Source organism: Carex rostrata, chromosome 17, assembly GCF_964058835.1.
Source record: "Carex rostrata chromosome 17, lpCarRost1.2, whole genome shotgun sequence".
Taxonomy (NCBI): domain Eukaryota; kingdom Viridiplantae; phylum Streptophyta; class Magnoliopsida; order Poales; family Cyperaceae; genus Carex; species Carex rostrata.
The window spans coordinates 5,472,090-5,542,064 of NC_135934.1; the positions used below are offsets into that span (position 1 = coordinate 5,472,090).

Genomic DNA, 69,975 nt, shown 5'->3' on the forward strand with positions numbered 1-69,975 from the left:
CCCCCCCCCCCCCCCCCCCTCTAGGTGCCTTTGGGACCAACAAACATATCACGTGATTAGACATCATGACTATACATGATCAAACACACATATACTTTGTGTCATTATTTATTTCAAACAAGAACAATACATTCAATTTTTGTTCATAAATTTATTTTACAATATTGTTTTCATTATTTTATATTGTCATATTGTCCGTATTTTCTTCTTCTATAAACAAATTTAAAATAAAATAAAGTAGTTAAATGCGACTACACGTAATTAAATATGATTATACATAATCAGTCACAATGTAATCATTTTTTATGATTTTGTCGTACCATGATCAAGTCAAAATTTTGCGCACTGTGGTACAATCACTTCTCACAATTTTGATAATAAGATTAACTTAAATAATTTGGACTTGATTAACAATGCAACACGACACATGATCTAAATCCCGATGTAACTAGCCACAAGACGACACAAATTTACCTCCCAATATGTACTTTTGCAAGGATAATGTAAAATCCCAAAATAAATATCCATATATGTAAGGTGATTTTGTAAATCTGAGTTCGGTTACTATTGCTCGTGTAGGTGTTAAAACTATTTGGTTGTAATATTACTTAGTTGTTGATCAACCAACAACAGTATGATATGATAAGACAACAACAGTATAATATGATAAGACGGTTCAGATTAGGAGTGTTAATGGCAATTTTTTTAGAGAAAATGTTTATATCCACGGCGTTCATCTTGTAATTTTACAGTATTCATCTTGTGGAAATATGGAGAAAATAGATGATAGAGAGGCGAAATGGAGTAGTGATCTTGTCATTTTATAGTATTCATCCTGTTAATTTTACAGTATTCATATTGTAATTTTACAGTATTCATCTTGTGAAAATCTAGAGGAAAGAGATGATAGAGAGGCGATATGGAGTATTGATCTTGTCATTTTACATTATTCACCCTGTTAATTTTACAGTATTCATCTTGTAAACAGTTACTAATGTTTAACAATGTGGTTGTGAATATTTAATGTATTGATGATTTATAGTTTGCATCTGTTAGTTTTACTGTTTACATCTTTTAAATTTATAGTATTGAATTTTGCAGTGTGTTTATCTCAGTTTTATATTGTTTTAGGTTTCAGATTTACAGTTTTATAGTTTGCATCTGTTAGTTTTAAAGTTTACATTTGAAAATTTTACAGTATTGAAGTTCTATAGTTTGCATCTTTATGTTTTACAGTATGTGTAGTTTTAATTTATAGGATATAGATGCATATATAAATATTAATAATCGAAGAAAAAAATTATGAATTTTTTTTCAAAAAAAATTAAAATTAATTTTAATTTTGAAAAAGAAATTTTGATTCAAAAAAATTAATTTTGATACCAAAAAATTAATTTTGTATAATTTCCAGGATTATTTTCAAAATACTACAAGTTTGATAAGTGATTCGATTTTAAAATATTCTAGAAGGTTTTAAAACTGTCATTAACTGTAAGTTAGAGAAGTATATCAAGTGGTCCTGCATCAAGTACAGTTAGTTTGGCAAGTTGTGCAAGTTGCAAGTACACAAAGTGGTCCCGCTGAATGTTAGAAACTTAAAGTGTGTTTTTTGTAAGATTTGTTATAAAAGTTACATCATTGAATTAGTAATTTTACATGATTGGCGCAAGTCAAATGACACTTTTTATGTGCGCAAACTTTTTTTTTTTTGTAAATTTATCGGATATGGATACGATGTATGGGTAAAGATTGTTTTATTTATCTAAATGGATAAAGATATGAATAAAGCCTATTTCGTACCCGTTATCTGATCGGATAATTTTAAAAAAAATTATAAATATTATATATAATAAGCATTGAAAAGAGTACTTTAATTGGTTTACTTGCGCTTAGCATGATTAGAATATTTTCTTATAAAATACTATACGTGTGTGAAATATATTTTAATGTTTTATTAAATAAATAATAAAAATAATTATTATATTAATATTATTCGTTATTTATCCGCTACCGTTTCGTTATCCGATAACTATAATAAGTAAAAATAAAGTATGAATAAAATAATTGTAACAGATAAATGTATGACACGAATAATAATATTTTTTTAACGAATACGGATATAAAAATGATTCCATCCGACGGTACCTGTTGACACCCCTATTCAGTGTTGTAAATAACAGTATACGCTCGTCGGATGGACATGGTACCGTCAAACGATTAATCGAAAATAATTAAAAATAATTGACTATAATCGAAAATAATCGACTGATTAGTTATAAAAATCTATAACAGTTTGATCACTGACGATAACTTATCCACCAATTAATTAGCCTGAATGACTGTTTTTTACAACACTGCCCTACTTCAGATCTATCTGAAATCTCCAATAAATTCCAAATACAAATCAGACGTCATCCCGAGGTGCACGTCTTGTCTGAGGCTTAACTGCGCATCCCGAGGTGCATTTCATCCTTTTAAGGAAGAAACAATAAATGTGGATAATGTGAAATTAAGAAATTAAATTCACATGCTTGTATGATCCAACATTTCATAGTGGGATACCTAATTCAAAAAGCATGGGTATTGTGGACAAAACACCCCTTTTGATTTATTTATTTTGTTTCTTTGAGTGATCTTCCTTGATTAACTTAAATTTCATTGTTTTTTTATGTATATTTCAATAAGAATGATATGGAAGTATTTTGATTCAGAGAGTACTCATTTTATTTTTAATAAGTTTATATTTTGAGAATTCGTCTCTGATTTAATAACAAAAATAATATTCTTCATTGTGAAAAGTCGCATGTGTCGAAATTCAAATGAAAATTATTTTTGTGAATATTAAATAATTTGATGACTTAATTTTCAATTTTTACCTTAAAAAAATGTGTATTTTGATTCAGATAAGTGTTCGCTAACTTTGAATAATGAGTTCAGAAGTTGATGAAAGAAAGTGTTTATTTTGGTTCACGTAGGTGTTAATTTTTATTTAAGTGTGCATTTTCAATTTTTCAGATAATAAATATAAAAGGTCAAGACAGTTGTTAGTAGTTGTTTTAAAATAAAACAAACACATGTTTATATCTATTCACATAAGTTTATATTCAAGTGTATAATATGACATGTCAAATGTATATTTTAAAATGTGGAATAAGCCGCGTAGAGATATTTGAAAGATGATGAGTCTTAAAACTTTTTTTATGCTTCCATTTTTAAACCAAATTTATACCATTCTTATGATTGACATCATGACATGTTTATCTGTCATATATATTTCCACCTTAAGCCTAAAAATATTTTTTCATCTCTACTTTAAAATTAATAATATTAATGTTACCTCCATGATAGAGCCACGTTGAATTAAAGGAGACACTTATCTTCTAGCTCAAAAATTTGAAATATGATTCTATATTTATGTATTTGTAATTTTTTTTTGTTCATAATTATAGTTTTATATATTTTTTTTCTGAAAAGGATATATTGCATTCTCTCAATATTCGTAGAAAAGCAGATTGTTTTTAAACGGTCCGGATCTAAACTCAAAATTTGAGTTACCATAGCTGATATGAATTCGAGGGGCTCAGCTGGCTTGTTATTTTCCTTGAATCGGTCCAGAAATACCATGGCCTTCTAATGATTCGGCCCATATAGTTTTGGGCTGATCAACTACCACTCTCACTCTGTTGGGCCGATTCTAGCATTTTTATTGTTAACAAAATAATTTTTTTCTTAATGTTAACAGGTTACTCTGTATGAAGAGAATAACTATAATATGCAAAAATTGAAGTATCTTTGCAACTACATTTTGTTCAGCATATCGTTGATTTAGTGAGGAAAAAGAACCTATCACCCGTTTGATTTAGTGCTGGATATTGTCTGAATCGAAAAAAGTAGGAACGAAATTCATATTTTAACTATGAGAACCACATAATTGTTACATTTTAATTTTAGGAAGGCTTGGGCATTTGATTTAGTTCCCAACAACCCCGGTAGAGAAAAAATATGACTCATGCAAGGGTTCACACATGAAGTGTCCGAGTCAAAATCCGCGGCATACTATTGTATGTTCGAAGATGTCCTGTTCTCGGAGAAGAAGACGAGCGCTTAGTTCCACGCGGGAGAAGTTAAACACTCCAATGTTTCCAAATGTACAACTATCATAAACTGATGCCAATTCATTTTATCTGTATACATCTGGCAAAATAAGATAAAAGGGACGCATAACATTTTTCATAAACAACATCTAATTATTCAATAGAAAATTACAACACAAAATAGAGCCTAGTAAAAAGAATTATATATATTGTATTGGATACGAGCTATTGTGTCACAAAATCATTTCGCTGCCGTCATATCATTCACAAACATTTCAATGTTGCAATTTTTGAAAATACATTAAAAAGTTAGCCCAATCAACTTTAGCCCATTAGTTGGGATTTGTAAAGAATTAGCTTTTGAAGCCGAAAACAAGAAAAGGATGTGGAATGAAATCAGATCCAGATCTAATCAGTCCAGGTCCAGTTGAGAGCTAAATCCTATAATCCACCAAAGAAAAGAAAAAGGAAAAGGAAAAGCTGGGCCTAAATTTTAGTATCTTTCAGGCGTGTAACTCTTAAAATATTTGCACGTCGGATATGTCCATTTTTATAGAGGAAATTAATGGAGATTTTTCTTTTAAATATCAAATAATATGTATATTTTCAATTTATTAACAAAATATTCATTTGGGATTCAAATTTATACTATTCCATGCTCTTTCTGGATTGGAAATAAAAGCAGATTGTTCTAAATTTATTTTTCCAAAATAAAATAGGAAAATTGTAATAGGAATATGGTCCTATGGAATATAATTGAATGAAAAGGAAAGACAAGTGAGAATATGCAAGATAATGAGCAAATAAGCATTTAGAGAGGTCTATGTATTCTTAAAAGGGCTTGTAAACAAAGTTGCTACTCAACGTAGATAAATTTTAGCTATCTCGCCTTAACTTAATACTGAATTAATTAAATTTGTTATAAATTTTATATGTAAAATAATTACTCATAAATTAGATCGCTTCAATGGTTTGAATTCTTCACGTAAAGTCAATCTGATAAAGTTTGAAATTAAGCTCACTAATAAGTTAATTTGGTGAGCTTAAGAACACCTAAGTTCTACTTTAATCAAGGTTCTAAATAGCACGTTATAGTAGCGTTATAGCACCGTTATAGCGTTTTCGGACCATAAAAGTTACAACGCTATCAGTGTAATAACATGCTATTTAGCGCTATAGCAGCGCTAAATGAACATATCATTGTTTTTTTAATTGTTCCGCTATAACGCAATAAATGCTATTTAAACCATTGACTCTAATATAAAAGCAAGATTGTTTTAAGTATATTTTTCCAAAAGAAAAAGAAAAAAAAATAGAATAGAAATATGAACAGAAATAGAAGCAAGGATATACATAACGAACAAATAAGCATTTAGACAAGTTATATATATATTAATTCTCGTTTCATCAGTAAAAGGACTTGTGGCTATTACAAAACCAGTAGGTAAATTCTAAGTATCTGGCCACGAGAAGACTAATTACTTAAATATCTGAAAAAAAAGTTGTGGCTATTACAAAACGGACCCAAAAACTATCCGTTGCAAATCCAAATGCAAGGCAGAGCCAATGAAAAGAGAGAGAAAGATTTCCCTGGATAAGGACCATCACCTATTTAAACCCCAACCATCACCTTCTCTAAGCAAAAACACAACCAATTCTCTCTTAAAACAACACCAAAAACAAGAAAAAAAAAAAAGAAATGGCCGCAACAATGTCCCTTTCCTCCACCGCCTTTGCCGGCAAGACCATCAACATTGCCCCCTCCAGCTCATCAAGCCGGATTACCATGCGCAAGACTGTGACTAAGGCTAAGCCCGTCTCATCTGGCAGCCCCTGGTACGGCCCCGACCGTGTCCTGTACTTAGGCCCACTATCTGGCGAGCCTCCGTCCTACCTCACCGGTGAGTTCCCTGGTGACTACGGTTGGGACACCGCTGGGCTCTCTGCTGACCCCGAGACCTTTGCCAAGAACCGTGAGTTGGAAGTCATCCACAGCCGGTGGGCCATGCTCGGTGCCCTCGGTTGCGTTTTCCCAGAGCTCCTTGCACGCAACGGCGTGAAGTTCGGTGAGGCTGTGTGGTTCAAGGCTGGCTCTCAGATCTTCTCTGAGGGTGGTCTTGACTACCTGGGCAACCCTAGCTTGATCCATGCACAGAGCATCCTTGCCATCTGGGCTTGTCAGGTTATCTTGATGGGTGCAGTTGAGGGATACCGCATTGCTGGTGGTCCCCTCGGTGAGGTGGTTGACCCACTCTACCCAGGTGGAAGCTTCGACCCACTCGGCCTTGCTGACGACCCAGAGGCATTTGCTGAGCTGAAGGTTAAGGAGGTCAAGAACGGCAGATTGGCCATGTTCTCTATGTTTGGTTTCTTCGTTCAGGCCATTGTTACCGGCAAGGGCCCACTTGAGAACTTGGCCGATCACCTTGCGGATCCCGTCAACAACAACGCCTGGGCATACGCCACAAACTTTGTGCCCGGCAAGTGAGGGATTGATGCCAGGATTTGCTTTGTCTGGTTTTGGAAGTTTTCGCAAGATTAATTGAGTTGGTTTGTTTGGTTTCATCTAGTGTGGAATTGGCTAGCGACCTGATTAAGCTTGCTTCTGTTGTAAACTAGCCTTTGATTGGCAATTATGAACGAATTGGTTCTGATGTGATTATTTAACCCTCGTTTTCATTACTTAATTTCTTATATTCGAGTGTCAATTTATGTCGTTAATTGCATGCCTCGGAGCAATTTATTGGTTTTAAATTCGAATAGTTAACATTAATTTGATAAGTTAACACGTGTTTATACATCCATTATAATAGAAGATACCTCCTTAATTATTTGCACGATAATAAAATATTTAGATTTTGAAATAAAAAAGAGGCTCTTTATTTTAAATTTTTTAATAATTTCAGATTTAAAACTCAAATACCAAAAATAATAAAGTTAAAAATGATCTATTGCATATATAAGATTACAACATTTTATTTTCTCCTTGTTTCTCCTTCAAATTTACCCTTTACGCGCCTACTTACTCCATAACTAAACATATACTTCATCTAAGCCCTTCATCTTTTCTTTATTCAATCACACAGCTAGATTTGTCTATAGATCAGATAACTAACGGAAATGCTTAAGACCCAATGGGCATAATCGCCAAAAAGTGATAGTTATGGTTTAGGAAAAGCACAAGGGAATTCTTCTGTTTGATAGTATCACTCCAACATTGCCGGTTGTATATATGTTATACACTGGGCACATCTGAATTAGCTTGATTTAGCATAAACCACACAGCCTATCTTAGTTTCTCCCATACGCAATTCAAATCGGTAAACTACTACCCTATCTTAGTTGTGATCAATACCTAAATAAAGTTTAACAATTAAAAAAATAAAATCGCAAACATGCTGTTAGAAATGCAAAGATAAATCATCACCACAAGAAGTTTAACCAAAGCAAATTAATTACTTAATTTAAAGAAAACCAAGTGTTGAGTTACATTTCTAAACCAGAAGAAAAATACTTACCCCTTATGGACATAGTGACTAAAGTATAGGAAATAAAGAGAGAAAGAAGAGAGTAATATCTAATTTGTCGTTCTCTTCCATGCCCATTCTAAGGGCCCACGAGAGGAGTCCCAATCTTTGGCATTAACTCAAAATAAGAATCTTTTGAGTTTATCGTATCTCAGTCCGTCTGATCAGGATCGGAGCCAATCCGATCCGCGTCTATAACGCAGGCACCTTTTAATATTAGTGCGGGTCTCAATCAGAAATTCTCTAAAGGGAGAGAGAGGGAGCGCCCCGTCAAGAAAATTTTCTAATCATCTGCCCTTTTTTTCTTTATAACCTTTTATTATATAGTAAAGGTTTAAATAACGTTTGTCACGTCTTAACAAAACGGCTAAAAAAAACGGCGCTCAGCCACTATAGCGTGCTATAGTACCGATAAAGCCATAACTTTTATAGTCCAAAAACGATATAGTGTGCTATTTAGAACACTGTTATATAGAAATGTGAAGCCACTTTTTAGTGACGTGTTGTGAGGTGTAGAAGTGACAAACACCTTTAAAACTGCTTGTTGTGCATCCGAAACCACATCAGTACTGCATGAATAATTATAATGTTTCTACATGGAATGATGCCAATATATTTTTTCTATGTAACCTGACAAAATTAGATAGAAGGGCGTACGTATAACATATTTGATAAACAACATCTAATAATTCAATGAAAGTTGCAACACAAAACAGAGCCAAGTCAAAAGAAAAATATTATATTGTATTGGATACGAGCTATTGTCCCACAAAAAACCATTTCGCTTCTGTCATATCTTTCATAAACTATTCAATATTGCAATTTTTAAGTAAACACATTAAAAAAATTAGCCGAATTTACGTTAGACCATTAGTTGGACCTTGTAAAGGTTTCGCCTTTGAGGAACAGAACAAGAGAAGGATGCAGGAGAGCTAAATTTTGGAACCCACCAGTGAAAACCTTAAGATAAAATTGGGCCTATAAGCTAATAAAAATTAATAGATCAGGCCCACAATTATTTTAAAATTATTTAGGCATGTAACTCTAAATTAATAGATCAGGTCCATTTCTATAGCCTAATCCTGTTTAGGTTGAAAATTAATTAGGATTTTTTTTTAATATTTCATACTAATGCGTATCGGATGTGTTCGTTTTTTTTTTTTTTTTTTATTGCGGCGACTTAAAATTTGAGTTATTGCACACGAAATTACTTTTCTGTCTGTTTCATTTATTTTTTACAAAATAAAAAGAAAAATTTTAAATTGAAAAATATAAAAGAATAGAAAGAAAAAAGTAAAAAGTATGTAAGACAATGAGCAAATTAAGTAATTACAGAGGAATATTATTTCTGATTACATCAGTAAAAGGTTTGAAAACATTTGCTATATACTCAAAGCAGGTAGGTAAATTCTAGTTATGAGAAAGAGACATAACTATTAAAAGATCTGAAAAAAAGTTGTGGCTACTACAAAACCGATAACAAAAGTATCCGTTGCAAATCTAGAAGCAACGGAGGCGGAGCCAATATCAAAAGAGATATAGATTTCCCTGGATAAGGACCATCACCTATTTAAACCCCAAGCACCATCTTCATTCAGCATCAGCAGTTAAACACTACCAATTCAATCTTAACCAACACAAAAACAACCAAAAGAAAAAAAAAAAAAAAAAAAAAAACAATGGCCTCAACAATGTCCCATTCCTCCACAGCCTTCGCCGGCAAGACCATCAACATCACCCCCGCCGGCTCATCAAGCCGTGTTACCATGCGCAAGAATGTGACCAAGGCTAAGCCCGTCTCATCAGGCAGCCCCTGGTACGGCCCAGACCGTGTCCTGTACTTGGGCCCACTATCCGGAGAGCCCCCGTCCTACCTCACCGGTGAGTTCCCTGGTGATTATGGCTGGGACACCGCTGGGCTCTCCGCCGACCCTGAGACCTTCGCCAAGAACCGTGAGTTGGAAGTCATCCACTGCCGGTGGGCCATGCTTGGTGCCCTTGGTTGCGTTTTTCCAGAGCTTCTTGCACGCAACGGTGTGAAGTTCGGTGAAGCCGTGTGGTTCAAGGCTGGTTCTCAGATCTTCTCTGAGGGTGGTCTTGACTACCTGGGCAACCCTAGCTTGATCCATGCACAGAGCATCCTTGCCATATGGGCTTGCCAGGTCATCTTGATGGGTGCAGTTGAGGGATACCGCATTGCTGGTGGTCCCCTCGGTGAGGTGGTCGACCCACTCTACCCAGGTGGAAGCTTCGACCCACTCGGCCTTGCTGACGACCCAGAGGCATTTGCTGAGCTCAAGGTGAAAGAGGTCAAGAATGGCAGATTGGCGATGTTCTCTATGTTCGGTTTCTTCATTCAGGCCATCGTCACCGGCAAGGGCCCGCTTGAGAACTTGGCTGATCACCTTGCGGATCCCGTCAACAACAATGCCTGGTCATACGCCACCAACTTTGTGCCCGGCAAGTGAGGGATTAATGCCAGGATTTGCTTGGTGTGGTTTTGAAATTTTGGCAAGATTAATTAAGCTGGTTTGTTTGGTTTCATGCATAGAATTGGCTAGCTACCCGATTAAGCTTGCTTCTGTTGTAAACTAGACTTTAATTGGCAATATTTATCAATGAATTGGTTCTATTTGTTATTATTATATAATTGAAGTATTTCTTTCTTATATTGGAGTAACAATGTGTGACGATTATTGCATGCCTCTCTTTGTTATTATTTAACCCTTTATAACAGAAAGTATCAACTTAATTATTTGCACGATATTTAATATATCAAGATTTTGATTAAATTGTTATAGTTAAATAACACATTTTTATAGTGAGTTTTATTTCACGAAAATTATAATTTTTATTTCGTAATTTTCATGAAATTGATTCTTTTGAGCGTTAAATTGGTCAACTTCCATGGGTTTAATTTGCTATATTTCCGAAAATTAAATTGTATGTTTATTGAAATCAATTTGTGAATTTCATGAATTTCATGAGTTTGGGGATTTTAGGATTTTTTTGGGGGTATTTTTGAGATATTTTTGAAATTTATGGAATTATTATGGTCAATTATATAAATTAGAGTTTCAGCATGTTCATAGAATTGATTTGGGATTTATTGAGGGTTTGTTTGAAATTTTCATGAAATTAATATGATGAACTTTTTGGCGTTTTGTTTTTGTTTTCTGACGTGAGATATTCATGGAATTAATTTATTTTGATGAAATTCCAAGAAATTAATATGATGAACTGATGTGGTGATTTGAGGATCTTTTGTAGCTTTTGTAATGGCTTAGGATTTTTTGGAATTATATTTTATGGTCGGTATCAAGCTAAAACTAGTTATTTTATTATTGTACTAAAAATTTATTTCAGAAAAACATGATATAAGAATTGTGAAAATTATTTAATTTGAAAATTGATTTATATGATGCAGTGTTCTAAATAGTCTATTATAGTGTTTTTGGACCTTAAACGCTAAGTTATGAGATAAAAGTATGTTATTTAAGCTACGACTGCTATAGTGCTAATAGTGGTTCGCTATAGCGCGTAGCATATAGCGCATGTTATGCTACATAAGCTTTTATTTCAAGAAACAAATAAAATATTTCTTTTAAAGATCAATTTTTTTAAGGTCCATATTATTTTTTGCTTCTAAATTGAAAAATATAGTTATTTTCAATAGAAAATAAATAATTAGTTTATGTCATGATACTTCGGTTATTTAGAATAAAAATTAAATAGTTTATGACATTACTAAGGATATTTTGAATTTTGCTCTGATTCAATATGAATATTATAATTTTTTAATTAATTTGGTGTTACATATTGTTCTTTGAGACTTTATGTAATATTGATAATTAATAGAATTATATAATATAATTTTTGAAAAATACAAATGCTATATAGGATAACTTTCACTATAGCTACGCTATTTGCGATAGTTTCTTTTTAACCTTTTCGCTGTGATAATTACTATTTAGAACTTTGATTAAGATGTAATAAACATTATAACTCTATAAATTATACTTAGAAAATTTTGTTTGCTGATGAAAGAATTCAGTAACGATTGAAAAATCAGAATTTCAATTTGAAACATTTCTTTTCAGCTCAAAATAAATATTTTTGACCTTGATTTATTTTCTTTAGCTAAGAATAAATTAAAATAACGTAACTCTTTTAATTTGAATATTGCTTTATATATTTTTTTTTAAAAACATAATAAATTATTGCAATCAATTGGATGATTTTCTTAACCTAAACAAAATCATTCGGACTACAACAAATCATTCTGGAGGATTGTATATATGCAAAGTAGGTACGCATTTTAAATTTTTTACTCGCTACGCCAATTAATTAATCGTTGGCAGTAATCAAACCGTTATGGATTTTTCTGATTAATCGACCGATTATAGCTGATTATTTTTTATTATTTCCGATTAATCATTTTGCGGTACCATGTTTGTCCGATAACCACATACCATTATTTACAACACTGATATATACTGTACTACAGCCATGCAAGAGGCTCAGTAAAGAGTAGCATATATACACTTCATACAAGATGGCAATGCTCGCACTGCGTCTTCCTTGAGCCTTGTGCTCCTCGTTTTCAAGAGAGGAAATGGCTAAGCTTAATCCATCAAGGAGCTGATCGACCGATTGATCCTTTCCAAAGCTAGATGTAATCGAAATCCCTCTTTCACCAAAGCCTCAATTCGAACAACCTTTACAATCTTAGCAGGATGGGTGCTCGACACGAGCAATAAAAAGGGGGGTGGAGGGGTTCGGGTTAATTTAGTTTAAGTTGAAAATTTACGAGTCCCTTTTAATATTCATACCAATGCAGATCAGATGTGTTCAGGTTCTTTTTTGCAGTAACTCAAAATTAAATTATTGAAGTGGCAATGGGACTGATATGCAATGGGACACAGATTGTGAAAGCCATTGCTGCTCCAAACAACAACCATGAAGGATTACCCCACACACGTGTTCTTAGTTGTACCGAAACAAATGAGACAATTCTTCAATGTATCTACACAATGGAAACCTGGAGATGGAGCAACAATTCGTATTCTGGGACCATGATTGGGGTGAAGGGATATTGAGGTTCAGATTACCTAACTTGAATTCATTCACTGTAGAAAAGGGGATGTCACTGCAAACAGTGGCTAGTGAACAACACATGGAACACTTGTTCAGGCCTAATCTGTCAACTCTAGCACAACAAGAATTGGGTACATTGTGGAATCTTCTTGCATGGTTAATCCTAAGGCAGAGTATTAGGGATGAAATGGCATGGAAAATTGGAAATTAATGACTAAAGGAGTCTTCACTGTCAAATCAGCGTACACCGGTCTCAAGGAAGGGTCTAGGATCAAGACGACTATATCAAAGATCTGGAAGGTCAAGGCATGCACAACCGAGAATCAAGATATTCGCATGGCTAGCGGCACAGAATAAGATTCTCACACACGACAACTTACAAAAGAGGGGCAGGTTATTGGTCAGTAGATGCCTATTTTGTCATGCGGATGTGGAAACAACGAGACATCTGGTTGAAGAATGCCGTCACATGCAGACGGTTTATGTGAAATTGAGACGACACAGACCAGCACACAATTGGCCAATAAAACCAACTGTACAGATCACCAACAAGGACAAGGTAGGCAAATTGGATCATATGCAAAAGTCAGGGATGTCGATCATGCAGTTCGTGCTATGGAGGGAGAGATGTGCTCGCTGTTTCACTGATAACCACAAGCACATTAATTGCTGATTTAATGGAGGAAATAAATGGGCAATTAAGGCTATACGAGACAACAAAACTGCAAATTCAAAATATAGATGACACAGGATCTCGTGAGGGATGAACAGACAAAGGAGTCCTATTCATGGTTCTGACAAGGTCGCTAACCCACTGGAGCAACGGTACCGGTGTACCAGTTTGATCACTGGTACAAGAAGAATGCTGGTATGCAAGCGCAACAGTGGAAGAAGACTTTTTTTTTTTTGTAGATTTTAATCCGGTTTTTATTCACTTTTTTCTGGTTTTCCAGTATTTTGTTTTATCATATTTCAATTCTTTTTTCAAACTTAGCTCAAATGTTTTGAGCAAAACCTTTTTTTTTTTTGTGGCTACCACACTCATGTAACGGAAACTTATTTCAATATAATACAAATGTGGGCTATAGATCCTCATTTTTCGTCAAAAATAATTTTTAATTATAGCGGACCATACAAATTACTCTTCTGTCTGGACTGGAAGCACTATAAAAACATATTGTTTTAATTCTTTTTTTTTCAACATAAAAAGAAATATATAATATAATAGAAAGTGTATATTATTTCTGGTTACATCAGTAAAAGGGTTTGACGGTTTGTAAACATTTGCTACTCCAAGCTGGTAACTGGTAGGTAAACTCTACTTATCTCGCCATCAGAAAGAGACATAATTATTAAATAAAATATACGAAATAAAAGTTCTGGCTACTACACAACCGACACAAAAGCTATGATCCGTTTGCAAATCCAGATGCAACGAAGGAAGAGCCAATATGGAAAGAGAGAAAGATTTCCTTGGATAAGGACCGTCACCTATTTCAATCCCAAGCACCACCTTCATTCAGCATAAACCCTACCCATTCTCTCTTAACCAACAGAAAACAACCTAAAGAAAAAAGATAAACAATGGCCTCAACAATGTCTCATTCCTCCACCGCCTTTGCCGGCAAGACCATCAACATTGCCCCCTCCAGCTCATCAAGCCGGATTACCATGCGCAAGACTGTGACTAAGGCTAAGCCCGTCTCATCTGGCAGCCCCTGGTACGGCCCCGACCGTGTCCTGTACTTGGGCCCACTATCTGGCGAGCCTCCGTCCTACCTCACCGGTGAGTTCCCTGGTGACTACGGTTGGGACACCGCTGGGCTCTCTGCTGACCCCGAGACCTTTGCCAAGAACCGTGAGTTGGAAGTCATCCACAGCCGGTGGGCCATGCTCGGTGCCCTCGGTTGCGTTTTCCCAGAGCTCCTTGCACGCAACGGCGTGAAGTTCGGTGAGGCTGTGTGGTTCAAGGCTGGCTCTCAGATCTTCTCTGAGGGTGGTCTTGACTACCTGGGCAACCCTAGCTTGATCCATGCACAGAGCATCCTTGCCATCTGGGCTTGCCAAGTTATCTTGATGGGTGCAGTTGAGGGATACCGCATTGCTGGTGGTCCCCTCGGTGAGGTGGTCGACCCACTCTACCCAGGTGGAAGCTTTGACCCACTCGGCCTTGCTGATGACCCAGAGGCATTTGCCGAGCTGAAGGTTAAGGAGGTCAAGAACGGCAGATTGGCCATGTTCTCTATGTTTGGTTTCTTCGTTCAGGCCATTGTCACCGGCAAGGGCCCGCTTGAGAACTTGGCCGATCACCTGGCAGATCCCGTCAACAACAACGCCTGGTCATATGCCACCAACTTTGTGCCCGGCAAGTGAGGGATTGATGCCAGTTTTTGCTTTGTCTGGTTTTTGAAGTTTTGGCAGAATTAATTGAGTTGGTTGGTTTGGTTTCATTTGTGGAATTAGCAAACTGATTAAGATTGCTTCTGTTGTAAACTAGCCTTTGATTGGCAATATTTATCAATGAATTGGTTCTGTTTGTCATTATTTAATTGACCCTCGTTTTTAGTATTTATTTCTTCTATTCGAGCAACAATTTGTGGCGTTCTCGTTGTTATTATTTAACCCATTATAAGGCACCACCTTAATTATTTACATGATATTGAATATATCAAGATTTTGATCAAATTGTGATATTTAAATAACACATTACTATCATGAATTTACTTGATGAAAAATTATAATTTTTATTTTATAATTTCATGAATTGATTATTTTGAACATTAAACTGGTTCAATTCCTTTAATTTAATTTGGTAAATTGCAGAAAATTGAATTGTAGGTAATTAAATCAATTTTTGGATTTCATGATTGTGGGCATTTTAGGATTGTTTGGAAATTCATGGAATTATTATGGTGAATTTCATAAATTAGATCAGTTTCGGCATGTTCGTAGAATTGATTTGGGATTTATTATGGTTTTATTTGTGATTTTCATGAAATTAATGTGATGAATTTCGTGAAGTTTGACATTTGTTTTCTGCTTGAGAAATTTGTGGAATTTATTTTGATGAAATTCCGAGAATTATAGTTTATTTGGTTAGGTGACATGAGGATCCGATTTTTTTATTTATATCCAAAAAAATATATATAAATTTAAAAAAATAACCAAACCGCCTGTTAATTTCCAAATCTACCCAAACCGGAAAAAAAATTTCCGGTTTCAATACCAATTTCCGGAAAAAAAATTTCCGGAAATTGGATCCTAAATCCGGAATAATTTTTTCCGGAATTAGTTTTTTTTTTTTTTGGGAAATTTTTTTTTGGATCCGAAAATATTTTTTTAGGAAAATTTTTTTTCATTTTTCAGTTTTTATTTATAATTTATTTATTTATTGTATTGAAGTATTACAAATATTTAATATATTTTTTAAAAAATAGATGGAATACTATATAATTTGATTTATTCGAACGACTGCTACAAATAATCCAGATCAACATTTTTCATGCCGGATTTTTTACGGCCGTAAAAAAATAATATAATATAATATATGTATATGTATATATAATATAATATATGTATATATAATATAATATATGTATATATAATATAATATATGTATATATATGTATATATAATATAAGAGGAGGGTTCCAATGCCTCATTTTTTTCATACCTCACATACCTCATATTTTATATTTTCGTTTTCAAAGTCCAAATTGTTGATCCGAACCGTTCAATAAAATATTTATACTAAAATATGCATGGAGATAAAATTTTATATTTTTTGGATTTTTTTTGCTATTTTAAAATATTTATACTAAAATATGCACATTTTAAAATACACATATAATATAATATATGTATATGTATATATAATATAATATATTTTTTAAGATGGGTAGAAAATCATTGTTTTTTGAATGGTTCAAAAACATTGATTTTATACCTATCTTAAAAAATAGCAAAAAAAATTCAAAAAATATAAAATTTCATCTCCATGTATATTTTAGTATAAATATTTTATTGAACGGTTCGGATCGATAATTTGGACTTTGAAAACGAAAATATAAAATATGAGGTATGATGAGGTATGAAAAAATGAGGCATTGGAACCCTCCTCTTATATTATATATACATATATATACATATACATATACATATACATATACATATACATATATTATATTATATTATTTTTTCTTACGGCCGTAAAAAATCCAGCATGAAAAATGTTGATCCGGATTATTTGTAGCAGTCGTTCGAATAAATCAAATTATATAGTATTCCATCTATTTTTAAAAAAATATATTAAATATTTGTAATACTTCAATACAATAAATAAATAAATTATAAATAAAAACTGAAAAATGAAAAAAAAATTTCCCAAAAAAAAAAAAAATCTAATTCCGGAAAAAATTATTCCGGAATTAGGAAAACAAAAAGAAATCCTTAATCCGGAAAAAATTATTCCGGATTTAGGATCCAATTTCCGAAAAAAAAATTTCCAGAAATTGGTATTGAAACCGGAAATTTTTTTTCCGGTTTGGGTAAATTTGGAAATTAACAGGCGGTTTGGTTATTTTTTAAAATTTATATATTTTTTTGGATATAAATAAAAAAATCGGCATGAGGATTATCTGCGGATTTTGTAATGGTTGAGGATTATTTAGAACTATATTTTAATGGTCAATAACAAACTGATACTAATTCAGGTGGGGAACTTTTTTTTTGGATATTAAATAGAGTTGAGTTGCTTGATATTCGACTTTTACTTAAAAAAATAACAAACTGATATTAATTATTTTATTGTACTGAAATTTTATTTCAGAAAGACGTGCTTTCACGATTGCGAAAATTATTTGATTTTAAAAAATGATTAATACGATGTAACAAGTATTAGAACTCATGAATTTGTATTTTAAAAAAAATGTTTGCAATGTTTTGTGATGAAAGAATTCGATCACGATTGAAAATAATAATTTCAGCTTGAAATCATTTATTTTCAGCTCAAAACAAAATTTCTTAATCTTGTAAAGACTTATTCGAATAACACTTTTAGTTTGGAGAAATCTTCTGGTACTCCAGACCACTGTACCCGAATCAATCCCCCCACCAATTCAACAGATATATTTCTAATTTTGGAAATCAGTTCGACTGATATATTTCCAATTTTGTATTGCTAAATAATGAGGAGTGCTATACCAAGAGCAACGATTCTAATTTTGAGAGCTGAGAGAATTTTTTGTTTCTAAATACCCAATTTACCCTTACTTATTAAATAGATTGATTCATTACCGAATCCACTTCCTCTCTCTCACTTAATTAATTATAGAACTAATTAAAGGAAAGTTTTCTCCATTAGAAAAATAAAAATCCTTCCTTCCATAAATTATATATCCCCAAAAATATGATTGCCTAGAAAAAGGTAGTGTCCACGAAAGGACAAATTCACTGCTGACTTTACTCTTCAACTATTCACCAGATGCCAAGATAGTTCTTGTTCTTGCGGCCTTTGCAATATGATATGGAGATTTTATGGTAGCTGTGAATCAGTATACAAATAAAAGGGACAAATTTATCAACTCGTTGATGCTTCTGAAGCAAGTCACCTGGTACCCTCGAGAGTGAGAATACTCTAAAATCTCATATATCAGTTATCGAAGACATCATAAACACTTTTCTTGGCGTTGTGTACTACATCATGGAACTTAAGGGTTTTCGAATGGAACAACATTCTCTCCGAAATCAGAATTAATGAGGTTATTATTGGATGATTAGAATTGTAATCCACTGTTAGGTGAGTTTTCAAAAGACTTTAAATTTTAGTACATTTTTAAATTCATCTGGTAGTACATTTTTAGTAAATATTGGATTTTTAGTTCATTTATCTGTGATCGATATATATTTCATAAATAGTTACAACCAATGCCTTCCTAAAAGCTAAATAAAAGAAAAACAAATATGCATACTTGTACTATCTCTGTTTAAATTGAGATGCTAAGTTTACAACACCCTCTTTTACTTTCCCTAAACACAGGTATACTTTAAGCCTCAATGAAAAGTCAGAACTAGCTATTTCTACTTAGAAAATCAGATATTACTACGAGCAATTGAATACTGGCATTACTATCTACCGTAAGCGTGAACGTGTGTGTGCTCGAAAATTTACGCAATGCCAATTCACACAGTGATTTTTTGTTAACTTATTTCTAGCAATTTGCTTAACCAACTTCCTCTTTTCATTTTCTATACGAAGATAAATTAGCCAAGTACACATAGATATAATTTGTACCTTGTCAGCATGAGGATTTCCAGAAATGGAAGGGCAATCATATTTTGTCCTATAATAAATTATTTGATATTGGAGACTGATATTAATAAAAAGAGAAGTTGAAAGGACTTTTTTTACGTAGAGAAAAATATTATTAGTCAACCAACTTAGTTGATATTTAGAGATAATTTATGTATATTGTACTCTACATTTTAATGCTAAACTGTCAAGCTATTATTTTTTCTACCAATTTAGAAGTAGCTAAAATCATTCAATAATTAGAAACATAACTATATATATATATGAGACACAATATTTTTTGAAATATAGAACTCACGGAAGAAAGGATTTTTTTTTTCTAATAGAAGGAAATTTTCCTTAAATTAGTTCTATCATTAATTGGGTGAGAGAAAGGAAGTGGATCCTTTAATTAAGCAATCCATTTAAAGAGCAAGGGTAAATTGGGTATTTAGAAACAAAAAATTCTCTCAGCTCTCAAAATTAGAATTGTTGCACTCAGTATAGAACTCCCCCTAAATAATAGTGAACGGCATTTTGAATCGAGAATAAACCATCATACCCCATCTAACCCCCAACTAGTTCAACCGATAACCACCACTTCAACTGTCAACCACCTTTCTAATTTTAATTATGAATTTGGTCGTTATTTCCTGCTCTCTTTTTACAATTGCACAGTTAATTACAAGCTCTCCCAAACTAAAATCCAAAATATCACCTTGCACAAACACTCACTTTCTCTCTCCAGCGCTCCTTTCTTCTCTCCAACGCTTGTTTCTTCCAAAATTCTAAATCTCTGATTGCGGAGTTATCTCGATTGGAGAGAGATCGCCAGCAGAGATGAAAGGGACGGCGAGGGTTCAACAAAGAGAAAAGGTTTCTGTCCACTGGGTTTTGTCCACCATTTGTCCACAACCTTATCCAACTCCCATTTGTCGGTCCCCACCACGTCTTGCTATTCAAACACCCGATCCCTCAAAAAGTTCCGATCTCTCTTTCTCTCTTCTTTCTCTCCTTCTGATCTCTCATTCTGATCTCTCCGTCTCTCTTTCTCATCTCTTTTTTAGCACAAAACAAAAGAAATCAAAGTTCCGATCTCCTTCTCTCTTTCTCATCTCTCATTCCGTTTTATTTATTGAATTTGATTTATCCAATTAGTTTTTTTACCCTCTTTGGAGGCTCCATGACACGATTAGACGAAGGTGGCAAGGGATGGATCATGGAGGAGCGCCCGCCCCGACGGAAGGAACGCGCACAACTGGCACTGGTCGGAGCTGTATTGCCTAGAGTGGTCACGATCGCTTCTCTCCTCCCTGCTCTACGATCTTCAGATCCTCAACAGCGAAGGCCGGCTCTACATCCGCACCAAAGCCATTGACAAGGGGCTGGGGGAATGTGAGGCGTATGTGAATGCCAGTAAAGGGAAGGTGATACCAGGGTATGAGCTCTCAATCAAACTTATCACAAAAGAGAAGGTGATAGATTTTCACTGTATTGCCCTCAATCGTTCCTGTATCAGCAGCCTATATTTTCATTTGATCTGTTATTTAGTAGTAACAATATGCATTACTTCTCTACGAGGGCACTTTAATTGAGATCTCAGTGTGAATTCAATCTTTGTCACATATCACAAGGATCTATATCTTACTCTAGAAGTAACTATTGAGCTTTAAGTTCGCTTTATTTATTGGAGATTACTGACTTGATCTCGTTTTTGAAGAGCACGGCAAAATTCAAATCTAGTAAGTTATTTCTGTTGAATTTGTTGTTTTCATTGTATGCAGTAACAGATCTAGCATTTCAAATGAAATCTGGAGAAAAGAGATGATAGAGAGGGGATATGGAGTATTGATCTGTTAATTTTACTGTATTGCCCCGTTAATTTTACAGTATTCATTTTGTCATTTTACAGTATTCATCTTGTGGAAATCTGGAGGAAATAGATGATAGAGAGGCGATATGGAGTGTTAGTCTGTTAATTTTACAGTATTGCGTTGTTAATTTTACAGTATTCATCTTGTCATTTTACAGTATTCATCTTATAGAAATTTGGAAGAAAGAGATGATAGAGAGGCGATATGGAGTATTGATCTATTAATTTTATAGTATTGCCTCGTTAATTTTACAGTATTCATCTTGTGAAAATCTGGAGGAAAGAGATGATAGAAAGACGATATGGAGTATTGATTTGTTAATTTTACAGTATTTATCATGTAATTTTATAGTATTAATCTTGTAATTTTACAGTATTCATCTTGTGAAAATCTGGAGGAAAGAGATGATAGAGATGCTTCTTACTCATCCGAACAAGATTAAATTGAAAATTCTACTGTATACAAGATTCAATTTTACAGTTCTGCTGATTCAATTTTACAGTATACAAGATTCGATTGTAAATTTTACTGTGTAGAAGATTCAATTTTACAGTATACAAGATTTAATTGAAAATTTTACTGTATACAAGATTCAATTTTGCAGTATACAAGATTCAACCCAGTGCGGACGCTAATAATTAACTCTAACTGCTAATAATCACTAATAACTAACTCTAACTGCCAATAACTTCCTATAACTGTAATTTCCGAAAGTACAGTTTGAAAGTACATTTATTTTGTCCTGTTGTGCAAGTTGTAATTTTTTTCTAACTATCATGGAACTACTTCAAATAGTTGCTGGATGTTTTGTGATTAATTAATATATTTTATGTGATATATTATATAATTATACAATACGCAGAAGTAATTTTACAATATTCGCGCGCGCAAGTTAAAGGTGTAAGTTAAAGGTGGACAAAATGCGGAAAAAAGGCTGCCGACAATTCCACGTTTCCTTCAACAAAAGTGATCGGAGATCTACACCTATGAAGCCCTATGGCACATCTACGTCGTGAACTGGAGTGTAGGGCGCGACAAGGAGCCCCGAGCTTTCGATCAGGTATTGCTACCATCTCAGAGGCTTGTCAGAGAGATCGCATGAGATTTGAAGACAGATCTGAGGTCTCAGAGCTCGGCCGTAGTGATGCTCCAGGAGTGGCCCAAGCATACCTAGTCGGGTTGTTCTAGCCTTGTAGGGCACCAATCTCGGTGTGATTCATACCAAAAGGGTTTCGATCATAGGTAAGAGCTTTAGGATAATATCTAGATTGCCACACTAGCAGTCAAATTCTTTAACTCCAGTGATGTCTTTGTTGTTTAACTCCGGTGATCTCTCACTTCTGCAAGGTGTGATTTTCCTCTTCTCATCTGATATTTAGTTGTTCCATGCATCGATCTAATTTTATAAATCATTTTGTACTGATGCTTTGATTAATTATGGAACTATATGTTTACCACACTCAGTCCTGTGAAGGAATGCGCTGTACTTTGCTCCAGCACAAATTAACGAATATAGAAAAACAATATAAAAATAATAGTGGTCAGAAACCATGAGATGGTGCCACAAGGGGCTGATTACAGTTTCAGTTCTACTTATAACATCTCACATCCTCATGTGAGTTGGTTCTGTCAGTTGTAAATTACAGTACTGGTTCTTAGGAGCAGGGGCATTGCTTTATAGGGACATGAGGAGGATTACAACCCCCACTTTTTGAGATTTTGAACATATATTTTAAGGGGTTTGAAGCATAATCCTTTTTTGAAAAAAAAGACGTACAACCCAATTAATTACTAAATGATTAAAATATAATTATGCTAATCAAGAAAGGAAAATCATCTATTGTAGCTGCAACTGCAAGAGCCTAGAAAGCAAACCTATTTTGGTTCTATGACAATTACTTGACTAGTAATTATAGAACTAGACAATGGTATCAGTAGCTGTACCAGTGGTACCTATAAGAAAACTGGTACCAGACAGTGGTACATATAGAACTGATTTTTTAGATTGTTTTTTTTTTTGTGATCCAATCGCTCAATTATGAAGACAGTAAAGTATAATTTGTGCTTTATCTGCTTGATTTACGGATCATTGCTTACTTTCAAAAATCACCTGTATCATTTGAACTTTAATTCGTTACTAGCAGTGCTTACAGATCAGTTGCTAGCAGTGGCATTTGAAATTTAATTTACTCCACCAAAAAATATTCTCCGTTGCTAATATTTTTCCAAACCAGATCCAACCACGGCAGCTCTCAGACCTCCGTGAGTGAGAAGCTTGAACTGACATTGAAACGCATCTTTATCTCCAATTCGTATTCCGTCGCACGAGCACTACCTCTCTCAACACTCTCGCACATGCAAATTGCAATCGCAAGTTAGTTTTCTCCTTTCAAATTGTTGTTTATTTGTTGGGGTTTAAATATTTTTTACATGAGATTTATACGCTTTATTCTAGATATTTGAAGTGTTATTGTTGAGGTTAGAATGCTGTATATATCATTTTATTTATTTATTTGAACATTAGTTTTAGAGGAGGGATCAAGTTACAACACTTGAAAGTTACAACAAAGTTACAACATCATTTTTTTTCATTTTCAAAGTCCAAATCATCGATCCAAACCATTAGATATTCAATCTATATTAAAATGTGCTTGCAGACCAAATTTTACATTTTTTGAAATTTTTTTGCTATTTATTAAGATGGGTACAAAATTGCTGTTTTTATTAAAATTCTGCACCATTAAAAAACAACAATTTTGTACCCATCTTAATAAATAGCAAAAAAATTTCAAAAAATGTAAAATTTGGTCTGCAAGCACATTTTAATATAGATTGAATATCTAACGGTTTGGATCGATGATTTGGACTTTGAAAATGAAAAAAAATGATGTTGTAACTTTGTTGTAACTTTCAAGTGTTGTAACTTGATCCCTCCTCTTAGTTTTAAATGCTTCATTATTTTATTTTGAATGCTTTATCATTGAGGTTTAAATGTTAGATCTCACTATAAATAAATTGCATGTTTATTATTTAGTTGATCGTTAGGTTTAAATGCTTGATATATGAGGTTTATATGCTTTATTCTGGAGAACATCACTCTTTTCAGATCTCCTTTTACGTTCAGTTTTGTAGAATAGTTAATTTTTTAACTGCCCAACATGACCATGCTATCTCTAGATTTCCTTTTTTCTTTATTTATGGTAAAGGTGTCGCTAGTTTAGACCGACACACTTATTGAGTCACATAATTACATAATTTTTTTGTTAAGATGTTTTAAGCTTTTCTTGGAACAAAAACAGTATGTTGTGGTAGTCAAATGAAAAACTGACAAAAAAGAAACTTTTAAAATTCAGACATCTAACGAAGAGAAGCATGACAAGTTAGAGGGCAAATCAGACAAGGACAAAATACTGAAGGTCTCATGGGAGAGAACTTTGGGCAACTACAGTGCTACCAGGCTGAGAGAAATATTTGAGAAGTTTGGAAAGGTAGAAGACGTGGTGATTCGATCTAAGAACTCTAAAAATAAAAATAAAAAACAGTGCAAAACACAAGGTTAGAAAGGAGCAAAATAATATGTACCGAAGAAAATGAGATCTTCTTAAACCAGCATGATATTAGAAAATAACTTCTTCTTCCCTTTATTTGCTATTTATTATAGGAGTTCATCTTACAGTGATGCATAATAAGAACTGTGTTTAATCTGTTTATTAAATTTTCTGATTATTTTATGTTTTTATACCAGGAGAATATCCTCTATGAAGGGCTTATGGAGAAGAAGGTACTACCTGATATTAAGTTGGCTGAATCAGAATACGAGAAGATCAAGGGCACTCGTCAGGTTTGCTGCAGCTGTCAACCGGCTCATCAATACTGGCGTGCCAGCAACAGTGGAGCACCGTGCGGCAGCCACGTCTTTGGCTGCATCAATCTCTGCTTCAGCAATTGCACAGTGTGTGCAAAATTCTATTACCGCTATGGACACGATCAAACTCAACATGATTGCAGTTGATCAGGTAAAATTTTTCTTATTGTGTATCATAATGCAATCATTAATAATGGTTTATACTTGGCAGTACTGATTAAGAGGTTTTACTGGTGTAGAGTTTGCCAGTAGGGTGAAATACTTAAAAAGTGGCAAGAGTGGATGAACAAATGCACCTATATGTCTGACAGCTTGAGCAAGCTAAGAAAAGAAACATTCTATCTAAGAAAATTCTTAGAAGACTTGGTTGTAAGAACAATGGCCCTAAACATTCATGAGCTCATATCTTACTGGTATTGATCATTGTTTGCATGTTGCGAGTGTCTAAATGTCCTCTCTAACATGTCTTGCTCAGGCTTATATGAGGTTTAAATGCTTTGTAAATGAGGTTTATAAGCTTTGTATATGAGGTTTATGCTCAATTCAAAGTATCGGTAGGTTTAAATGCTTTGTACATGAGGTTCATATGCTTTATTCTAGAGATTTGAAGTGTTATTGTTGAGAGTTATAGGTTATATTGCTGTGTAACTTCATTTAGTCATGGCATGCTTATTTTGCAAATAGTTTGTTCTATGCTTTGGATTCTATCACAGACTCTGAGCCCATTCAATATAGGTAAATAAAGCTTGTTCTTAATTTAAATTTTTGTTGTGTAACTTTTAGGATGGAGAAACAGTATATAACTTGTTACGAATGTGCAATGGTGCGTTATTGCAAATAACAAAGCATTCCAACTGTTCGGATATTAGATAATGGTCTCTATAGCAAGGTACAACATTTGCACATTCTAGTACAATACCAGCATAGATCTAGCAGGCTAGTAGTACAACTCCGGAGTACAGTGCTGCATTTTTATTTAAAAGTCGAGCTTGGTTTAGAAAATTCTAGAGATTCTAGAATGCATTTTTCTAAAAGACTAATATATCATTTGTTCCCTGTTCTACTAGATAAAATTTACCTCGATAAAGTTGGCCAAGAAGTATATGAAGAGAGTAGCAAATGAGCTTCAAGTTATGAGTGCATTAAAAAAGGACCCAGCTTTGAAGTATCAGATTTGTTTTTCGAATTCATTAGGTAATTTCGAATTCATCAGCTTTGAAATTAGAATCTTCCATGGGAAAACTTTTTTTTCTGGTTTTGTATGAATCAGAGCCCTGGAGTAGTCAAATAAAATCGTGTTTTTCTTTGTGAAATGTCAAATGATATTAAATCTGAATTGGAGGCAACTTACTGGTATACTTTTGTATTTAAATCAGATATAAGTTAGGAGACTGAAAAGCAAATGAACAAATAGGCGTTAAGCATTGGGAAGATTACTAGTTAAAACAAATATATTGTTATACCAGGTCTTTCACTTTAGTCCTAGACCTTCATGGGCTTTTATTTTTCTCAGCATATACACTCTTATTCTGGGCTGATATTTATATAAGTTTAAATGCTTTGTACAAGATGTTTATATGTTTTGTACACGAGGTTTAAATGTTTTAATTTTTTTTCATGTAGTTAATTTGTACAGATGCTTTATATGTTGTTAATTTTTACTTGGTGTTAATTTTTTCATGTAGTTTTCAAAACTTGATTGCAGTGTTTTAAATATTAGAGTGTGTTACTTTAAATGTGTGATAATAGGTTTGAATAGTTGTTCTCTAAATTATCTCTAAATTCAAACTTATAGTTTAAAATATTAGTGTTTGCACTGTTTCTTACATAAGTGTGAATACAAGAGGTCTAGCTGCTGCAGGTATAGCTGTCTGTAGCACAGCATTATAACAATACGTAAGTCTACATGGGAGACTAGGATGGGCGCTGTAATGCTCACAGCTTTTACTTGTACAAAATCAGGCTCAAATTGATGGAGCGAGTGATATTTTACACTTACTCGTAAATGAAATGAAGTTGTCAGAAGAAAAATTGGAAAATTACAAAGGACAAGCCCTTGCTTCTGATTTTACAAGAATGAGAAGTGATGGATAAAGTTAGGAGCTTGGCTTTTATTAAAGTAGCTAGCAGCTTTTATTTCTTTCAATTATTATTTTTTGCTTTTTAATTTTATTTTTGAGAAGCATGTAATCTTGTAAGATCTTATTTCTATTTAATCAATATGTCACGGGTTTTCAATTAAAAAAAATTGGGATGCTTATTTGCAAATTTGAGAATGAAGGTTCAAGAAAAAAAAAAAAAAATTGGGATGCTTATTTAAATAAGAGTCTAATGACTTCAATGATCCATCCATTTGATTAAAAACAAGAAAAATGTAAATGTTTATAATAACAAGAACCTTTATGTGAATTTTCTTTTACTCTCACAAACAAAATTTAAATGTTTGAAATATCATGTTAAAAAAACTGAATTGTTAGATATAAATGTTTGATATGTGAGGTTTAAATGATTGCAAATAGAGATCTAAAGGCTTCAGAATAGGCGTCAAAAGTGTCAGTTGGAAGAAGTGCCAGCAGAAAAAATTTATAATTATGTTTGAGGTTTATACGTTTGAATGTAGTAATTTAAATGATAGACATCAAAAGTCTAAATGGTTGAGAAGTTACCTTCCAAGAGGCATACCTCATCATAGTCAAAAGTTCCAATTGTAAAAAAATTTAAAAGTAAACTTAGATTTGATGTTTAAATGCTTGAACATCATAGTTTAAATGGTAGACATTAAAGGTTTAAATTGTTGAGAAGCTATGTTCTAAAAGGCGTATCGACATTCTCGAAGGTCGGTCAAAAGTATTTTTTTTATGGATCTCATTTGAAAGAGAAAATTGAATAGAAAACATTTGTATTTTTAGATCCGCAAAATTCATCACAGATCATCGAAAAAATGAAAGAGAATTATCAGAAGAAAAAAAATAAGAGTGCCTAAAAGGAATTTTTTTTTTTTTTTGGCTTGAAGGCAAAAGTTAGTTAGGAGTCAAAACTATTCAGATTTAGAATTTAAATGCTTGTAGATAGAATTTTAAAAGCTTGTGTGTAGCATTATAAATGGTTATAAACAGAGTTTTAAATGCTTGGATATGAGCGCTGAAAATGAAAGTTAGACATTAAAATACTTGGGGGACTCATTCGGGGATTTTATTTGGGGTACAATTATCAGACTCCTTTAGTTTGAATAATACTTCAGATATATATTTTTCTACGGAATAATTCTTTTATAATCAATTGGATGATTTTCTTACCTAAACAAAATGATTCGGGTTTAAAGAGATCATTGTTAGCTCAACAATGCATTTTACTAAAATCTACATGAATTTTCAGTCCATCAAAATAATTTTTACTCTCAAAACAAACTTTTTATTTGGTAGAACCGATTATTTTTATCATGAAAATATTAATTTCAGACTGAAAACAATATGAGGTGCCTTTTTAAGATGAAAGTGATATTTTTACTTGAAATAAATTAATACCCATTCATTATTGTGAATTTGAATTAAAAAAAAGTGTTTCTTACTTAACCAAATTATTTTAACGATTAAAGATGACTTCTTTAGATATATGGCATCATATATTTAATTGGAAACAAAGTTATTCCACATTTTAAGCACAAAATAGGTATATTTATCCGAAATAAGTCATTTCCAATATAACAATGTGATTTTTAACTTAAAACCTACAATTTATAACATAGAATGAATTCTTTTAAGCTTACCTGAATAATATTAACTTTTTGTGTACCTATTTAACTTGAAACTAGACAACAATAAAAATACTAGCATAAAAATAGAATCTTCAAGCATTGATAAGCCTTTAATATGTGTACTTTCGCCTAGTGTTTTACATCTAAAACTGAATCAATCAAGGGCGGACCCATATGGAGCTAGAGGGGGGCAGTTACCCCCTGGATTTTGAGTTTTAGTGGTGATTTATCGGTTCCGATCGACTTTGCCCTCCCTCTGAATGTTTAATTTGTAGTTCGGGTTAAATTTAGAGTTAAAATCAAAATAATTTCTTGAATTATGATTGATAATTAGAATTATAAGTTAAAACATCCGAAGTTACAAGTGAGAGTATTGGAAAATATAAGTTAAAATATTATTTTTTATCAAGTACAAAATTAGTTAATGGATTTAAACTCGATTAGTTACCCGATTTAATATTTTTTTGCCCTGATGAGAATCCTGGATTCATCTTGGAATCAATGTCTTTGTATTGTAATATAATTTAATTTAGAATGCATCAACAATCAAATTACTATCCAAGTTGTATTTTAATTGCAGCAAAAAAGAAAAGAAAAACAATCCAAAACAAAAGTTTTGTGCAGGGCCTGAACCAATTGTGCGGGTCCTATATCTAAAATACACAACAAACATATATATTTTTTTGTAATGACATGAAAATTATATTCTTGATCTCAAAACTTGCATTTGGGATAAATGTATAATTAATTGGTTATCAAGATTGTTGATATTTATGTATCTACGCATGTGCACAGAAAAATAATATAAATATAATATTTGATACTTAAGATCAAGGTTCTAAATAGCGATTATAGCGGCATAGCGGGGAGATAAAAAAAAAAAAGCTATTGCGAATAGCGTAGCTATAGCGGAAGCTATCACACATAGTGATTTCCCTTTTCAAACTTTATATTATATATTTATACTAATTATCAACATAATCAATATTAGAGAATTGATGTAACAACTAAATGACAACTAATCTAAGTCTATACTTTTTATCAATTACGCAAATAAGAAGGAAAAAAAATCTAAAAAGTAACATTATTTAATAGTTTATACTTCATGGTATTACATATTATAACAGACAAAGAACAATTAATTTTATAAGGTAAATGAAGTTAATATACATATTTAAACATTTTATAATTATAATAATAATCAAAATCAGCTTTCAATTAAAACGAACGATAATAATTTTACAAATGAATACTATAAAAAGAGTAATCAAAATGAAGAATTAGTATTTGAATATTTCTCGATATAGAATGATAGAATAAATCACAAATAAAAATAGAAGCATATAGTTTGGTTTAGTATACTTATCGTAGAAGACCATGTAACATTAGAAATAAGAATAAAAGTACAGAAGTCCATATAAATTCCAAAAAAAAACCATGTAGCATAGCGGTAGCTATAGCGGATCTCATATAGCGGTAATAGCGGTCAGCTATTATAGCTATAGCGGTCGTAGCTGAGTTAGTGCAATTTTATCTCATAGTTTAGCGTTTATGGTCCGGAAAAGCCATAGCGTAGCTATAGCGCCGCTATAGCTAGCTATTTAGAAGCCTGCTTAAGATTTAAAAATCAAGACAGAATGGATCAAGTACATAATCTAATGGGCCTGAATTATAGTATCACTGTATCATTCAGGCGTGTGACTCAAAAATATTTACATGCAGATGTGGGATATGTCCATTTCTAAAGCCACCTCTGTCAAATATGTATACTCTGCGGGCTAATTAAAATTCGAGCTAATTTGATATAAGTTGAAAATTTACAAGTTTCCTTTAATATTTATATCAATGCGGATAGGACGTGTTTGGGTTTTTTTTTCTTCTTGCGTTATTGCAGACGCCGAGATTTTTATTTTTATCCAAAAAAATAAATTATTTTATTATAAATAACCAAAATCACGACAAAATTTTATTTCTACTCAAACCGTAAATAATATTTACGGTTCGAATTAAGAATTCAAACCGTAAATATTATTTACGGTTTGGGTAGAAATAAAATTTTGTCGTGATTTTGGTTATTTATAATAAAATAATTTATTTTTTGGGTAAAAATAAAAATCTCGGTTGCAGACGTTACAAATTACTCTTCTGTTTACATAGGAAGCTATATAATAGCATACTGTTTTAATTTTTTCCAATATAAAAAGAAAAGAGTGAGACTATGATATTCTGCAATGTATATTTACCTAATGTACTTTAAAACACATCAAATAATTATACAATGCAAAGCACCATAGCCTTTCCCAAAAGAAAAAAAAATAATAGAAATATATAGTAAAATATAAAGATAAAATAAGGGAAGCATATGCCAAGATGCATCAGTAAAAGGGCCCGTAAACACTTGCTGTTCCAAACAGGTAGGTAAACTCTAATTATCTAGCCATGAGAAAGAGACATAATTTGTATTATTATATTATTATTATTATTACTTTTTAGATAAGTGGACAGAGTGCACCGTATCGATTTCATTGATGCAATCAGAAACAGCCATAATTATTAAATAAAAATCCTAAATAAAAGTTGTGGCTACTACGCAACCGACCCAAAAATTATGATCAGTTGCAAATCTAGATGCAACGGAGGCGGAGCCAATATGAAAAGAGAGAAAGATTTCCCTGGATAAGGACCATCACCTATTTAAACCCCAAGCACCACCTTCATTTCAAAAACACTACCAATTCTCTCTTAACCAACATAAAAAAACCAAAGAAAAAATAATAAACAATGGCCTCAACAATGTCCCATTCCTCCACAGCCTTCGCCGGCAAGACCATCAACATCACCCCCGCCGGCTCATCAAGCCGTGTTACCATGCGCAAGACTGTGACCAAGGCTAAGCCCGTCTCATCAGGCAGCCCATGGTACGGCCCAGACCGTGTCCTGTACTTGGGCCCACTATCCGGAGAGCCCCCGTCCTACCTCACCGGTGAGTTCCCTGGTGATTATGGCTGGGACACCGCTGGGCTCTCCGCCGACCCTGAGACCTTCGCCAAGAACCGTGAGTTGGAAGTCATCCACTGCCGGTGGGCCATGCTTGGTGCCCTTGGTTGCGTTTTTCCAGAGCTCCTTGCACGTAACGGCGTGAAGTTTGGTGAAGCCGTGTGGTTCAAGGCTGGTTCTCAGATCTTCTCTGAGGGTGGTCTCGACTACCTGGGTAACCCTAGTTTGATCCATGCACAGAGCATCCTTGCCATCTGGGCTTGCCAGGTTATCTTGATGGGTGCAGTTGAGGGATACCGTATTGCCGGTGGCCCACTTGGTGAGGTAGTCGACCCACTCTACCCGGGTGGAAGCTTCGACCCACTAGGCCTTGCTGATGACCCAGAGGCATTTGCTGAGCTCAAGGTGAAGGAGGTCAAGAACGGCAGATTGGCCATGTTCTCTATGTTCGGTTTCTTTGTTCAGGCCATCGTCACCGGAAAGGGCCCGCTTGAGAACTTGGCCGATCACCTTGCGGATCCCGTCAACAACAATGCGTGGTCATACGCCACCAACTTTGTGCCCGGCAAGTGAGGGATTAATGCCAGGATTTGCTTGGTGTGGTTTTAAAATTTTGGCAATATTAATTAAGCTGTTTTGTTTGGTTTCATGCATGGAATTGGCTAGCTACCTGATTAAGCTTGCTTCTTATTGTAAACTAGCCTTTGATTGGCAATTACGAATGAATTGGTTCTGTTTGTGATTATTCAAGCCTCGTTTTCAGTACTTCTCTCGTATATTCCAGTATCAATTTGTGGCGTTAATTGCATGCCTCAGAACATTTTATTAGTTTTATATTTATAAGTTATAACCCATTGTAACAGAAGTGCCACTTTAATTATAAAAAAAAAGAAAGGTAAAACACACCAAAAAACAACGACCAAAAAAGAAAATTACTTAATTTGTCGTTCTTTAGGCTTCTCCTCTTGACCTCATGTACTCGCATATGCATCTCTCCTAACCATAGAGGCTAACGATATCTTTTTAATTTGCAGTTTTGCACCATTAAAGAATGGCGATGTAAATACGCTAATATATACACTATCTCTCTCCCATAAAATCTCACCACAAGCACTTCCTCCACCATACGCGAGTGTATTTTAAAGACCGTACGAGAGGCATCTTGAGAAGAATTCCCACAACCCATAGGTTCGTATCCCCCGGTACGCAAAGCAGAGTTACCTGCTTCATTCGATTGTATTTGGTGCTTGATTGCATTAATACGTTATATGAAAAGTAGTCACACTTGTGCATTTATGTACTAATAGTTACGTTGTAGACTATGTTCCATGGATATAGGTACGGATATCGTATTAGATACGATACAAATACAATGATACAACAATTTTTAAAAATCTAGAATACGAGTATTCATACAACATCGAGCAAATATTTATACATTCGTAATACAAGTATTCATACCTAAGGTACATAACATATTTCTAAAATAACTGGATGCAAGTATGGATGTCTATATGCGCAAATATTAATATATAAAAATCATCTATTGATATATAAAATATCAAGCAACCAAAATAACAAAAAAATAAATCCTGGCTATTAAAAAATATTGCGCTTGCGTAATTTAATAGTTATATTATTTGACATAATTTAATCTTTTTATTTTTGGCTATTAAAAAATTATTTGACGTAATTTAATACTTGTGCTTGAATCAATCCTGTTAACTTGTTATTTTGTCCTCAACTAACCATTTAAAAGGAGAATTTAAATAAGTAACGCAGGACGAATAAATTCAGCCCACTAACTTTATTCTTCTAAATAGGGTCTCACCTGTCATAATATCCTTCTTCCCCAACCTTCGTTCTTTTTAGTTCTTACGCGTGCATAACTGTTACTCAACTTCTCAAACCACAAATCACATATCACAAAAAAAAACACAGAATTGATCTCAAAATCGGCCTTAATAGGGCCTCATTCGCTTTGAGACAAGCAAACATTTCAACGAAAAGTTGACATCTTTCTTGGCTCGTTGGGTGAATTTACCAAAAAAAAACTACCTTCAAATGGAAGAGAGAGAGAGAGAAATGGTAGGTCGCACCAACCTTAGCGCTCTAGCATTTTTTTCCTTTTAGAGTGCAAATAGGGAGTCGCCACTTTGAGTTCTTTTACTTTCGATTGGACTGAGAAAGAGAATAGAGTCGTTAGCGACTCTCACTTCGATGGTTAGAATTTGAAAGTAGACAATTAATTGAGATGGAGTACGATTGGAGACTTGGATTGTTAGAGTAGATGTTGACTGGAAAGATGGGGGATGAATGAGGGAAATTGGTTGGGGGAAAAAAATCTTTTCCCTAAAGAAAAATGCAGGTTTGTCTAACATGTTCAATAAGAAAGATGCATGTGTATCGTTAAATATTCAATTTATTGAGCAATCCTATGAATGCTCATGAGGAAGCTTTTTATATGTGGTGCGTACCATACAAGTTTCAGGTCAAAACAAATAGGCCTAATACCAGTGCAAAATAGCCAGTATATATGAAGATGAAAGACCAATAGACATTTCTTATATGAGATAATAATCCTTAAAAGAGAAAGATTTGGCACCAATGAGCTGCCAAGTATTGACAAAAATGGCTAGTTCATGCTTCATAGAAGTGACTCGAAATTAGAACAGTATAATTACCTAATAATAATGCTAAGAGCACCCATCGGGGTAACAAGAATTGTTGGTGCAAATGCCTATACAGCAAAATTAGCTATTTCACCTCCTATCACTGCACAGAAACACAAAAATATTAACATATAGTTTTGGACAGTTCATGAAAAATTTGCAAAATATTTAACGAGACACTTATGATCCCATTAAGTGGTCTAACTAGAAGAAAGATGCATGTGTAAATGAAGCTCCATTAGAATTTCAACACTACTCTACATTATCACAAAATGTCTAATTTATTTATCTACTGGAGTAACACAATTTTTGTTTCTGATAGGAGGGCTTTTGGAGTTTTACTATATAACACATGCATATGAATAATGTTTAATCAATATTTCAGCATCTAAATTTATTTATCTAATAATTGAAAAAGTCACAACCAGAATCCATATGATTCAGTAGGTCACTAGGAGCAGGTAGCACCTGAAACATTTACAAGTTAGAAGTTACTATAAATCCGAGTAAAGAAAAAAATATTAGTATCATATAGTCTAATTAAAGAAAAGTAGAGCTAACTGAATGATAGTATACCTTAAGAGGAGATGATATTTACCTTTAAGGTACCCACATGAATGGACGGAATTGGTCCAAGTCGAAACCACTGTCAACAGAACTAAACCAATCTTTTGAACAAATAAGAGCCTCAATGGTTTCAGCATTCATAGAGTTCGCGAGTATTCTGTCAATCGACCCACTGCACTAAACGCTGACTCTGATGCAACAGTTGAGACTTGAATCGCTAAAAATCTCTTGCCATCTTTACTAACGTCAAGTACGAGTCTGAGTTTCTTTTCCACCATTGCAGAATATCAAAATTTTCTTCATCAAGCTCCACCACAGCTTCTTCTAAATAGTTGTCCAACTCAGAACTCTTTGGCCGTATATGACGTTTTTGAAACTTAAATTCAGATAATTTCATATCAAACTTTCTTTTTCCCAAGGAACTACTTTCCACTTGTGGAGACCCACACTTGTCGCCCGATCTACATTGCACATGCTCGCATAGTCATCATAGCATTTTTTAAGTGATGAGCGCACATCTTCCAAACTTTTATTGTACTCATTGGTCTCATCTCCATATGCAACTCTAAAATAAATTCGACGTCTTCTAACTTCGACCGAGGATAAAAAACACAAGCTAATATGAGTATCCGAACATTGGTTGCATCTTTTTTGCTAAGTTTTGCAAAATTTGATTGAAACTCATATAATCCTCTAACAACATAGCATGAATAATCCACACCTCTTTTATATACAAGTGTGAAGATGGTCGCCTCACAGTGGAGAAAGTCTTCGTAGCATCAAAGAATACCTCTAAAATTTTTGCCAATTCTTTCGCATCCTTTGACTTATCCGAACTAGGAACATCCATTAAACTACTTTCTCCAAACTTTAATAAGACATGTTTGTATTTTAAAGCTTCTTTAACCATCTCGTACGTTGAATTCTACCTAGTTGGGAAATCTAGAGTCACACCTTTTATCATTCACTGCACAATTATCTATTGTTATTGTGGAAATCTTACCATCCAACTTCCATGCAACTTGAATTTTCTTAATTAAACTTGCAACCATTGGACCTGAATACGGGTAAGACATTTGTCTGAAACCAATAATTTTTTTTTTTAAAAGTTGAAGTTCTTGTCAATATAATGTGCCATTAGACACAAATATCCTAAAGTCACACTTGATGTCCAAATATCGGCCATGAAAGACACACATGAATTTAACTCTTCGAACTCCTTTAATGATACTGCCAACCCCTTATTATATACCTCCACACATGATAGGCCTAAATTATATACATATTCGATCTAATTTTTATCACAAAATAATACCAAATATCTTGTATTTTGAATATAAAGTGAATAGAATACACTTAGAATCAAGTTACTGCGTTTGCTTGGTTTTAACTTGTAGGAAATGAAGAAAAATGAAGAAAACTGCTCATTGCAGACACACGGTTTGTGATATGGCCGCATTAAGTACTTAGATGGATTCTGGACGCGCGCCAATTTTAAAAAGGTATAATAAGCTATACATCAAAATCCGTGCGGATGCACCGATATCGATGCGGACGCACGGATCTCGATGCAGCCGCACTCTGGTCGCACAGGAAAAGTCCGAGCCTAGTGCGGATGGTACTGTAGCAGTGTAGAAGATGTACTGTAGCGGTGCGGATCCCAGTGCGGATGGTACTGTAGCAATGCGGGTGGCCCGGCCGCACTGTAGCAGTCAGTCAAAAATAGAGTCTGAACTTAAAACGGCCATAACTTTTGACTCGTAACTCCGATTAAGGTATGCGACCACTTTTTGGAAAGCTAGGAAGAAGATCTACAACATGAGAAACTAAAAAAAGAAAATTTGGAGTCAGTCGGACGCACTAAACTCGCAGACAGTCAGAAATACACGTTTTCAACACGGTTTCTATTTTTGGCGCACCAAGGACACGTTTTTACAGCCAAATGTGGACAAGGAAATCCTGAGAAATAATCCAAATATAGCACCCACTAACTCCACTTCCTAGCCTCTAAATTGGACATGGTCTTTAGTTATAAAAGAGGGGGGTTCATTCTCCATTGAAGGCATCTCATCTCATCCCATCCATCATCTCTTCCCATCCATCCATCCATTATCTCATTCTCTCTCTCCACACACACAATATTTAGCGATAAATTCTGAAGTAAGGAAAGCTTTCAAGCAAGGAGAAGAAGGGTTTCCTGAGCAAGAAGTCGGCAAGATTGAGGGCTTTGATCAAATAAAGGGTGTAATCATTTCTTTATTTCATTTCTTCTTACTTTTGCCAACTTTTGTAATGGATCTCTCCATGAGGGAGTAGATCTCTCTCTAGGGGTTTAGGTCAATGCATGAACTTGTTTAATTGTATCTTATTCGGTTATTTGTCTTTGTTATGATTGTTTTATGGGATTTGATGTTAATTTCTGTGATTTATCATTTGTGTTAATTACATAATTAGTACTTGAAATCGCAGTAGTCCCGCTTTGGTATCTCTTTGTCAAAGGATCCAAAGAAGTTAGGACGAGAGGAGAGTACCAAATTATGAATGCAAATACCCTAGGTTTAGATTAGGATTGTAACCAATTTGTAATCTAAGCCGGAACTACAGAAATTAAGGTTAGGAATTTGGTGAAGAACCTAACCGTGAAGGCAAACCCTAATTAGGACATCTCAAATCGAATCGGGTATTGGTATGAAGGACTTAATCGTGAAGTATCAATATTTGAGGAGAGGAGAGACTAACAAGAGCTCAATGGGTCTAGGTAACTAGGGTGGGGGACTTCATCGAGAAGTTCGAGTTACCTAGGCATGTTATTAATTCACGAAAGTGACCCTTAATGACATATTAGGTTAGAAACCTCATCAAATCATACATGAACTTAAACAAATACCGAATAGATAGAGTTAGCAAGGGAATGTAGACCAAAGACCCCTAGATTTCTAAATCTTGAAAGCAAACCAATTCCTTTCTTTTACTTTTATTTACAATTATTGTTTCGAACTCCTTTCTTTTGGGTATTGAACCCAACCTTAGGAATCGTTAGAACATACCCCCCCAATTTACTTTTATTGCACTTTACTTTCCTTTTATTTTCTGAAATTTATTACTAAAGTTTAAACTAAGTATTTATCATACTCCCTGTGGATCGATACCCGACAATATACTACACGGTAGGATTGTATACTTGCAATCTGAACCAAAAGTGTATTTAGGGTTAAAAGGTACATCTCATTGTACTGAAACTTTGTGCATACGCTTTTGCGCGCATCAACACAGTCATTTCTTAAGGTTTGACGCCTAATGGCTTTGTATTTGGGTCTAAGTGATCTCATTGTTGTTTTCCAAAATCGGCTCTCAATGACGAAAAGTGTCCACTAGTGGAGAACCAGTAACCAGGAACAGTCAAAAACACATAACATGAACGGACCTATGTTCATTTTTGACCTAGCGGTTACTGATTGTACCTCTAATCAAGAACTGTTTAGTAGCCGTTTCTGATTGTACAAATAGGAACAGTCATTTAAACAATCGTTCTTGTTTATACAATCAAGAATGGTTCTTTATTAAATAACCATTCCTGATTGTACAAACAGGAACGTTCATTTAAACAATCGTTCCTGTTTCTACAATCAGGAATGGTTCTTTATTAAATAATCATTCCTATTTGTACAATCAGGAACTGTTCTTTATTAAATAATCGTTCCTATTATTCTTCTTCTTTTTTAACAGGAACGACCTTTTTATTAAACAATTGTTTCTGTTGCTTTTTTTGCACTGGCCTATATGAAACAAGCAACAATATACAAAATATGAAATGGAACAAAAAAATACATCCTAAATTACAATAATTCTAAATTATTACAAAATAACATATACTAAATTGTTTTACTTCTTTCCACTAACATATCCTACAAAATTAAACAAGTTCAAGGGTATACAATATATTCCCTAAATATAGTTTCTCTATCAAATAAAATTGAAGAAAATAAAATATATGTATGCATGTACCTTTTGGTACAGCTCCTCTTGCCAATCATCATGGAAATCTTAAATAATATGAAAATAGAAGTAGTAATTCAGAAATAAAACAATTTATGCTTACTTGCTTCTAATTTATTTTATTGTTCTTTCTCTCATAACATGTACAGAGTAAAATAAAAAATTATAGAAATAAGAAAATAATAGAATAACCTAATCTTAATGCTGATATGAAACTTGTGTAGATTACTTTTATTAGGTCTCTATAGACAAATTAAAAATAGACATGACAATAGGAATACAACAACTCGAATACAACACTCCAATTGAAGGTGTGTAGAGCACTCTAGTAATATCTCTATATGGCAAGATAATAGGGCATCTACAACCCTAATACCACACTCCAACAGAAGGTGTTTGGAGCACTCTTGTAGTGTCCCTATATGACATGATAATAGGGTATTTACAACCTTAATACAACACTCTAACTGAAAGTGTTTGGAGAACTCGAGTAATATCTCTAGAAGGCAAGATAATAGGGCATTTACAACCCAAATACAACACTCCAATTGCAGGTGTTTGGAGCACTCTAGTTGCTTCTCCCAATGACAAGATAATAGGGCACTTACAACCCTAATACCACACTCCAATTGTTTGGGGCATTCAAGCAGTGTCTCTATATGGTAAGATAAAAGACCTTTACAACCCTAATACAACACTCCAATTCAAGCAATTTGGAGCACTATAGTAGTGTCCCGATATGGAAAGATAACAGGGCATTTACAATTCTAATACCATACTCCAATTGAAGGTGTTTGGAGCACTCTAGTAGTGTCTCCAAATGGCAAGATAATAGAGCGTTTACAACCCTAATACAACACTTTAATTGAATGTGTTTGGGGTACTCTAGTAATGTCTCTATATGGCAAGATAATAGGGCATTTACAACCCTAATACAACACTCCAATTGATGGTATTTGGAGCACTCTAGTAGTGCCCTATATAGGAAGATAATAGGGTATTTACAACCCTAATACAACACTCCAATTGAAAGTATTTGGAGCACTCTAGTAATGCCTCTATATGGCAAGATAATATTGCAATTACAATGGTAATACCACACTTCAATTAAAGGTGTTTGGATCACTCTAGTAGTGTCTCTGTATGACAAGATAATAGGGTATTTACAACCCTAATTCAACACTCCAATTGATGGTGTTTGGAGTACTTTAGTAGTGTCTCTATATGGCAAGATAATAGGGCACTTACAACCGTAATACAATACTCCAATTGAAGATGTTTGGAGCACACTAGTAGTGTCTCCAAAAGGCAAGACAATAGGGCGTTTACGACCCTAATACAACACTCCAATTAAAGGTGTTTGGGGCATTATAGTAGTTTCCCTATATGGCAATATAATAGGGCATTTACAATCCTAATACAACACTCCAATTGAAGTTGTTGGGAGCACTCTAATATTATTTCTAAATGATAACATAATAAGATATTTACAACCCTAATAAAACACTCAAATTGAAGGTGATTGGAGCACTCTAGTAGTGTCTCCATATGGCATGATATTATGACATTTACAACCCTAATACAACACTCCAATTAAATGTGTTTGGAGCACTCTAGTAGTGTGTCTGTATGACAAGATAATGGGGTATTTACAACCCTAATGCAACACTCCAATTCATGGCGTTTTGAGCACTTTAGTAGTGTCTTCAAATAGCAAGATGATAGGGCATTTACAACCCTAATACAACACTCCAATTGAAGTTGTTTGAAGCACTTTAGTAGTGTGTTAAGAGGGCAAGATAATAGGGCATCTACAACCTTAATACAACTCTACAATAGAAGGTGTTTTTGGGGCACTCTAGTAGTGCCTCTATACGGCAAGATAAGAGGGTATTTACAACCTTAAAAAAAAACACTACAATTGAAGGTGTTTGAAGCACTTTAGTAGTGTGTTAAGAGGGCAAGATAATAGGGCATCTACAACCTTAATACAACTCTACAATAGAAGGTGTTTTTGGGGCACTCTAGTAGTGCCTCTATACGGCAAGATAAGAGGGTATTTACAACCTTAAAAAAAAAACACTACAATTGAAGGTGTTTGGAGTACTCTATTAGTGTCCCTATATGGCCAGATAATAGGGTATTTACAACACTAATTCAGCACTCCAATTGAAGGTGTTTGGAGCACACTAGTAGTACCTCTATATGACAAGATAATAGGGCACTTACAACCATAATACAACACTCCAATTGAAGGTGTTTGGTCTCCAAATGGCAAGACAATAGGGCGTTTAAAAACCAAATGCAACACTCAATTGAAGGTGTTTGGGGGCACTCTAGTAGTGTCCCTATATGGTAAGATAATAGTGCATTTACAACCCTAATACAACACTCCTATCGAAGGTGATGGGAGCACTCTAGTAGTGTCTCCATATGGCATGATAGTATGGCATTTACAACCCTAAAACAACACTCCAATTGAAAGTGTTTGGAGCACTCTAGTAGTGTCCCTATATGGCAAGATAATTGGGCATTTACAAGCCTAATACAACTCTCCAATCGAAAGTGTTTGGCGCACTCTAGTGGTGTTTCTATATGGCAAGATAACATGGTATTTACAACCCTAATACAACACTCCAATTGAAGTTGTTTGGGGCACTCTAGTAGTGTCTCCGGATGGCAAGATAATAGGGCATTTACAACGTTAATACAACTCTCCAATAGACGGTGTTTGGAGCACTCTAGAAGTGCCTCTATACGGCAAGATAAGAGGGTATTTACAACCCTAATACAACACTACAATTGAAGGTGTTTGGAGCACTCTATTAGTGTCCCTATATGGCAAGATAATAAGGTATTTATAACAGTAATTCGACACACCAATTGAAGGAGTTTGAAGCACTCTAGTAGTGCCTCTATAAGGCAAGATCATATGGCACTTACAACCGTAATACAACACTCCAATTGAAGGTGTTTGGAGCACTCTATTAGTGTCCCTATATGGCAAGATAATAGGGTATTTATAACAGTAATTCAACACTCCAATTGAAAGTGTTTGGAGGACTCTAGTAGTGCCTCTAAACGGCAAAATAATAGGGCATTTAAAACCCTAAAACAACACCAATTGAATGTGTTTGGACCACTCTAGTAGTGCCTATATATGGCAAGATAATAGGGCATTTACAACCCTAAAACAACACTCCAATTGATGGTGTTTGGAGCACTCTAGTACTGTCCTAATGCGGCAAGATAAAAAGGCTTTTACAACCCTAATACAACACTCCAATTGAAGGTTTTTGGACCACTCTAGTAGTGTCCCAATATGCCAAGATAATAGGGCATTTACAACCCTAATACAACACTCCAATTGAAGGTGTTTGGAGCACTCTAGTAGTGTCTCCATATGACATGATAATATGGCATTTACAACCTTAATACAACTCTACAATAGAAGGTGTTTGGGGCACTCTAGTAGTGCCTCTAAACGGCAAGATAAGAGGGTATTTACAACCTTAAAAAAAACACAACAATTGAAGGTGTTTGGAGCACACTATTAGTGTCCCTATATGGCAAGATAATAGGGTATTTACAACACTACTTCAACACTCCAATTGAAGGTGTTTGGAGCTCTAGTAGTATCTCTCTATGGCAAGATAAAAGGGCACTTACAACCATAATACAAAACTCCAATTTAAGGTGTTTGGAGCACACCAGTAGTGTCTCTAAATGGCAAGATAATAGGGCGTTTACAACCCAAAAGCAACACTCCAATTGAAGGTGTTTGGGGGCACTCTAGTAGCGTCCCTATATGGTAAGATAATAGAGCATTTACAACGGTAATGCCACACTCGAATTGAAGTGTCTCTATATACCAAGATAATAGCGCATTTACAACCCTATTACAACACTCCTATCGAAGGTGATGGGAGCACTCTAGTATCTCTATATGGCATGATGGTATGGCATTTACAACCCTATTACAACACTCCAATTAAAAGTGCACCCTAATAGTGTCCCAATATGGCAAGATAATAGATCATTTACAACCCTAATACAACACTCAAATTGAAGGTGTTTGAAGCACTCTACTAATGTTTATATATGGCAAGATAATAGGGTATTTGCATCCCTAATACAACACTCCAATTGAAGGTGTTTGGGGCACTCTAGTAGTGTCCCTATATGGCAAGATAATAGAGCATTTAAAACCCTAAAACAACACTCCAATTGAAGGTGTTTGGACCACTCTAGTGATATCTCTATAAGGCAAGTAAATAGGGCATTTATAACCCTAATACAACGCTCCAATTGAATGTGTTTGGAGCACTCTTGTAATGTCTCTAAATGGCAAGAAAATAGGACATTTAAAACCCTACTACAACACACCAATGGAAAGTGTTTGGGGCACTCTTGTACTGTCTCTATATTTTTTAGATAATTGGGCATTTACAACCCTAATACAACACTCCAATCGAAGGTGTTTTGAGCACTCTAGTAGTGTTTCTATATGACAAGATAATAGGATAATTACAACCCTAATACAACACTCCAATTGAAGGTGCTTGGGGTACTCTAGTAGCGTTCCTCTATGATAATATAACAGGGCATTTACTACCCAAATACAACACTCCAATTGAAGGTGTTTGGAGCACTCTAGTATTGTCGCTATATGGCAAGATAATAGTGCATTTACAACGGTAATACACAATCGAATTGAGGGTGTGGGGAGGACTCTTGTAATGTATATGGTAAAACTATAGGGCATTTAAAACCCTAATCTCCAATTGAAGGTGTTTGGAGTACTCTATTAGTGTCTCTATATGGCTAGATAATAGGGCATTTGCGACCGTAATACAACACTCCATTTGAAGTTGTTTGCAGCACGCTACTAGTGTCTCTATATGGCAAGATAATAGGGCATTTACAACCCTAATACAGCACTCCAATTGAAGGTGTTTGGAGCACTCTAGTAGTCTTTATATATGGGCAGGATAATAGGGTATTTACAAACCTAATACAACACTCCAATTGATGGTATTTGGAGCACTCTAGTAGTGTCTCCTGATGGCAAGATAATAGGGCATTTACAATCTTGATACAACTCTCCTATAGAAGGTGTTTGGAGCACTGTAATAATGTCTCTTTCTGGCAAGATAATTGGGTATTTGCAATCCTAATACCACACACCAATTGAATGTGATTGGAGCACTCTAGTAGTGTCTCCATATGGCTTGATAATATGGCATTTACAACCCTAATACAACACTCCAATTGAAGGTGTTTGGGGCACTCTTGTACTGTCTCTATATTTTTTAGATAATTGGGCATTTACAACCCTAATACAACACTCCAATCGAAGATGTTTTGAGCACTCTAGTAGTGTTTCTATATGACAAGATAAGAGGATAATTACAACCCTAATACAACACTCCAATTGAAGGTACTTGGGGCACTCTAGTAGTATCCCTCTGTAATAATATAACAGGGCATTTACTACCCAAATACAACACTCCAATTGAAGGTGTTTGGAGCACTCTAGTATTGTCACTATATGGCAAGATAATAGTGCATTTACAACGGTAATACCACACTCTAATTGAAGGTGTGGTGAGGACTCTTGTAATGTCTCGATATGGTAAAATTATAGGGCATTTAAAACCCTAACTTAACACTCCAATTGAAGGTGTTTGGAACACTCTAGTATTGTTTCTATATGGCAGGATAATAGGATATTTACAACCCTAATACAACATTCCAATTGAATGTGTTTGGGGCACCCTAGTAGTGTCCCTATATGGCAAGATAATAGGGCATTTAAAATCCTATTACAACACTCCAATTGAAGGTGTTTGGAGCACTCTAGTAGTGTCCCAATATGGCAAGATAATAGGGCATTTTCAACCCTAATACAACACTCTAATTGAAGGTATTTGGAGCACTCTAGTAGTCTTTATATATGGGCAGGATAATAGGGTATTTACAAACGTAATACAACACTCCAATTGATGATATTTGGAGGACTCTAGTAGTGTCTCCATATGGCTTGATAATATGGCATTTACAACCCTAATACAACACTCCAATTGAAGGTGTTTGGGGCACTCTTGTACTGTCTCTATATTTTTTAGATAATTGGGCATTTACAACCCTAATACAACACTCCAATCGAAGGTGTTTTGAGCACTCTAGTAGTGTTTCTATATGACAAGATAAGAGGATAATTACAACCCTAATACAACACTCCAATTGAAGGTGCTTGGGGCACTCTAGTAGCATCCCTCTGTGATAATATAACAGGGCATTTACTACCCAAATACAACACTCCAATTGAAGGTGTTTGGAGCACTCTAGTATTGTCGCTATATGGCAAGATAATAGTGCATTTACAACGGTAATACCACACTCTAATTGAAGGTGTGGGGAGGACTCTTGTAATGTCTCGATATGGTAAAATCATAGGGCATTTAAAACCCTAACTTAACACTCCAATTGAAGGTGTTTGGAACACTCTAGTAGTGTTTCTATATGGCAGGATAATAGGATATTTACAACCCTAATACAACATTCCAATTGAATATGTTTGGGGCACCCTAGTAGTGTCCCTATATGGCAAGATAATAGGGCATTTACAATCCTATTAAAACACTCCAGTTGAAGGTGTTTGGAGCACTCTAGTAGTGTCCCAATATGGCAAGATAATAGGGCATTTTCCACCCTAATACAACACTCTAATTGAAGGTATTTGGAGTACTCTAGTAGTCTTTATATATGGGCAGGATAATAGGGTATTTACAAACCTAATACAACACTCCAATTGATGGTATTTGGAGGACTCTAGTAGTGTCTCCTGATGGCAAGATAATAGGGCATTGACAATCTTGATACAACTCTCCAATAGAAGGTGTTTGGAGCACTGCAATACTGTCTCTTTCTGGCAAGATAATTGGGTATTTGCAATCCTAATATCACACTCCAATTGAATGTGATTGGAGCACTCTAGTAGTGTCTCCATATGGCATGATAATATGGCATTTACAACCCTAATACAACACTCCAATGGAAAGTGTTTGGGGCACTCTTGTACTGTCTCTATATTTTTTAGATAATTGGGCATTTACAACCCTAATACAACACTCCAATCGAAGGTGTTTTGAGCACTCTAGTAGTGTTTCTATATGACAAGATAATAGGATAATTACAACCCTAATACAACACTCCAATTGAAGGTGCTTGGGGTACTCTAGTAGCGTTCCTCTATGATAATATAACAGGGCATTTACTACCCAAATACAACACTCCAATTGAAGGTGTTTGGAGCACTCTAGTATTGTCGCTATATGGCAAGATAATAGTGCATTTACAACGGTAATACCACACTCTAATTGAAGGTGTGGTGAGGACTCTTGTAATGTCTCGATATGGTAAAATTATAGGGCATTTAAAACCCTAACTTAACACTCCAATTGAAGGTGTTTGGAACACTCTAGTATTGTTTCTATATGGCAGGATAATAGGATATTTACAACCCTAATACAACATTCCAATTGAATGTGTTTGGGGCACCCTAGTAGTGTCCCTATATGGCAAGATAATAGGGCATTTAAAATCCTATTACAACACTCCAATTGAAGGTGTTTGGAGCACTCTAGTAGTGTCCCAATATGGCAAGATAATAGGGCATTTTCAACCCTAATACAACACTCTAATTGAAGGTATTTGGAGCACTCTAGTAGTCTTTATATATGGGCAGGATAATAGGGTATTTACAAACGTAATACAACACTCCAATTGATGGTATTTGGAGGACTCTAGTAGTGTCTCCATATGGCTTGATAATATGGCATTTACAACCCTAATACAACACTCCAATTGAAGGTGTTTGGGGCACTCTTGTACTGTCTCTATATTTTTTAGATAATTGGGCATTTACAACCCTAATACAACACTCCAATCGAAGATGTTTTGAGCACTCTAGTAGTGTTTCTATATGACAAGATAAGAGGATAATTACAACCCTAATACAACACTCCAATTGAAGGTACTTGGGGCACTCTAGTAGTATCCCTCTGTAATAATATAACAGGGCATTTACTACCCAAATACAACACTCCAATTGAAGGTGTTTGGAGCACTCTAGTATTGTCGCTATATGGCAAGATAATAGTGCATTTACAACGGTAATACCACACTCTAATTGAAGGTGTGGTGAGGACTCTTGTAATGTCTCGATATGGTAAAATTATAGGGCATTTAAAACCCTAACTTAACACTCCAATTGAAGGTGTTTGGAACACTCTAGTATTGTTTCTATATGGCAGGATAATAGGATATTTACAACCCTAATACAACATTCCAATTGAATGTGTTTGGGGCACCCTAGTAGTGTCCCTATATGGCAAGATAATAGGGCATTTACAATCCTATTAAAATACTCCAGTTGAAGGTGTTTGGAGCACTCTAGTAGTGTCCCAATATGGCAAGATAATAGGGCATTTTCAACCCTAATACAACACTCTAATTGAAGGTATTTGGAGCACTCTAGTAGTCTTTATATATGGGCAGGATAATAGGGTATTTACAAACGTAATACAACACTCCAATTGATGGTATTTGGAGGACTCTAGTAGTGTCTCCATATGGCTTGATAATATGGCATTTACAACCCTAATACAACACTCCAATTGAAGGTGTTGGGGCACTCTTGTACTGTCTCTATATTTTTTAGATAATTGGGCATTTACAACCCTAGTACAACACTCCAATCGAAGGTGTTTTGAGCACTCTAGTAGTGTTTCTATATGACAAGATAAGAGGATAATTACAACCCTAATACAACACTCCAATTGAAGGTGCTTGGGGCACTCTAGTAGCATCCCTCTGTGATAATATAACAGGGCATTTACTACCCAAATACAACACTCCAATTGAAGGTGTTTGGAGCACTCTAGTATTGTCGCTATATGGCAAGATAATAGTGCATTTACAACGGTAATACCACACTCTAATTAAAGGTGTGGGGAGGACTCTTGTAATGTCTCGATATGGTAAAATCATAGGGCATTTAAAACCCTAACTTAACACTCCAATTGAAGGTGTTTGGAACACTCTAGTAGTGTTTCTATATGGCAGGATAATAGGATATTTACAACCCTAATACAACATTCCAATTGAATATGTTTGGGGCACCCTAGTAGTGTCCCTATATGGCAAGATAATAGGGCATTTACAATCCTATTAAAACACTCCAATTGAAGGTGTTTGGAGCACTCTAGTAGTGTCCCAATATGGCAAGATAATAGGGCATTTTCCACCCTAATACAACACTCTAATTGAAGGTATTTGGAGCACTCTAGTAGTCCTTATATATGGGCAGGATAATAGGGTATTTACAAACGTAATACAACACTCCAATTGATGGTATTTGGAGGACTCTAGTAGTGTCTCCTGATGGCAAGATAATAGGGCATTTACAATCTTGATACAACTCTCCAATAGAAGGTGTTTGGAGCACTGCAATACTGTCTCTTTCTGGCAAGATAATTGGGTATTTGCAATCCTAATACCACACTCCAATTGAATGTGATTGGAGCACTCTAGTAGTGTCTCCATATGGCATGATAATATGGCATTTACAACCCTAATACAACACTCCAATGGAAAGTGTTTGGGGCACTCTTGTACTGTCTCTATATTTTTTAGATAATTGGGCATTTACAACCCTAATACAACACTCCAATCGAAGGTGTTTTGAGCACTCTAGTAGTGTTTCTATATGACAAGATAATAGGATAATTACAACCCTAATACAACACTCCAATTGAAGGTGCTTGGGGTACTCTAGTAGCGTTCCTCTATGATAATATAACAGGGCATTTACTACCCAAATACAACACTCCAATTGAAGGTGTTTGGAGCACTCTAGTATTGTCGCTATATGGCAAGATAATAGTGCATTTACAACGGTAATACCACACTCTAATTGAAGGTGTGGTGAGGACTCTTGTAATGTCTCGATATGGTAAAATTATAGGGCATTTAAAACCCTAACTTAACACTCCAATTGAAGGTGTTTGGAACACTCTAGTATTGTTTCTATATGGCAGGATAATAGGATATTTACAACCCTAATACAACATTCCAATTGAATGTGTTTGGGGCACCCTAGTAGTGTCCCTATATGGCAAGATAATAGGGCATTTAAAATCCTATTACAACACTCCAATTGAAGGTGTTTGGAGCACTCTAGTAGTGTCCCAATATGGCAAGATAATAGGGCATTTTCAACCCTAATACAACACTCTAATTGAAGGTATTTGGAGCACTCTAGTAGTCTTTATATATGGGCAGGATAATAGGGTATTTACAAACGTAATACAACACTCCAATTGATGGTATTTGGAGGACTCTAGTAGTGTCTCCATATGGCTTGATAATATGGCATTTACAACCCTAATACAACACTCCAATTGAAGGTGTTTGGAGCACTGTAATAATGTCTCTTTCTGGCAAGATAATTGGGTATTTGCAATCCTAATAACACACTCCAATTGAATGTGATTGGATCACTCTAGTAGTGTCTCCATATGGCATGATAATATGACATTTACAACCCTAATACAACACTCCAATTGAAGGTGTTTGGGGCACTCTTGTACTGTCTCTATATTTTTTAGATAATTGGGCATTTACAACCCTAATACAACACTCCAATCGAAGGTGTTTTGAGCACTCTAGTAGTGTTTCTATATGACAAGATAATTGGATAATTACAACCCTAATACAACACTCCAATTGAAGGTGCTTGGGGCACTCTAGTAGTGTCCCTCTATGATAATATAACAGGGCATTTACTACCCAAATACAACACTCCAATTGAAGGTGTTTGGAGCACTCTAGTATTGTGGTTATATGGCAAGATAATAGTGCATTTACAACGGTAATACCACACTCTAATTGAAGGTGTGGGGAGGACTCTTGTATTGTCTCTATATGGTAAAATTATAGGGCATTTAAAACCCTAATTTAACACTCCAATTGAAGGTGTTTGGAGCACTCTACTAGTGTCTCTATATGGCTAGATAATAAGGCATTTGCGACCGTAATACAACACTCCATTTGAAGTTGTTTGGAGCACTCTACTAGTGTCTCTATATGGGAAGATAATAGGGCATTTACAACCCTATTACAACACTCCAATTGAATGTTTCTGGAGCACTCTAGTAGTGTCCAAATATGGCAAGATAATAGGGCATTTACAACCCTAATACAACACTCAAATTGAAGGTGTTTGGAGCACCCTAGTAGTGTTTCTATATGGCAAGATAATATGGTATTTACAACCCTAATTCAACACTCCAATTGAAGTTGTTTGGAGCACTTTAGTATTGTGTCCAAATGGCAAGATAGTAGAGCATTTACAATCTTGATACAACTCTCCAATAGAAGGTGTTTGGAGCACTGTAATAATGTCTCTTTCTGCCAAGATAATTGGGTATTTGCAATCCTAATACCACAATCCAATTGAATGTGATTGGAGCACTCTAGTAGTGTCTCCATATGGCATCATAATATGGCATTTACAACCCTAATACAACACTCCAATTGAAAGTGTTTGGGGCACTATTGTGATGTCTCTATATTTTTAAGATAATTGGGCACGGTAGGATTATGTGCTTGTAATCCGACAGAGTAGCATTAGGGTAACTAAGTATATATTAATATATACTAAAAGTTAGTAGTCTCATTTCGAGTCATCAGTACACCATAGAGAAGAGTGAATACTACTTGAGTATGGTTATCGGAGTAGCATCAGCAGCTATTTAATTTCTCGAGAAGAATCACAAGAACCTTTGGTGTAGGAGTAAGTTCTCTGAGTAACAAAGTGTGAATATGTGAATAATAACATATCGGAGTGTTTTACTAGTTGCATCAAAGAGTATAAGGGTTTGCATATCATTGATCTCGTTGATCAGATTAGGCAATTGATAATGGTAACATTTGACAATAGGGAGTAAACTTGAAGGTGTTATTCTTCCAAATGTCATCCAACAATTGAATGCAAAGAGTAGGAACATAGGGAAGGTCAGAATCAGTCATGGTGGTAATAACTGCATGGAGGTGAGTGGAATGGACTCGGAAGGCAAGCCATGGAGGCATGCGGTGGAATTGGATAGACAAGAGTATACATGTAGAGAGTGACAACTTACCGGTAAGCCATGCATGCATGCCATTGGATTCATTTGCACACTTAGAGGAGCATGTATGGAGGATTATGTGCACGAGTATTTCTCAATTGCTAAATTCAGAGTTGGATACGAGGATGTGATCAGACCAATGACTGACAAGTCACAATGGGTAAGTATTGATCCTGGATTCAAAGTGCATCCACCTCAAATGAAAAGACCACCCGGTAGGCCTAAAGGAGATGATTCTTGGTTGTTTGGAGTTGAGGACAAGAAGGCAAAAATGCAAGAGATGCAAGCAATTTGGCCATCAAGAAAGGACATGCAAAGCTAGTATTTTCAAGGATCTTGGAGGATGCTCCAAATTCTGGACCAATCACCAATAAGAGATAAATGTCATTCTAATTTTTCTATTTATTTTTGTTGTTTGCAGGAAAAGATGATCAAGAATGCTTAGCAGAAGATGCATCTAGTAGTCTTCCATTAGTTTCATATGTTAGTTTATTCCTTAGATTTATACTAGAAGGCTTTATATTCATAAAAGTACTTATTTTGAAATAAAATAAAGAACAAGGACTTATCTGAATTTATGTTTTGACAAAATAAAATTAAAATTTCTTATGTTTGGAAGGACCTAGTTGTGACTTTCGCATTCTTGATTCTAACAGCTTTTGCATATCCAAGTATATGTACATGATCACTAAATAATTAACCAAAGTCAAAAATATATAAACTACTTACTTGTCCCCAAGTCTGGTACCAGTATCCAAGTATATATACATGACTAATAAATTGGTACCAGTATCCAAGATATCAAAGTATATGTACATGACTAACAAAGTTTGTTGATATGACCTATTTTAGTGCTTGTGAGACATGGCTAAGGTGAAGATAAAGCAAGAGGATGATCAAGTTAGAAACTGAGGATTTGGTTAATTGCCAGTTTATTTGATTAATTTTAGGTCACTTTGTTTAATGGTTGTAATGTGTTCAACTATATTATTTGTTGTTTAAGTCTGGTTTACAACTTTGGTTTTAACTTTTGTTGAGGGTTTATGTTGATTTAGGGTTTTCATTTGTCTCATTGATTTGGTCGGTATGCTTCACTGTGTCCTGAGAAGTTGAAACTAGACTTCTGTTTAATTTGGTGTTAATGATCAATTATTTCCTTTTTTGAATTTCCTTCATTCAGAGCCGTTAATAGCTGAACTGAATTTTTGGGGGACTCTTTTTGCTTATTTTCTCTATTTCATAGTAGTCAAATTCAATGCACTTCTTTTAGCCCCAATAGGCATGCACTTCTTTCATCCAATTTGGTTAATCCAAGGATACAACAGGCACCTTTTAGCCATCCAAAAGGCATGCACATCAATAAGCTCAAAGATGAAAACTTTTTGTCATTTTCCTTATGAAAATCCAAGGAATAAAATATGTAAATTTTAGATTGGTAAGCTTTTTTTTATACACAAATTATAAGGTAGCACGATTAAAAAAATAAAGAAAACAACACAAATCAAACTACAGCATGGCAACATTTCATGAATTTTCAGAATTTTCTGTTGGGGTCTCTGTTTCTGACCAAAACAGACTATTTTGGCTCTTCCAAAAGGACTGTATTTTAGTTTCAACTGTTTTTGCCTGGAATAAAACAGTTTCCAACTAAGGGTAAATTCATTCAAAAAATCATAAGTCCCAAATGCAATTGAGTTTCTTTCTAAATTTTTCACAGTATAAAGACACTGACTAGAGGTACATATTTTAAATTTTCCATATTTTTTGGAATAATACATTGTGAGAAATAGAAGAATATCTAATAGCATTTGCATTTATATATTATGTATCATCATCATCATCATCCATAGCATAACAAGGCATTATAAATTCAATATCTCCAGCAGCAAAGGAAAGCAAGAAAACCATAAACAATATCAAAAGGAAGGAACTAACAGATCTCAACATTTCTAAATTATATCATTTAACCATTTAACTAGTACCATTAACAATACTACATTACCATATAACCACAAAATAACCAAAATAGAAGCTTGTACCAGCGACTCTCTAACCATTACCATTATCTTCCTAAATACACTTCTACACTACTTGCGCATAATTACAATCAAAATACTAATCATCACAACATTTATAACAAGAAGGAATATTATCTTCTCCGCTAATGCAATAATTTGAGAGTTTTGTTTCTTTAATTTTCCAATCTCAGTATCAAATCGAGCAACAATTCGATTAGGAAAAATTCGAATAACATCGGATAGGTCATGCTCGGGATCACTTCGCATGTCTACAACTCCAATGTCACGAAGATATGCCTCGTAGTCTTCTTTCCACATCCAGAACATGCACGAAAATGTCTTCTGCAAAATAAAATAAAACCACATGTTAATAAAATATAAAGAGCCACTTAACTTAAAAAGCTCTATTCATTTGCTCCAAATTATAGTTGTGTGGTTAGTTTCTGGTGTTGTAGGATGGAGAACAGTATCTGCAATCTTTTAATTTGCTAATACACATATCCTTGGAAGTCAGCTTCCAATTTTGCAAAAAAAAGAAAAAAAAATTCTAATCCTACAGCACTGCCAGAAACTAATCAATAATTTGCTAACAAGGTGTATGACAATGACCACACATACATGTGTGCAGAACCTCCCAATAGAAATAACACACATGTTTGCTTCTTTTTCCTACCTTTTAGTCTAGCTTGTTATTTTATGAACTACTGCACCATCTGTGCTTTACAAATGAGTTAAATTCTGGCTGTGAACTTCATACTCTCAGCAATAACAAACAACTAGAAGTTACCTCACAACAGTAAAACAAACAATGTTCATATCTAAATATTTGAAAGTTACTTTAGACACTATGGACCAACTGAATATAATATTTGTATTTATTTTTCCTCTCAAGGTGAATAAGCTTAATAAGCAACATACATAGTACTGTTTTAGTTCAATAACTGTACAAATCAGTTGAACAGAAATCCTTGAAAATAGGCTGATAGGAGACGAGATAAGTTAGATTTTTTTTTAAATGGGAACTTCACTTCATTTTTGAGACATCAGTAGAGATCTTAATTCTGGATGGAAGATGCCTCATGTGTTGCCATAAGCAGTCAGAGGATCTTAAAAGTGATTAGTGAAGGAATTAAATTAAGATTAGTAACTTAGGAGTCATGACTAAATGCCCTAAAGTCTTACCCTCAAGACATCAACATTTTAGAAAGAGAAAGAGAAAGCAACTTCAAAAGATAAAGTTCTTAGTTCTTACCAACATTATCCACCAATCTTTCTTCCTAATTGAAGGAAGAACAGTAACGGTCGAGAATAAGTGAACTTGTAAAATAAATCAAAATTAACTACATCAGAAAATTCAGGGGAGCAGATTAAACATGAATTTAGAATAAGAAGCCACAAAATAACTAACTAAGATCCAAATTAGTAATAGCAATTTGATCAAATACATCTTCTTAATGTGAACATCTGATAGATTTACTACGAAAATGCCTACTAGGAAGTAAAAAACTCCTCTAGAAAAATCATCTTAAACCAAACAGATCCATTGCACAACCACAAATCTAAGCATGAGTGAACAAGAGCTGATAGTTAGCTCACCAATTATGTAATCGTTTCAATAATTAACCTAATCATAATGCACTAAGACATCAATGTACTAACAGATCCACAGAAAGCCAGAAACTTAAGTAAACAGAAAGTTACCATTGTTATCTAAACAAAGCTAGATTAGTTCCATGTCCTTTGCCTACTATTGAGATGCCACTTGGTACCACTTCACAACCCGGTACCGTAAAACCTAGAGATCATTTATCAAAAATCTAGTACTTTTTTGTAGTTTACGCATCTGTAGTGCTGTGGTACCGCTCACAAGTCTCTTTACATCGATCCCGCAATTCAAGCATTGCACGATTGGCAGCAGATTGTTACTCGGTTGGGGAGCGGTGGACGAAATCGATTGCGTAGAGTTCCCAAAGGAGGACTGATGGCGATGCATGCTGATTAGATCAGGAGGAAGAGGTGATTAAGGTGTTGGGTAGGAGGAGGTATTATTATAATTTCTAATTTCAGAATGACATTTTTCAAATTTGAAGGTTTTGGAGTAGCAAATAACCAATTTTCCCTATAAATCCCTATAAATTAAATAGGTTTGTGTATTCAATTTGGTACAGCTCAATATTCTTCTTATCATCAATTAAGTTTTGATAAAATTGAACCTTTAGTTTTCCAAACCGCTAGAATGATGTCCTATCAATGTTTAAAACTTGGGACGTATTCGGATGCATGAGTTTTATTTTCCGTAGACAGTTTGGTGTGCATTTTAGATGGGAATAATTTTCAAGGTATAAATTATTGGGAAATTTATTCCAAAGTAAGACTATTATTTAGAATTCAGCTTTCTTTTGTCTATTAGTGGTTTTTTTTTTTGAAAAAAAATCCATTTGTAACATTAATATACATACTTTGAAAACAAATGAAATTTTTCAAAACTATTTTCATACTACAATCGAATATTCATTTCAGTATGTTCCTATAACCATTTCTATATGTGGATTATCGTAAATTAATTTGTGTATTCTTATACTCGTAAAATCTTATCTCGCACAATTCTGTGACAACCAAATATGCTCTAAATAAGATACTACAATTAATATTTATTAAATTTAAATAAGTATTTTAAATATATTACTATTAAATTTTTTTTGTTAGTATAGTTTATATTAAATTAAATTGAGTGCCAGCTCACCTACAAAATACATATTGTAACTTGGTGAGAAATCTACTCAATTTTTTTTAGCAAATCTACTCAATTTTTTTTAGATTCAGTAACATACACTTACCTATTTAGATCTTTTGTGACAACTGATAATAATAATAATATCATTACTTTTTTTAGCATGTAGACAATGTTAGAAACGTTATTTTTTTTCCAGAAAATTTGTTTAGTCCCACATCACATATTTTCGAAAGGCCTCTCTCCCAAAAGCTTATAAATAAGAACCCATATTGTTGGTAAAGATCCACCTTTGAGGGAAGTAACTACTGTAAAAGATCAGTTGCATCTCTCTGAAATCTTTTCTATTTTTCTCCACCATAGATAAATAATGCTAGGCTTTTTGTAAGATGTCTTTTAAAAATTTGATGCTTGGAAAAGTTGCAGTGGTAGATTTTGGCATGGGCGATCTAGGAAAAACAAAGCCGTCTTCTCAGGTACATCATAAGATCTCTCATTCTAATTTTTTTTTATTCTTAATTATATATTCTTTTCATATTAGAACTTATCAATTATTGGGAATATTTTTTATATTTGAAGTAGTATTTTTTTTCTAATTAACAATAATATTAGCTCCTTATATATAGTTTCACACTGCTACTGTGCTACACAAATATATAGCAACCATAGAAACTCTGTGAAACTCTAAAGAACTATATCATTTTCCTTCTATGAGATCGAAAAGTTTTCATCATTATTAATTGTAAGATAATTTTCTCAAAATGATTTTTTTTTAAATCTAGGTGTGGTATGTGTCCTAACTTAATTGAATAAAAATAAATACTAAATATTTAGTGTGATAACAAATATGTGCTTTCCCTTTTAACTTTTTTTTTTTTGAAATATACAAACCGTAGATCTTCTATCCTTAAATAGGAAATATAGTAATTACTAGGTCATAATTTTTATTTTTTGACAATAACAACATTAATTATCCGCAATATGTAAGAGGGTGATAAAAGAATACAAGATGATAGTTTTATGCGGAGCTAGAAAATTTTGATCTAAGAGAACGAAATAAGTTTATGTATTTATTTAATTTTATAAGGACCAAATAGTGCATGTTTTGTTTAAATTACAAAATGTAATGAATGAAAATGCAACTTTTTATTCATAGTGTAGAAGCCTAGAGTTCTAGAATAACCTTTTGAGAAAATAATTCTTAGTATTCACATTATATGGTAAAGTTTTGAAACTTAATTGCAAAAATAATATCGATTGCAGAAAATAATGATATTTAACTAAAGAGTTAGGCTGGGGTGCTATGGATAGCATAGTGGCCTCTATGCTACGGCTCAATATTCGAGTTTTCAAAATCCAAACGGTCGATCCGAACCGTTCATCTTATTTTCCATATTAATATCTGCTTGGAGACCAAATTTTACATTTTTCTGAATTTTTTTACTATTTATTAAGTATTTTACAAAATTGTTGATCCAACGGTGGCTGCACAAAACAGTAAAACCGTTGGATTAGCGATTTTCAAAGTGGCTTAATAAATAGTAAAAAAATTCATAAAATTATAAAATTTGGTCTCCAAGCAGATATTAATATGGAGAATAAGTTGAACGGTTCGGATCGACCGTTTGGATTTTGAAAACTCGAATATTGAGCCGTAGCATAGAGGCCACTATACTATCCATAGCACCCCAGCCTAACTCTTAACTAAAATAGTTACAAGAATATGTTTTATCTGTGAGGATAAAATTGCTTACCAACATTGGCAATAGTTATTTTTGTAATTATCTCGCAGATAAAACATATTCTTGTGATGGTATTCTAAGTTCCGCAATTTTTATTTGCGGTTTGCTTTACTATTTTTAAGTCTTCATTTATAGTAGTAATTCTACGGGACATTATTGATAGTATATATAACATTATATAACATTATTAATAGTGTATAGATCAGTGGTCTAAAATTGATATAGAAATGCAAAAACATGTTTGTTTGTTTTTTTGTTTTTTTTTTTGCAAATGACAAAAAAAAATTGAGTTTTTTTTCTCATTTATATTTCTAATAATGAATTTGTGCTATTGATTTTAGTGTTGTAATGAAAAGACAACATTATTTATCTTAATTTCAAGATTCTAGTGTTGAAGACAATAATATTATAGTTGAAATAAGTAGAAAAAGCTAATGAAATTAAATATTGTTTTATTTTTGTAGGTTAATGGATGTGATCATATTGGAGGGTATTTTGGTCTTTCCCGACCAAAGGGTCCGCGATTTAATGGACATGAAAATTTTCGTCCATAAAGGTATTTCTTCTGTTCTTACATAAATTTATGATAATACTTTCCAGAATGAGAAACACGTGAAGTATTAAAAAAGACACTAAAATGCACAAAGCTCCTTATGTTTTTCATTAATTCCACTAAGAAAAATCATTAAAAATATTTGGTGCAATTTCTTTTTTTGGATAATGGGACGCAGTCACGCAGTGCACACACTAGGTGACTAGGAGCTACTTGAGTTCTTCTCAAGGATACACAAGGATAATTTTTTTTTAAAAATTCTGCTTTGGTTCAATTTTTTTTATCTACAAAGCTTGATTATTTGTTTTTTTTTCTGACAATTATTTGCTGTCTTTCTTCTTTTGTAAAATGTTAGATCACCAACAAATTAAGCAGTACCTCTTCATTCCCTGCTAAGCTCTTCAACAGTACGAGTTCTTCGGTGACAGAAAAAACATGCACTGTTGGATGCAGCCAACCAATATAGGGTGAGAAGGAAACGGCTCGAACTGAGGGTTCCAGCTTCGGCTTTTTTTTTATAGGATAGAGAGATTATAAGAGAGATAGAGATAAGTTAGAAATGAATTGTATTGTATTGATTGGAGTCAAGCAAAAGAAATGTTATGATGTAAATATATCTTGTTTAATATAAATTTTTTTTACCAAATTTAGTCCTGGATTATTATATTATTTTTTTTTGTTACTTTTATAAATTTGTTTCAATGTTTGACTCATTAAAAACATCGAACTCGAACTGAATCTGACTCGGTTAGAAACTCTTCTTGTTAGTTCTAAACCCTGCTTCAATTTGGAACCAATTTGTTGAACTCAAGTCTAAAACCGGTCAAATCGGCTTCAAATGACGAATCCGAACCGTTGAAATCCGCCTACCTTACGAGTAATGCGTCTACATGTTCAAATTTTAAACATTCGAATTAATTTAGTATAAAATCAAGTGGTCAGGTTTATTATTTCAAGAAAAGACACCTTTATTTTATAGATCTTTTAAGATTCCAGTGTTGAAGACGATAATATTTAGTCCAAATAAATATTATCTTTTTTATCTTTACCTGTTATCTTCTAGCTTATGAAATATAATACTTTAGGGAAAAAAAAAAACCTAGCATTCACATCAAATGGTTAAGTTTTGAAACTTTATCGCACAATTAATGTCGATTATAGAAAAAAAAAATGATCTTTTAACCAAAAATAGTTCTAATATGAAGTATTCTAAGTTCTGCAATTTTTGTTCGCGGTTGCTTTACTATTTTCAAGTATTCGTTTATAGTAGTAATTTTCATTGACATTATTAATGATATATAGATCAGAGGTCTAAAAGTGAGATAGAAATGCTAAAAAAAAAAATTGTGTGTGTGAAAGAGATAACAAAAAATGGTAATTATTTTCCATTTATTTCTATTAATTACTAGATATAATGATGATGAATATGTTAATTTTAGTGTCCTAATGAAAAGACTCCTTTAGAGCGTGTTCGTGTGAGTTACTGTTCACATGTAAAAAAAAAAAATTCTCACACGTACAATAACGGTAGTTTATTTTGATCCATATTCTAAATCCATTTTCAATTCCATGTGTCCGCCGATCACCCTGATGAATTGAAGATTGGTGCAATTTTCAAAATTCAGATATAAGCAATTACCAATGCCTGATTCAATGTGACTCCCCACTAAACATAACTGTACATCCAATGTGGCATATGTTCTGATATGCCACAGAAAATCCGACTCTCCGTCTGACAGCTATGTCTTCTACAAGAAAAGTTAAAATGTCTCTCTAAAAGAAAAGTTTATTTATAATAATGAGACTGCCAGAGGATCCGCCCCCCTTAGACACAAAGCACGATACACGATCTACAATTCCTTTTGCCTTTGACTGATCCGAATTGTAAAACGGAAAAAAAAATCCGTACGCATACTGGATTAATTTGATAGGCAGACTGAATCTACATGCCAATTGAGATCTGTGCGCAAACTCAGTCTGCGAGAATGGTAAAAATAAAATTTTAATTAACTTGATGATAACTATTTAATTTTAATTTATTAGAGTGGTAACTAAAAAAATTTCGGGTTACTTTATTGATCTTTCAAAATGTGTTGAAGACAATATATATTATTATAGTTGAAATAATTAGTGAAAGGTTATGAAATTAAATATTGTCTTTTCTTTGTCTTACTAATTTTTTTTTCTTTGGTAGGTTCTTCAACAGGACGAACCATTTGGCGACAAAAAAACCCGGTACTGTTGGATGTCATCGTGTACCTATAAGAGAAGGAAATTAATGGCTCACACTGAGGTTCCGGCGTCGGCCATTTTAATAGGATAGAGAAATTATAACAGAGAGAGAAGTAGAAATAAATGGTATTGTATTGATTTAATTTAATGTACAAGATATAAGGTATTTATAGACTTTATTACATATCAATTATAGCTAGCTAACCAATTCAGTTTACGACTCCTATTACATTTGTCTACTGTTTGACTTTTGGTCAAATTCTAAGTACTACTTGTAACTAACTAATTTTCTAATTTATTGATCTTTGTAACTAACTGAGCCTCTCTAAGTTTTTTACCAGATTAATTAGGTGGTCGAATTAATTATATGATCTAGAAGGTCTTCTATTGTTTTTCTCTTTTCGTATACAGAATTGAGCTAGGAGGAGAAGTGCCATCTTTTTTGTGTAAATGGTTTGTGATAGCATCACTACTGTGTCTCTGGCCGTCATGGCAGGAGGGGCCTTCTAACACCGAATTGTACCGTCACTCGTCTGTATAGTGCTGTTGTCACCGTCAGCAACTGTCTGATTTTACAAAATATTTAAAGACAAAAAAATTAGCTCATAAAAACATCATATATATGGACCCTTATTTTTTTTTTTTTTTTGAAAGGCATGATAGAAACTACCAGCATATGGACCCTTATTTTCAGTGTTAACAACCTACTGCAGTTTTAGCATTCGAATAATATTATACAAGTCATGTCTAGTTTTGTTACTAAGAGGCGGATTTAGGAGGGACGCAAGGGAAAGTCTCTCCTGATGGTTTCAATTTTATTTTTTGTATATTTTTAATTAATTGTATAGTTGTCCTTTATTAATAAATATTAAAAAAATATGTTTTGTTGTAAATATATTTTGTTGAATATTATTATTTTACCAAATTTAAACCTTACTATAGTAAACTTTTTGTTACTTCTATAAATTTGTTTCAATGCTTGGTTCATTAAAAGGCATTAAATTTGCATGCGAGTAAAATGTCACGTGCAAAATATTGATCCAAGTTCTCCCAGCCCAACGTTCTATCCCTTCGAAAATTTCTTGTACTGAGAATAATTGAATGAAGAAAAAAACTAAACCATGCTTAGAATTTACATCTCTGGTTGGAAAAAGAAAAATCAACATATGTTGAAGAAAAAAAGATTGAAAACAAAATAAAAGGATCTAACTATATATGATTGCCAAGTTCAGAGGTGTGTTTGCTATTAGAAGGCGAACCCCTTTGCGATGATCTTTTTGTAGGTACAAGCGAGTTTTTCTCTTCCACATCATCCTCCATTGACCCAAAATTTTGATCTCCACTATGAAATACTGGGTGTATGTATGCATCCTTGAGGTAGGATTTCAAATCAAGGAATGGTTCAGTTGCGCGTTCTAATGTGTCCTTGACAACCGCATCCTGAAAAAGTTTTTCAAATATTCAATGAGAAATGAGAAATTATTGATCATGTTTTTAATAAGCACCATTAGCTTTCCAAATCAAAATATATAGTTGGCCATGACAACCAATCACCTGTTAAATTAAAATCCAAAGGGGGATGATTGTTTGTCTATATAAATTTTATCCTAATAAGCAAAGAGCGGAGGCAATAAAGAACATCACGCAAAAAATCACGGCAATTCTAATGCAAGAAGAATGTGTGCAATAAATGACATAAGCAGCAGAAATGTACAAACCTGCAACGGGAATTTTACAAAAGCCGGCTCGAATCTACTTTTACAGAAGAAATGAAACCAAATGGTTAGCACAGGCAGTACAAGAATCAAGGGGGTAGAATTAGCAGCATGTTTAGTACTCATTAGCCCCATAAGCAGTATTTGTGAAACTATCAAGGCAATAATTATCCTTCTATGTACATCCGGCCAGAATCGGGCCCCGCTCTCGTATTCTTGGTTGTAGACATTAATTATCTGACAATAAAAAAAAAGATAATTTCCAAGATAAAGCAGTGCAATAGTTATGTACATATGAAGCAATAGAAGGCCAATTGATGATCATGTTAGAATTCCAATTTTGTACCATTAGTTTGAATCTTAGCTGCTGTATGTAATGATGATTCAGGAGGAATTGTTTCAATAGGATCACAGAATGATTTGTGTTATCATACTGAGAAAAGAATCTTTCTGTTAATAATATCTCGCTGTTGCAAAAAAAAAAAAATTTAAATACTGAATAGCTTTCTGTGCGTATGTAGGCAGCCAAAAAAAATTGTACCAGTAAAAAGGGCCTTCCTATTGAGATTTAAATTTCTTCCTAAGGACCAATTTAGATTTAGAGAAATTAGCATACCTGATGCCTAAACACGAGGTACGAAAAACTGAAAAACACAAGTATAAATGGAAGAAGAATTGGCGTGACAACAGCATAAACAAGACCAAGTAAGAAGTACAGCTGGATGCGAGGCTCTGACGAGGAAAAATCCAAACTCCCAGGATCCATGGCCTGCTCTCTGTCTTGTTCAGTCTTTACTAGAAATGAATTTTTTATATGGAACATTATAAGCGCCTTAAGTCTGAGAATCTCAGCAGCAATCCCAGCCCACCCATCGACCATTATGTAAGTAATGAAAAATGATGCTTTCATGGGTATCGACTCGCCAATTGTTTCCGGAATTCTGGTTCAAACAAGATCAAGTACTTGAATTAGTGTGCTGGATTTATGTCATTGTATATTTGAATGCCAATGGAATCATGGCAACTCTTTCATCAATGATAATTTTTTCTTATTTTGTGGATTATAGTTTTGTCAGGTTGAGGATCGGAATTTGATATTTTCATTTTGTTGTAACTGCGTTGTACCAGTAAACTTTAGTACCAGTACATAACATCTCATTTTTTTTTTCTGGGTAATGAAAGTATAGGGGAAATGAAATCATATAGTGATGTAAGATAATGTACGAATTTGCAGATTGATGAATGAAACTATTAAGCTGCTGGAATGCAGTTCCCGTGATTAGACTTCCCAAAAACACATTGATAAAGAGAAAGAGGTAATATTTCGCAGCAGATCTTCTATTCAGTCCTGACAGGGATGTATGTCCTTCAATTTTTGACATTGCCATCAGTATTGTTGGGAGAAGTATAAGAAAAATCTTTAATGCAATTCCCGGTAGGAAACCTTGTATGAATGCTTTCACAACCTTCCTGAAAAAGGAAAAATTAGAATTCATAATATTATTTGTTTTTAAAATGACAATAATATGCCAGTGATAAATGCTTACTTCTCAATTAGAGGTCTCAAGAAAGGCACAACTCTTTCAATACCCTCAATATTTGCTAAGGATTGTACAAAAGCAATTGGTATCATAAAGAAAAAAGTGAGAAAGAACAATGCGACGGCCATGATTAACCGTCGGACCGTCAGTGAGAAAAATGGGATCGAGAGATTGGGCCAGTACACATCACGCGGCTCTGGGGCCCATTCAGTTAGCCAAATTGTGGGGTTACTTGATTGTTGTGTCTGTGCACAGACAGCTGCACCCCACCGGGTTTTGAAGGAAACAAATGCAGCAGGCATTATAGCTTTTTGGTCATTCATTATTCTTTCTCTCTCTGATTCTTCCTGTGGTTTATATGAAGTGATATGCCATGTCAATCAAAAGAGTGATGTAATTTTTCATGTAAATATAAAATGAATTGTAGTGCCTTTACATGTTTATGGAAAACAAAAACTTTGTTTATGAAAAAAAAACAGAGATGATTTGAACTTAATTTGCCTAGTTCATGTAAAAACTGAAGATAAGCATCCAATACAACAAAGCTTATAAAATAAAAAGAGACACAAAATTTTGCAGATTATAGTTTGCAGATAAATTCTTATTATTATGATTACCCAACCAACTTCCAAAATTATCAAAATAGCCGAGATGTAATTGATTATTGATACCTCTATTGACAGCTTTGCAATCTCATTTGTGTAGTAGTCGATGGCATCAACTCGCTTCCCCCAAAGACCCCAAAACCCTGTCTATAAGAAGTAATAATTAGACTCTCAGAGCCTCATGTATTCAAGGTGAGACATTAATATATTGTAAAATTAACGGAAAAAGGAAGAATTTGGTATGATGGACTACACCTTCACAGTTGGTCGCTTATTATTGGAGTTCCTTGAATATTTGTTTTCATAGTAGACAAGCCAGTTCTGAAGGCCTTTCTTTTTACCAACCACATCTGCTAGATTATTTGCATTGTAAACAACCTAAAAACATATACAAATTAACTAATACAATTTAGACAACTTAATTATCAATTTCTCGTATAGATAAATATTCTTTCATACTATAGTTGTAAAGGTGCTAATTTTGCTTTAAAGATGGAGGAAGTGACAAACAGATCTTGCTGATCATTTAAAAAATTCACCTGGTGTGAGAGATAATCGCGATGATTTACAGTAAAGAAATGCTCAACATGCTCACTGACTGATTCATCTGGATCTGGTGGCACATTTCGCACCAGAACCTACAAATTAAAAATTACAGTATATATATTACAGAAAAACTAAATATAAAAGTCCATAGCAATTAGTAAACTTTTTGAAGTATGAAAAAGATGCATGTGATCAATGGAGATCTCACAGTAAATTGATCCGGTCGACGTTCTTCTAATGCAAGGAAATTCAATCTCATTGTAGCTACTACTTTGTATTCTCTATACAAAATGTAGAATGTCCAGAAGGTGAACACATAAGCCATTGCTACATGGGCCAAAAGCCTACAAACAGAGTTAACTGGTAAAATAATGCTCGAATATGAAGCACAGTGAATAATTAGGCAGACAAAAAAGGATTAGTAAAATCGAGATAAATCACGCAAAATAGAATGTACATAAGAGAAGCGCGCATAAAATTGCAATACCTTTCCGAGCCTTTCCCCACATTTGATATGGAAAGCTTATCGATGTCGTTAAATGTCAACGCCATGTTTTTCTCCAGTGTTTGACTGGTCCAGTTGACAGGCACCAGCACACCTAATCCGAACAAAGCAATAGGTGCAAATATTTTTAACCTAAAATTCAACAAAATTCATTATCAAACTCCTTTTACAATCATTGCAGTTCCTTCAATCTCTCAGCATCTTCACATAAAGTGTATTCTCAGCATGCAGTACAGAGGTTACAGCAACCATCATATGCCAAATATTATTAGAAATTGAAATGATCAACTTCAAGATCAATAACCAATAATTGTATGACAGACTCACCCAAGCAAATAAATTCTGACGTAAACGGCCGAGTCAAGCCCGGCATGGTGGATTAACTCGGGTTCGGGCATTTTAAGCGCAGCTGGCATCCAATTCAAGAATCGTACATAGGTCATGCAATCGAGATTGACGAACTTACTGACGACATTTGATGAATGCCTGGGGGTGCTCCTGGTTCCCTTGAGGTACCACTTGGGGAAGTAGACACGGTCATTGATCGGCTGGAGCCGCAAAAATGCAAATGCCAAGAGGAATCCGATTGCTGACAGGATGTTTATGCTGGCCGCTAGGCCTATATCCGATAGAGACCCCATCGGATTTTATGTTTCTTGCTTGATCAGAATCTCTTAAGGTTTATCTTAAGCTGCATTTCCACCAGATAATTTTATGTTTAAATCAAGCGTGTAAATCACATTTCTCACATATAATGTCAAGATATATAATTGAGGCGTACATTGAGCACAATAATTTTAAGAAATAGTTAACTAATAAACACGAGAGGGATATTATAAGTAATTAAAGGGGAAAAGAAAGTGAAGACGTAGTGGCACGCAGGTTCGTGCATACCTCTTTGACTAAGGTGCTTAAGCCTCTCGGATCGGTTTCTTCGGAGAACAAAATCCAGGCTATCTAAAAATCAAAGCACAGAAGGGTTTTAATTTCATTTTGTTTCTCTTTATGGCGAGGTGTAAAGGGTAAGAAGATGATCGTTGATAAAAACAGAAAAAGAGAGGAGAGGAGAGAAGAGAAGGGTCAAAATGCCCGCGTTCATTCCCAGGTGAATTTGTGCGCTCTGAGTTAACACAAATTTTGAGTTTAGATCTGGAACGTTAGATTTAAATCCGCATGAATATTAAAGGAACCGGTGAATATAATCATGGACTGGATTGGCCAGCATTCTAATCGGACGGTCTGTATCTAAACCCAAGATGTACGTTAATGCAGAGGATTTGAAATGGCGGGTTTCTTCTTCGCGATTTTCGCATCGAGAGATCCTTTTGTTATGTATAATTCCGTGCAGCATTTAAAAAAAAAAGAGTTCGTGTAGCGAGTTATTATCTTGAGATTTTTAACTTGTTACATGTTTAGGTGGTATAACTTTCTGCAGAGAATCTGAACTGAGTACGTGCTTGTTTTAGATAATCCAACTATAAATTCCGAATCGAATTGTTGTAAATTGACGAAACTTGACTGAAGTTTGAACTGACTGTGATTTGGAATTGGAGGTGCTTGCACATCAATTGCCTCTCACGAAGTAAATAGCATTTGCTTGATAATGCTTTCAGCATATCAATGAGATTTTGTGTGTTTTTTATTATTTAAATTTGAGACAAAACCGATAAAAAAAAAAAAAAAAAGAGTCATATGAAATGACGCTATGTATATACAATTTTGGAATATTTCACAAAAGAAAATGTAATTTCGTAATTCAAATTATACAGCTAATTAATTATGAAATACTTGTATTTCGTATACTTGGATATAATTTAAGTTAATTTGTGCCAAAAAAAAAATACATATCCACTTCTAACAAATCTGCAAGAATATATCCAATAATATATATTTAGTGCGCCTATTTATATTTTTATTTAATTTAGGCTCTCATTTAACAGCATAAATTATCAAAACAGACTAGCTCTCTCTAAATTTCATGCCTATTAATATTATGACTGAATACACATATATTTATTTTTTTAAAATAGAAAAGGCACATCAAATACTTTTTATAAAAGTTTGTTGGGATTTATTTACATGGTACGTCTATTCATGTTTTGTCGTAGTGCATTGCATGCGTCCATTTTTATTTTAAATCAATTTGGACTAGTTTCACATCTTCAAATCACCAAAACGGACATAATTCTATCAGTGCTAATTCTAAGGGATAAATTAAATTTGATAAATAAACTCGAAATATCATCAAGTACTTGAAAAATGTTCATTTTACTAATTCAAATATAAGGAGGTATAATACATTAATACCTCATATTTTATATATTCGTTTTCAAAATTCAAATTGTCAATTCCAAAAAATATAAAATTTCATCTCCATGCATATTTTAGTATAAATATGATATTGAACGGTTCGGATTAACAATTTAGATTTTATAAACGAAGATATAAAATATGAAATATGATGATGTATGAAAAAAATGAGGCATTAGAACCCTCTTCAAATATATACATAACTTTTTTGTGCGGACAAATCTATTAGAATATATTTAGTGCACATTGCATGTCTTTATTCATATTTTAACAAATTTGGATCGCATTTGCGTTCCTAAAATCATTAAAACTAACAAAAAAAAAGTTATACATTAATTGAATCATTATCATGCAGGCAAATTCATTTGTTAAATAGTAAAAAAGATACATCAAAAGTTCAAAACCCGAAAGGTCTGAGTGACAATAACAATACTTTCTGTGTGAAATGTCGCATATTCGAAATCTGAATGGGGGAATATCTTGTGGATTTTAAATAGTGAATTAGGAAATCTCTTGAAGATATTAAATAGTTGGATGGTTTGATCTCCAACTTTTATTCAAAGAATCCGCCTTTAGTCTAGTGGTAAAAGGCAATATTTTTTGTGTGAGAGGTTGTGAGTTTAAAACTTAGATAAAGAATTCTTTATAGATAAAGTTCATAGTATTTCTAAATAAAAAGTCTTTAAAAGAGAATGTCCTATTAAATAAGGCATATTCACAAGTGTTATTGTTTCAAGTTTCAACATTTCAGGTCAAATAATTATCTTTATGAATGTGTTAACAATTTTTGAAGCGTTTATAGCGGTCATTATAGCATCACCGTACCGTTTTAGGATAATAAACGCCATGAGGTTAGGGGTGATCGGAAATAATCTGATTTCGTTTGAATTCAAATTCAGAAAAATTCTTAAATTATCTGATTTGTATCTGTATCCGTATTCAAAAAATTAAAGCGGATAAGAATACGGTTAGATTTTTAACTATATATCCGTATTACATCCCTAATGTTCTTAAATTGATTTATTAAATTATATATTTTTATCAATAATTTATTAAACTGCATATACATGTATATTTTGATGAATAACATCACACTATGATATAATTAGTGATTAATGTTTTGATAATACGATATATATTTTGTATCAACAAACTTATAATGAAAATATTAGATCTAATATCCGTATCCGTCCGATATCTAATCCGTATTTGTAGCGTTTAATATTCGATCTGTATCTAAAAAATTATAACAGATAAGGATAGAATTTGATCACTATCCGATCCTTATCTGACCGTTTACACCTCTAAATGACGTTATCAACTTTTGGCAATATAGCATCTTGTACAATCAGGAAATAAATCTGCTACAATCCTAAAAGGGATTGTACGGTCCTACGATTCTAAATTCAACCTTCATCTGTTTTGAGATTCGTGCATTAAAAAAATATCTATGGAGATACGTACAACCCAAAAAATAAAAAGTTAGATTTAGAATCGTAAGACCCTACAATCCCTCAAGATCATAGCAGATTTATTTCCGTACAATCAAATAGAAAAGCACTATGAGATGTAAGTAGGGTATTAATACTGGGGCGGGTACGGGTACCCCGGGTATACTCGGGTAGGGTACGGGTACGTCTCGGGTACGGGTATAAGGGTAAGGGTAGGCGGGTACGGGTAGGGCGGGTACGGGTATTTTTTTTTTTTGCTGTTTTTTTTTCTGGTTTTTTTCTGGTTTTGTTTTCTGTTTTTTTTTTTTTTGGTTTCTTTTTTCTGATTTTTTGTTGGTTTTTTCTGTTTTTTTTTTTGAGGGAAAAACAGAATTTTTGAATTTTGAATTCGGATGAACAGTACTCGGGTACTAGGGTACGGGTATAGTCGGGTACGGGTAAACTCGGGTAGGGTATGGTCGGGTATTGGTCCAAAAAAACGGGTCCGGTCCGGTTTATGCCCGTACCCGCATACCCGACCCATACCCGGGCTCGGGCACGGGTACCCCGGGCGGTGGGCACGGGTGGGTATGTGTTGGGTTTTCGATGGTTCAAACCCATTGATTTAGCTTAAGGTGCGGAAAGAGTAAAACAAAAATTTTTACATCTACCTTAAGCTACGGATTAAATGAATCAAGAAGATCCATTTAATCCTATTTACAGATCTACTCCATAATTGATTTTTTAAAGCTTTAAATCTATTTACCAATTAAATAGATTAATATAACAATTTATACCTTGTTTCCAAATCACAGTTGGAATGCAGACCGAGCGAGAAGAGCTACACCAGGGAAGGAATCGACTCGGAGTATCACGCGTGTGATACCTCTATCGGTTATCCACCAGGACTAACCGGAGAGCGGTTTATTTCTTCTGCCAGAAATACCGTAAACCACGGAATTCTGTAGAAACACTATTCACCGAAAAAGGGACATATTAAATATATTTAAGACTCCAAGTTATTCCGTTTCACTTAAAAAGCAAAACAAGAAATACCGCAGAGTTTGCAAAAATATATTTTTTCGAATCTCGTAATAACCGAAATCAGGGAAGAGAGGAAA

General features: G+C 34.1%; 6 protein-coding genes across 13 annotated transcripts; 5 read left to right on the forward strand and 1 right to left on the reverse strand.

Annotated features, from left to right (window-relative positions):
* Positions 1–5,722: 5,722 nt before the first annotated feature.
* On the forward strand, positions 5,723–6,761 carry LOC144568134 (chlorophyll a-b binding protein 50, chloroplastic). Its single transcript, XM_078318378.1, has one exon. The coding sequence runs from the start codon at positions 5,794–5,796 to the stop codon at positions 6,580–6,582; it is 789 nt and encodes a 262-aa protein (XP_078174504.1). The 5' UTR covers positions 5,723–5,793; the 3' UTR covers positions 6,583–6,761.
* A 2,466-nt stretch (positions 6,762–9,227) lies between these two features.
* Positions 9,228–10,254, forward strand: LOC144568135 (chlorophyll a-b binding protein 50, chloroplastic-like). The gene has a single exon (XM_078318379.1). It carries the CDS (start codon positions 9,301–9,303, stop codon positions 10,087–10,089), a length of 789 nt encoding a protein of 262 aa, XP_078174505.1. The 5' UTR covers positions 9,228–9,300; the 3' UTR covers positions 10,090–10,254.
* Positions 10,255–14,247: 3,993 nt separating this feature from the next.
* Positions 14,248–15,267, forward strand: LOC144568136 (chlorophyll a-b binding protein 50, chloroplastic-like). Its single transcript, XM_078318380.1, has one exon. It carries the CDS (start codon positions 14,303–14,305, stop codon positions 15,089–15,091), a length of 789 nt encoding a protein of 262 aa, XP_078174506.1. The 5' UTR covers positions 14,248–14,302; the 3' UTR covers positions 15,092–15,267.
* Positions 15,268–21,794: 6,527 nt separating this feature from the next.
* On the forward strand, positions 21,795–27,295 carry LOC144567910 (uncharacterized). Of its 8 annotated transcripts, none has more exons than XR_013515546.1 (5): positions 22,235–23,255; positions 24,235–24,369; positions 24,627–24,897; positions 25,530–25,635; positions 25,814–26,407. XR_013515546.1 is itself a non-coding variant. In XM_078318094.1 (5 exons), the coding sequence occupies exons 3-5, from the start codon at positions 24,640–24,642 to the stop codon at positions 26,717–26,719; spliced, it is 396 nt and encodes a 131-aa protein (XP_078174220.1). In that variant the 5' UTR covers positions 22,235–23,255; positions 24,235–24,369; positions 24,627–24,639; the 3' UTR covers positions 26,720–27,295. The 8 variants fall into 8 exon arrangements, 2 of the variants coding, with proteins under 2 accessions (XP_078174220.1, XP_078174219.1); XM_078318094.1 differs by lacking the exon at positions 25,530–25,635 and adding an exon at positions 26,709–27,295 and having other exon boundaries at positions 25,814–25,940; XM_078318093.1 differs by lacking the exon at positions 25,530–25,635 and having other exon boundaries at positions 25,814–25,940; positions 26,123–26,407.
* Positions 27,296–31,208: 3,913 nt separating this feature from the next.
* On the forward strand, positions 31,209–32,244 carry LOC144568137 (chlorophyll a-b binding protein 50, chloroplastic-like). Its single transcript, XM_078318381.1, has one exon. The coding sequence runs from the start codon at positions 31,282–31,284 to the stop codon at positions 32,068–32,070; it is 789 nt and encodes a 262-aa protein (XP_078174507.1). The 5' UTR covers positions 31,209–31,281; the 3' UTR covers positions 32,071–32,244.
* A 29,036-nt stretch (positions 32,245–61,280) lies between these two features.
* LOC144568532 (hyperosmolality-gated Ca2+ permeable channel 1.7-like) lies at positions 61,281–65,922 on the reverse strand. Its single transcript, XM_078318895.1, has 11 exons — positions 65,442–65,922; positions 65,097–65,246; positions 64,818–64,953; positions 64,603–64,701; positions 64,319–64,441; positions 64,130–64,210; positions 63,465–63,805; positions 63,142–63,387; positions 62,534–62,858; positions 61,921–62,154; positions 61,281–61,642 (listed from the first exon to the last, which is right to left on the reverse strand). The coding sequence occupies exons 1-11, from the start codon at positions 65,753–65,755 to the stop codon at positions 61,412–61,414; spliced, it is 2,280 nt and encodes a 759-aa protein (XP_078175021.1). The 5' UTR covers positions 65,756–65,922; the 3' UTR covers positions 61,281–61,411.
* Between the last annotated feature and the right edge of the window lie 4,053 nt (positions 65,923–69,975).

Bases quoted from the DNA above. Each gene is read 5' to 3' on its own strand.
- LOC144568134 (XM_078318378.1), top strand. From the start codon at position 5,794: ATGGCCGCAACAATGTCCCTTTCCTCCACCGCCTTTGCCGGCAAGACC.
- LOC144568135 (XM_078318379.1), top strand. From the start codon at position 9,301: ATGGCCTCAACAATGTCCCATTCCTCCACAGCCTTCGCCGGCAAGACC.
- LOC144568136 (XM_078318380.1), top strand. From the start codon at position 14,303: ATGGCCTCAACAATGTCTCATTCCTCCACCGCCTTTGCCGGCAAGACC.
- LOC144567910 (XM_078318094.1), top strand. From the start codon at position 24,640: ATGAAGGGCTTATGGAGAAGAAGGTACTACCTGATATTAAGTTGGCTG. The intron at 24,898-25,813 runs GTAAAATTTTTC...CTGTTCTACTAG, and splicing joins ACATGATTGCAGTTGATCAG to ATAAAATTTACCTCGATAAA.
- LOC144568137 (XM_078318381.1), top strand. From the start codon at position 31,282: ATGGCCTCAACAATGTCCCATTCCTCCACAGCCTTCGCCGGCAAGACC.
- LOC144568532 (XM_078318895.1), bottom strand. From the start codon at position 65,755: ATGGGGTCTCTATCGGATATAGGCCTAGCGGCCAGCATAAACATCCTG. The intron at 64,442-64,602 runs GTGAATTTTTTA...ATATGTTTTTAG, and splicing joins GCGATTATCTCTCACACCAG to GTTGTTTACAATGCAAATAA. The intron at 62,155-62,533 runs GTATGCTAATTT...TTTTATTGTCAG, and splicing joins ACCTCGTGTTTAGGCATCAG to ATAATTAATGTCTACAACCA.